Raw genomic sequence first — 72,089 nt, forward strand, 5'->3', positions numbered from 1 at the left:
GAGCAGGGGTAAGACTCTTTTTTAAAATTCAATTTTTAATGCTGTGTATTGTTGGTATTTCCTTAATAAAAATACAATATAAATGTATACCACCCTTCATGCCACAAACATCATTAACACAACTATGGGGGTGGGGGGAGAATTGTAAAGGTTTTAGCAGTTAAATGTGAAATACCCAGTAATGCTAAACTGTAGGATGGTCTGAACTGATACCAGGACTAAGGAGTACAGCCTGGAGGTAATGAAATAAGCAAAAGCTAAAAAAAACCCTAGAACTCCATATCCTTTGGAGAATTCAGGTGATAATAGGAGATGGCACCTCAGCAATGACATGTTCCCATCAGATCAGAAACTGTCTATCCAACTGGTCAGTGGTTCTCAATCTTTTCCACACCATGTCCCCATGTTACAACAGAAAAAAGTTTCAGGCCCCCATCCCATAAATTTCAGGACTCACCTCTCATCTAATCTAAAGACACAGAGCATGGGCTGCAACTCCCTGAAATCTGTTCACAACCCCCAGGTTGAGAACCCACAAGCTGGACTATTCTGTTCAGAATCTTATACTGTGCCCATCACATCTGATGGGCATATGAGCCCCTTCCACTAAAGCAATAAGTGACGTGACTTATTACAGATGTGGTTCTTTCCTCCTGACTTTCCCTGGAGTGGGGATTGCATGATGATTTGTTGTGAATGCATGACGTGCTCTGAGTGCATGTTAGTAAAGGCGAAGTGGAAGGAATGTGTCTTGCACTTGGAACAGAAACCACTTTTGGAGACTTTGGGTGAAATTGTGTTTAAGGAGCTCAACATGCAAAAATGTTTGTCCTGCTTAGACCAATTTCTAATTGAAGGGGAAGGTCAAAGATGTGTGAGTTCAAGCATAGCATGGCACAGTGATCTGGAAACCCCATTAAAATCAAACTCACTGGAACAAAGCTGTGAGTTTAGCTCATAAAATCTCAATATGTAATAAACACATGCAACTCCAGTTGAGCAGGGGGTTGGACTAGATGACCTCCTGAGGTCTCTTCCAACCCTAAACTTCTATGATTCTATGATCTGGCACTGGCCACTGTCAGAAGACAGGGTCCTGGGTTAGATGGACCATTGGGCTGACCCAGTGTGGCCGTTCTTATGTGCCTGCTCTCTGGAGTGAAAAACGCCCAGAGCACCAGTCATGCACTATCACCTACTGACCAGTTAACAAAGCAGGGATGCAAGGAATCAGCTTTGGAGAAGGTCTCTGTCCTGCCCTTTGAGTTAAATACTGCATACAGCCCTACTCGGCACAGAGGGTGCAAACACAAGAAATATCATCATTAAAATCCATGAGATCCCAAAATGTGACAGTGTGCTGTATGCAGCGACAGCCTAGATAATGTCAAGGCGGTGTAATAAATTCATGCTTACAATATGAATCAGGGGGTATTTTTGGAAGCATGTTAAAATTGTGTCTGTAGGAATTTTATCATCCCCTGATGATTTGCATGCACAGTTTGTAGCTGGATGCATAATCCTGTTAATATGGTTTCTGTGCATTTTTAGACCGTGTTGTAGCTACAAGAACCAGGAGACTAAATCTGTGCAAGATTTTTTTTTATTTTTAAACTCAGCTGATACCCACAAGCCTTCTGAAAACTGAGCCCTGGAATAAATAAGAACAAAACTAAAACAGGCATGTTCCGCTTGCACGTGCAGTAGCTTTGGCTTTTGAATCACACTGATCCGCAAAAGATATTCCAGGCTTCCCTCTGAGCTCTGTTACTTCAAGGGAATTAGATCCGAATTGGCCTCTTTATCTTCTTGAGGCACAAGAGGCCAAATTCTGTTCAGAGCAAATCAGGAATCACTATGTTAATGTCAGTGGAGCGATTCCTGATTTATGTGGGTGCTTGCCTGTCAAATTCAGACCATGGAGTCCAATTTTCCAACATAAACTACGTGAGGACACCCAGTTTAGCACTTGCATTACTTAAAATGAGTATCTGGGTACCTAAAAGCTGATTTACAAGAGAAAAACTGGTCATGTATTAAAGGCACTGAGTTGCTTGTGCGGCCCAGTCCAGTCAGAGGAGGTTGTAAGGGTGGCGCGCACGTCTAAGCTTTAGCTCAGTGGTTAGAGCACTCAGCTGGACTGTGAGAAACGCAGATTCAAGTACCCCTTCTGTGCCAGAGCGGGAGGAAGGATTTGAGCGAGGGTCTCCTACCTCGCTGAGTTGTAGGTGGTAGGAGGGTTCCTGCAATCTCTCTTGTTGAAGCTGTACCACTGTGGATAACTAATGAAAGAGTGATTGGAGCAGGAGACCGGAGGCACCTCCCAGACAAGTGCCCTAACCACTAGTCATTCGCTGTTTCTCATTTTCTGACCCAGTGACTGTTCCACTGTGGATAAATATTTAAACAGTCCTTGGGTCAGAGAGAGAGAGAGAATGAGAATAGATTTTGAATGAGTTGTAAGCATGCATACCGGCTCAGGCCCACATATGACGGATGAGCACCTGCCTTCCCCTGGTTCGTGAATCACACTGGGGCTTAGGGGTGAGATAGACATCTGGATGCCTAGAGGGAGCAGCAGCAGTGTGCATGCCCACAGGCAGGCATGGAGGGATCTTTTACCCTGAAAACTTAGACACTGAATGGGTTTAGGAGCCTACTGGGCTCAGCAGGGGTTTCATGGCTCACAGTGGAGCTTAAAACTGGGACTTAGCCACCAAACCCAAGACTTAGGTTCCTAAATCTAGACTTTAGGCTCCTAAGTACCTTTGTGGCTCCGACCCTTAATACCCTTCTGTTCCTGGATTCTCCCTCTGTACAATGCGGATCATTATATTTTCCTTCTTCAGCAGAATGTGTCGGGACGATACATTGATTTGCATTTGTGAGGCACTCTTACTGATGGGAGCTGTAGTAAGTCGGTTTGAAGGCATATCTGAACAACCTGACTTAAGCCCAAGATTTTGAATATTAGGGCCAATTCGTTACCAAAGAAGGGGTTAAGACAGGGGTGGGCAAACTACGGCCTGCGGGCCAGATCCGGCCCGCGAACCACACCAGGCAATGCAGCCCCACTCCGGCCGGGGTGCTGGGTCGGGGGCCACACCAGGCAGCTCCCAAAAGCTGCAGCATGGCCCCGCTCTGGCTCCTACATGCTCCATTGGGAGCTGCAGGAGTGGTGCCTGCAGATGGGGCAGTGTGCAGAGTCCCCTGGCCATGCCTCCGCATAGGAGCCAGAGAAGGGACAGGCCACTACTTGCAGGAGTGGCTTGAGGTAAGCGCCGCTCGGAGCCTGCACCCCCCTGAGCATCTCCCCATGCCCAAACTCCCTGCCCCAGCCCTGATCCCCCTCCCGCTCTCCAAACGCCTCAGTCCCAGCCCAGAGCACCCTCCTACACCCCAAACTCCTCAGCCCCAGCCCCACCCCAGAGTCCGCACACCCCTCTCTCACCCGAACCCCAATTTTGTGAGCATTCATGGCCCACCATACAATTTCTATTCCCCGATGTGGCCCTCAGGCCAAAAAGTTTGCCCACCCCTGGCTTAAGAGAAGCTTTCTCTCACCCATTTGGGTTTTCATTCTAAAGAGCTAACAAAATGGTGACAAATACTTCTTGCACAAAATGCTAAGATTTAGTGCACTGAATGAATTCTTAAATTAAAATGAGGGCTTAGCAAATGATTTCTGAGAGAAATGATCTTCTGGGTAAAATTACTACAGGAGAGACTTTGAAACGTCCGAGATAGCATTTTTCTGACAACGTTATGCGTACATTGCCAAAAGAAAGTGAACACAGGACCCTTTTTCATTTTTCCTTTCCCATGCAAAACAACCTTTCTCCCCGAAGGAAGGAAACATATTTGCAAAAGCACAGTCTTGCTTTAAGTCACAAAGAATAGAGCAAATTCAGGATGCCGCGGCACTGTGTGAAAACTGCTGCATGTTCCGGTAATGGGCATTTGGGAAATAAAACTTTACATTGCAACAGTATATTTTCATGAGTGAACACTGGGCTTTAGTATGACTTGCCTTGGAGCTGTTCATCAGGAGAGGTGCTTAATGTGGTGGTGCAGCTGTCCAGGTGTTTATTGTTCTTAGGTTAAAGAGGAAACTCACTGGCAGATGTGACCTGGAAAAATTCAGAAAAACACATGGCCAGTACTCTATGCATCTATCTTCCATCCACTTAGGGAGACAGTACAAGATTTAGCCAAGTACCCATTCTCCCTCCAGCCTTAACTTTTTTTTCTAAGCAAAATAATTAAACTAGAGTGCAAAGTAAACCCAAGAAGAGACCTGCTCAAGTTATTTTGTCAAATAACAAATTGCACAAATGGGAAACCTATAAATATTAATTTCGCTTAAGCGTATCTTGTTTTGTAAAGTAAATGTTCAAATACTTTAGTGGGAAAAGGTAAACTGGTGCAAGGCAGCCTGCGTTTCTCTCATAAAAGAAACATCAATGTTTAATTTAAAAGGGCATGACTGTAAGGCAAATACCTCTTTACTTTCATGGTAGCGGCTGGCTATTAATTTACATCGCAAGCACTACGCAGGGGACAAGGAAAGTACATGGTTATTTCTGTCTGCTGAACCAGAGTGCAAGTCTCATGGTAATTACTTTGGATCCAAGTGTAATTACCAACTCATCTGCAGGAACATACGCAGTGGTGACATGCATTCATGGCAGCATTAGTTCCCAATAATAACACACCATCATTAACACATTTTAGCACTTTCATACATTTGCCACAGGCCATTGTGTTCTTTAGGAAACAGCTCACAGTTATGTGATCTAATGGGGCGATTTCATCAAATGTCACCTGAAATCCTGCTTCAGACTCTGTGGGTAGGTGGATGGGTATGTTATAATAGCCATAAATATGATAGCCCTATCATGTAAGATAAAGCTGTACCAAGACTTTTCATCGATACATATTTCTTCCCTGTGATATTTCTGGGTTCTGCTTTTACACTTTCCTTTTCAAAGCATTGCAACCCCTCAGCATGTGGGTTTTCAAGAATAACTGCACCTTTGTGCACAGCTGATACTCCTGGAATACTTATTTATTTGTTTATCTTTGCAACCTCACTGCTTCACTGAAACGGCATCAAGCTAAAAATTGGGATATTTTCTCTTGAGCTCACACCTCATCTGTTCCTCTTTGGGAGCTGGTGGTGATTGTGTTTTTCTTTTTTCTTCTTCTTCTCCTCCTTCTTCTTCTTTATTCTTTTTTTACCTCTCTCCCAAGGCTGCAAACATCACAGTAAACAATCAATTTATACTGATGGTTTTTAAAGCTTTTTTTTTTTTTAATGCCTCCAAGAAGGTCAAAGAAAAGCTTTGGAAAGGAAAAAGCAAAAGCTTTTTATGCTTCTGAAAATCCTCTGAAGAACTTATTACTGTTGCTTCTGAGCACTGCAGTATTCCAAAGACAACACAATTAGTAGAGAGAGACACTCTACTTTTAAAATGATGATGTGATTTAAAGACAAACAAGTCAAAAGAAATTCTAAGCTTTTCAAATACCTTTAACTGTGTCAATTCCAAATCACAGCTGCTAGGGTTTGGAAAGGAATGGTAAAATGACAAAGCACTTTGCAACTTGATTTTTTTAATCATATTTGAGACATTATGCAAATAAGGCATGAAAATAGCTCCCACTTCCTCATAGAAAACAATCTATTTGTGTACACTGTACAAGTGCAGTGCTATTAAAGCGAGACTGGCCGAGCAGTTATTCCCTGAAGGAGTTTTTCCAGTTTGGTTGGTGTGCGGTCCCTCTAATAACAAGGCTTGCATGTTCTGCATGAGCTAAATTGCCTGGAGAACACAGGGTCTGAGAAATAATGGGCCTGATTCTGCTCTCACTTGTGCTGTATAAATTGAGAGTAACTCCACTGAACTCAATGAGCCAAATTCTGTTTTCAGTGACTCTATTGCAAATCAGGAGTGAGCTGCTGAAGGCAAAAGAGGTACTCCCGATTTACAGTGATGTCACTGAAATTAGAATAGGAGTACTTGTGGCACCTTAGAGACTAACCAATTTATTTGAGCATGAGATGCATACCGTGGAAATTTCCACGGTATGCATCCGATGAAGTGAGCTGTAGCTCACGAAAGCTCATGCTCAAATAAATTGGTTAGTCTCTAAGGTGCCACAAGTACTCCTTTTCTTTTTGCGAATACAGACTAACACGGCTGTTACTCTGAAACCTGAAATTAGAATGTGGTGCAGTGGTTTACACTGCTGTACAGCCAGTGAAGAAGGACTCAGAAAGAGGCCAGGTATCTCCCTGTCATATGTTAGAAGGTAGGTTTATTTTTGCAAAGAAGGCAGCACTCACCTTAGCAATGAAAAAGAAAACCAGATCCGTAACAGCTCAAATTTCATCTATGCAATTTATCCAATGAGACTTCCAATCCCTTTGCAGGGATACCCTGCTGCTAACTTAGCAGTCAAGATCAGAGCACTTAATCATCCACTGAGGACAAATATGCGTAATCTACATTAGCACAAACCAGGGCATATTTTACATGACAGCTGAACAGATTTGTAAGAAAAAGCACTGGCAAGAAAATTGCATGAAAACAAAATTCCTTCATGTTTATGCTTAAAGTGGTGATTGCCTAAAAGCTTTTGTAGGTCTACATAGCCCTGAACATAATGGGTCAAATTCTGTGCTTATTAACTGCACTGGAGTTAGTCCAGATTTACATCAGTGAAATGGAATAGAATTTAGCTCACTGCATATGAAGCAGGAAGAATTCTTCCTCCTGCTGAATTAATAGGAGGGATAAAATGCTTCAATATGAAGGGGCATGATGTAGACTTCATGTTCAAAAGGCTCTATATTTCATCACAGTTAGTAACACTTAAGATCAGTGTTGAATCAGCTCTTTGTGAATCAAAAATTGGCCAGCTATATGCGTCATAAGGTAGCCTACACATCTGCAGGTAGCAAAAGGAAGTAGCACTTTGAAGAACCAAAACATCTATCCAAGGGAATGAATCATAGGTCTTTATAATATTGAAATGCACCCTGGTCTTTTAAAATCAAATTAGTTACATGGTGCAAGTCCCCTATTAAATCCATTTAAGAATATTTGTGTGAATTAAACTAAATTGATTTTAAAAAGACATCTTTAGCTGAACTGGTGCAACTTTTAACAAAGAGAAGGCCTAGGATGGCTTAGTGCAATCAAGTCTTAAGATCTAGAGGATGATGTTTGCTCCTAAGAATGTCAAGGAAGTTCTCTTCACTACCTGCAGGTATGTAGATTACCATATGGTACGTGCAATGGGTCTGGTTTTGGTTCATCAAGAGCTGACTCAACACTATTGTTGTGGGTGCAATATTGACAAACAAATAGAGAGTCTGAACGTAGGTACAAATGTGCAAACTTTTGGTGTTTGTATGAGGCAGCCAGACTGAGCCACTAATTTCTATTAGGTCAATGATGCATGAAGTGAGGATTCATACAAAAATACCAAAAGTACCATCAGAGTCCATTCAAAAATCTTTCTTCTCATTCTCCCACAGCCTAGATTATAAATAGCATAGGTTATATAACAATCAACCCACTGCAGCGAATCCAAAAGTAGCAGGAACTCCCAGGAAAATATTTGTACTGTTCACACATCACATAAACCTCCTATTGGGAGACAATTGCAGTCTCCCACAAGTTTTTAAACGATGGGCCAATGTTGCTCTTGTGAAATATATGCATTTGCCTGTATCAGCTGTGCCTGCAGAAGCATAGAATCATAGAAGAATAGGGTTGGTAGAGACCTCAGGAGGTCATCTAGTCTAACCCCCTACTCAAAGCAGGACCAACGCCAACTAAATCATCCCAGCCAGGGCTTTGTCAAGCTGGGCCTTAAAAACCTCTAAGGATGAGATTCCACCACCTCCATAGGTAACCCACTCCAATGCTTCACCACCCTCCTAGTGAAATAGTTTTTCCTAATAACCAACCTAGACCACCCCCACTGCAACTTGAGACCATTGCTTCTTGTTCTGTCATCTGCCACCACTGAGAACAGCCGAGCTCCATCCTCTTTGGAACCCCCCTTCAGGTAGTTGAAGGCTGCTATCAAATCCCCCCCTCCCCCACTCTTCTCTTCTGCAGACTAAATAAGGCCAGTTCCCTCAGCCTTTCCTCGTAAATCATGTGCCCCAGCCCCCTGATCATTTTCGGTGCCCTACGCTGGACTATCTCTAATTTGTCTACATCCTTTCTGTAGTGTGGGGCCCAAAAATGGACACAGTACTCCAGATGAGGCCTCACCAATGTCGAATAGAGGGGAATAATCACTTCCCTCGATCTGCTGGCAATGCTCCTAGTAATGCAGTCCAATATGCCATTAGCCTTCTTGGCAAGAAGGGCACACTGTTGATTCATGTCCAGCTTCTCATCCACTGTAAACCTCAGGTCCTTTTCTGCAGAACTCCCACTTAGCCAGTCAGTCCCCAGCCTGTAGCAGTGCATGGGATTCTTCCACCCTAAGTGCAGGACTCTGCACTTGTCCTTGTTGAACCTCATCAGATTTCTTTTGGCCCAATCCTCCAATTTGTCTAGGTCACTCTAGACCCTATCCATACCTTCCAGTGTATCTACCTCTCCCCAGAGCTTAGTGTCATCTGCAAACTTGCTGAGGGTGCAATCCATCCCATCATCCAGATCATTAATGAAGATGTTGAACAAAACCGGCCCCAGGTCTGACCCGGGGCACTCCGCTTGATACCGGCTGCCAACTAGACATCGAGCCGTTGATCACTGCCCATAGATCCTGACGATCTAGCCAGCTTTCTATCCACCTTATAGTCCATTCATCCAATCCATACTTTGTAACTTGCTGACAGGTGTACTGTGGGAGGCCGTATCAAAAGCTTTGCTAAAGTCAATTCATTATAAAGTCAATTTGCTAAAGAATTCAGATGTGCTCAGAACAAAACAGATAACTGCATGCAAACGGAAACTGACCCATACCTGTATCTAGGCAAATGTAGATTTTGTGTGTTGTCTTTCCCGTGTGCAAGCAGACTTTGCAAAATGATGTTTCAAAATGGAGTCCTTAATTTTATCTGAGTACAAGTGAGCATGAGAATACAGTAAACAGTGCCCAACCTTCGGACATGGACACTTCAACGAGACTTCCAAATCCCACATTTGGATGTTCAGCTTAGTAATCAGGAAGGGATTTTCAAAGCATTGCCCTAACACTGCTCCTATTAAAGTCAAAGGTAAAATCCCATTGACTTCAATGGAGCAGAGTTACGCCAATACTGAGTGCTTTTGAAAAGCTCTCCCTAGGTGTATAAATCTGGGATTTATGTGCTTAAGTGTTTATTTGAACATCCAAAAGCCAAATACAGATGTTCTGTCAAGGCACCAATAATATACACTAGAACTGGGTCTAAATCCCAAACTGCAGATCTGGATTTGAGGTTTCGCAAGGTTTAGAGGGCGGGGGGAGTTGAAGGCACAATTTTGGTTTCAGTTCATTTCAGTATTGAGAGAAATAGAAACTTGCTTCTCTGAACCCCTGTGGAGTTAGTGTGAGTGGTGCAGACTTGTTCCCGTAGTCTGTTTAGGCATGCTTTGTAAAATGTGCAAATCCTTCTGTGTTTGTCTGTTTATTTTAAACTTCTGTTCCTTGCCTTCCAAAATTGATTTTTTTTAATTGCCAAATTTCTCTGTTTGGGTCAGTTTCACTGCATCAGGTTTGGGCAGCCCCACTCCTTGCTCAGTTTTATTTCCCCGCCTCACCAACAGTATGTATTGGTTGCATGGATCATTTGTGCAGATTGTAGCCAAATAGCCAAGAGAAGGGAGGACAGGAGGCCTTGCAGTGAAGGCCTAAAGCTGGTAACCGAAAAATACACTCTCTCTCCTCAGCTCTGCCTCAAACCTCCTGCGTGACTTGGGGAAACCACCTTGAACAAAACATTTAAACCTGGATGCCTGCAGTCAACCATCTAAATCCCTATAAGAACATCTAAATAAGTGGGCTGGTTCTTTTAATTGTATTGTTTAGCTTAGCAACATTTAAAATCAAACTACTTATTTAGGTACCTAACTTTAGGCACCCAAATTTGAACACTTTAGCCGTAAGTGCCAATGGGAGTAATAGCTCTATGCCAATGGGAATAATAATTCTTATCTACCTCCCAGGGGTGTTGCCAGGCATGATTCATGAAGCTTTATCAAGTGCTTGTATCTCCTCCAATGGTAGGCTCTATTTCGGCACCAAGTATTATTTTGCAGGCAGGTGCTACAGTGGGGGGGCGATAGAAGGAATACTAATAAATAAATAGAAGAAAATAGACTGACCCTTTTCTCCATCCAACCCTTCCCCCCTCCCCCACTGTTCTCCATCACCACAGAAGTCAAACAGTTAATTTACAAGTCCAGCACTTTACAAAGTGCCCCAGCAGCCAATTGTTTCTCTCCAACCTGTTGCCTGCATCTTTGAGAAAATGCCAGCTGAGACTCCGGGAAAACCTTGTTCCTGCCCTTCTCTAGACACCTACAATCCATTTCCAAAGCACCCTTGTGTTTATTTGTTTTCAAACTAGCTGGATCTGATGTCAGCCAGTGCCAGCCTCGTGCTCAAAGCAGCCACGGAGGTGCAGACTGCAGAAATAATGCTGAAATAATCACGCTGGCATGGGCTGCTCTCCCAGCTGACATTGCACGGCAGCACAAGCCCCATGGCTGGACGGTGCATCCTGGTTCATATTGCAAACGTAGCTCAGATATTTTACCCCATCCATAAAGCTTACACATTATCAAGAGCCATTTCCTCCGGGCAGGAATCCAATTGAACAATAACAGAGAGAAAGGGGAGTGCTCTGAGATGGAAAGGATAAATAAGGACAGCGGTAGGGAAAGGAACGAGAAGCGATAGGCTTACAAAAGTGAAGTGAGCCTGGTTGTATTTTTCATGTCTTTTTCTCCCTCCTGTCTCTTGCACAGGCATTGTCGGCCATACTGTTCCAGTTCAGGGACTCTCGCAACAGAAAAGATCAGCTGTTGGAGAACCCATGGAAGGCCCTTGGGGAAGCGCCATGGCCGCAAGGTAATCAGCAGGCAAAGTTATTATCATTATGCTGCTAATTAATTCCCAGCTCATTACGTTTCCTGTGGCTAATTTGTACTCGCCACTGATTTGATTAAACTCATCTCTATGCTAATAAATGTGTTTTCCATTTGTTTTAGTGACTGAAGGAAGAGAGCCCGGTATTTACATATTTTGACGTTTATCAGATAAAACGCAGTGCCTGAATTAATTCTGCCCTGATTTATAAGACTGTTGGAAGGGGCGGGGGAATGGGAAGTAAAGGGCCATGCCTAATATTTAATATATGTGTGTGTGTACATACACCCACCCACACACACACACATACACACACAGCCCCTATCCTGCAACTGATGCAGGCAGAACCTTGCTCCTGTACTAAGCCCCACTGTCTTCAACATATCCGTGCATTGACACAGAGATCCACCAGCATACAGCTCATTTCAGGAGACTGGCCCTGTACTCAAGGGGACAATAGAGGGCTCCCCTTGCCTAAGTTTCACTGCCATCTACTCTACCCCAATCTACAGTAATGTTTGTTGTCTCTTTAATGGTTATTTCATACTGACCTCTCACAGAACCTTGGTGACTTGCTACAAAACAGTCATCTTTGCTGATCAGTCACAGGTAAATAGGCAATCCCCACAGGGGGAAAAAGCCTTCCATGTGATCCAGTATTGAAAGATCACCCTACCCTGCATTTAGAATATCTGCTAGAAACCCTACAGGACTATTTCCCTGTGTATGACCCTGGCACTGTATATTTAATCCTCTTATTTTTGCTAACATTTGGGGACCAGGGCTTCTCCCCTTTTAATTGCATACACACAGTACACGTTGTGAATTTTTCTTTCTTTCAAAAGAATTACACTGCAGCAGCTAATTATAAGAAATAGGTTTTGTTTCTGTGTTTACTTTGGCAAGACTTGCTACCATAATACTTGATTCGAGTCAGTTTGGGTTTTTTAATTATACAGAAAGAGACATATATGTTACGATTCATATACAGACATATACACCCTTGTTCCCTCTGGTTTTATCCACCTCCAGGTGATCACTATGTCAGGATATTATATCTAGCCCAGAGGAGAGAACTTCCACCTGAAGACTAAACCTTTAGGCCAGATCCTCAGGTGTGAACCAGCATAGCCTACACTCAAGTCAACAATATATTAACTGCTTCAGTATAATTCTCTTCTTCACTTGGGGCAAATTCTAAAACAAACTTTTTCTGAGTAGGGTTTGCAAAAATGCCTCCGTGAAAGTCAGTGGAGTTTGAACTCCTAAGTCACTTAAGTGCTTTTGAAAATCCTGTCAGCTGTCTTTTACTTTTCAAGGTTTATTCAGCAAAACTGGAGATTTTCTCCAAATATATATAGATCCGCATGAACTAGGTGTAAAACCTTGTGAAATGTAACCTACCAGCAAAACAGCTGTTTGGGAAAATAAAATTTCCTTTACTGGCTGTAGAAGCCAAGCTGGTTGGATAGAGAACTATGGACTCCTGTGGTAGACCTGACCATCCACAACACTGCACACTGGTATGATCCAGGAGTTTGGTACAGCCAGGAGTGGATTTTATTTTGTTTTCTTTTGTATATTTTATTTTGGATGGTTTCTCTGGCCCCCAGACAAACTGCCTCTCCCAAGTTCACCCATTGTAAGAGTAGCTGCTGAGCATGGCAATCCGACATGCTGAGTTGAATACTGGACGTCAGCCTCAGTGCTCTATTGTGGCCCACAGTTTTCATTTTCACTCACAGCAAAAGTTCACCAGAAAAGAAGGGTCCTTGACTATGTTACTTATCACTCTAGCAGTAAGACCCCCTCCTTTTGCCACTTCCTCACCCCAGGCAAACTGGAACCAGCTTGATTGCTCAAGTAACAATTGACACACTTGTCCTTTGGGGGTATTTTTGATGTGCCACACTTGTCTCTTACACAGTGAAGTGCTTTCTCTCCATAATATATTAACCATGGTAGCAGGAACCTATGTGCTTTTCCCTTTCCTGGACTGATAACGTTGCTGGGTTAACACTGTGCACTGTTCACCTAATGTTACCTTAACATTAGCTTGGCTGGGGGAAAAAACAAAACAAGCTAGGGTGAAAATCTCTCCAGCCACCCTCATAAAGCATGAGTGGTCAGTGGGGCCATCATCATCCCAGGGCCTAGGAGCTGGGCCATCATGCAGCCTCTGATTCACCCACCCCCACATTCTCTTCAGGGACTGGTATAGCAGCTGTACCCCATGTGTGCTAATTGAATGCGAAACCAGCTGTCACCGAATCCACACACGTGCAGGTCCACATCCTCTCCCCGTGCCTGGCCTCAAACCACCCTGAAGCGCAGGCATCCCTGTGTGGCCACACAGGCAGCCAACCCGCAGGCATTCCCTGTGCAGGGTTTCCGCAGTATGAAGGCCTTTGTGCCCCTCCTCCACCATGCTGGGGTAAATTTCACCCCAGCTGAGTTCAGCTGCTGTAGGTAGAGCTGAGATGAGGCCTACTCTTTCTTCCTATAATCTGTAGGCCCCAATACGCCCCTCCGCATGCCCAGTGTTGAATTAGGCCATCCAGTTTGCAGCTGTAACTACAGGCCACTCACTTCCCTTCACTCCCACGTAGGATTTGTGGTCTGTGGATCTGCAGAATTCAGGATGGGTATTCTACTGCCACTCTCACCATGTTCATCTTCACCCCTTCACGGGGACCTTATATTGTTGTTTGCAAGGATATCACTATACAAACTCTCCACAGCCTGTCCCCTCAATACACCCCCCTCTGTGCAATGGGTCTGAGTTTTGGGGCCTTCTGTGGTCCATCCATAGCTAAGAGGATCTTACAGAGCCCTAGAGCTGTCCAGAGTATTTTTGCAGTAGCCATTAGGATGGCCAGCTGGCCCTCTCGAGTAGGGTGAGTCCTCTGTCTGGCCTGCTGAACTTTTCTCTTTCTATAAAAAGACTAAAGACTCTTGCACACACACACACACACACACACACACACAAAATACTGAAAAAGTTATTTGTCAATGTGTAAGAGTCTGTGTTTCCTAGGTGAAGGTGGGACAATGGGCACACGCTATGTGGTATCACAAAGGGAAGACCAAGAAGCTTCAGCTCCGGATAAATAAAAGTAACATGGATCCTTTTATTCATTTATTTCTTCCAGCTGGTATCAATGCATTAAACAGCTGAAAAACTGAAATTGATTTAAGGCCTTCAGTGCTCCCTGCCAAAAAAGCCTCCCGCAAGTATCTATTCTATATTGAATTACAGTCGGGAAAAGTTCAATAGGTTATTGCACAAACAGACAGCAAAAGCCGTCACCAATAGAATGAAAGAAGATTGTGCAGCCTCCCAGTGAGTTTGCTGCCTGAAAACAAACCCCCAGACTCTGACATTCAATCAGGTTAATTAAAATGTCCATTCTTGTAAGTGTCCGTGCAGAAAGACATAGTTCAAAATATTCACACTTGCCTCCCTTAATTTTGGCCACCTTAATCCATAATTAGGTTCCTAAACAACAGTAGATTTTCATAGGTACTGACCACTTACAACTGTAAATATATATCTAAAAGGTCAATTACAAACTCAGCATTAGCAAACATTCGGTTCTGACGTGTGCACAGTTTAAGTGTGTGGTGCGTTATGCATTGCAGGGAGAGGCAGTATGCCTAGAGGCTAGTACACTGGCCAGGGACTCAGAAAACCTAGGTTCTTGTTCCATCTCCACTAGTGGTTGGCTGGGTCACCTTGAGCAAGTCACTTCGTCCCTCCTTGCCTCAGTTAGTGATACTGACCTCTTTTTAAAGCTCTCAGAGATCTACTGATGAAAAGTGCTAAATAAGAGCTGAGCCTAATTATTGTAATTAAGGTTTTGCACTATAGTGTGAGGGAGATGCACATGTTGTGTGTAGTATGTTTTCTTCATCAGCTGGAGGCAGAAAGCAGTTCATTGTGATGGTATGGGCATCAGGAAATGCGCCATGTGGGCATTAGTGTATAGCTAAAATCATGCCTCACCAATCTACTAGAATTCTTTGAGGGGATCAACAAGCACGTGGATAAGAGGGATCCAGTGGATATAGTGTACTAGATTTTCAGAACGCCTTTGGCAAGGTCCCTCACCAAAGGCTCTTAAGCAAAGTAAGCAACCATGGGATAAGAGGGAAGGTCCTCTCATGGATCAGTATCTTGTTAAAAGATAGGAAACAAAGGGTAGGAATAAATGGTCAGTTTTCAGAATGGAGAGAGGTAAATAGTGGTGTCCCCAGGGGTCTGTATTGGGCCCAGTCCTATTCAACATATTCATAAATGATCTGGAAAAGGGGGTAAACAGTGAGGTGGCAAAATTTGCAGCTGATACAAAACTACTCAAGATAGTTAAATTCCAGGCAGACTGCGAAGAGCTACAAAGGGATCTCACAAAACTGGGTGACTGGGCAACAAAATGGCACATGAAATTCAATGTTGAAAGTTCCTACCCAGCTTTGAACAGAGTCTATTATACACTGTATATCATCCAAACCTAGCCCATTCTTAGGGTATGGATTTATTGGTAACCTAAATAATAACAAACCATAATTCTTAGCATAAGCTTTCTCCCCACAACTGGCTGTTTGTAAGGTTTCCGTGTGGGACCTCCTCTTCCCAGACCCTACTTCCTTCTGCTCAAGGGAGACCATCCATTGGCTTTTATTTCCTGGTTAGAACTAACAGGGTTTCCCTGCCAGCATGCAGTATATGATTTGCATCTTTATTCGGGGTTCCAGCACCTGAGCGTGGGAAGACTCAAAGCCCATTTTCTCATTCCTGCACAGAGTTCTGCACCCCATGACTCTGTCATGGACTAAAAAGGGGCTTCATCTCAGTGCATCAGGCTGGTGCAGGAAGGTGCAATCTGGATCTCTCTGCATTGGCTGGGGTGAAGATGAGGGGTGACGTATGAAACACAGGTCTAGCCTATTCCATATCACATGCACACCATTCAGTAAATAGAATAATTATTTTTAAATTACATCTACACTGCCAGCATACAAATAGATGTAGAATTTTAGATGATAATCAATTAGCACACAGTGAGTGAAGGCTACACTGAAATTTCAAGCACTCTGCCCCAGAACAGGCAAATATTCTATGGTGTTACCGGAAGTTGCAAATTCCTCTTAAAGAGCTGCCAAATGCAGGAAGGGGGTACAAGCTGTTTAAGAAGCTGGTGAAAGGATTTCTGAAACCGACCAGTGAGGAAACCTACGTAAATCAGCTGCAGAAGATAATCAGCACAACTCCACTCGGCGAAGGTTCAGACAGGTGAACCAACATGTGGAATACCAGAAGGGCAAGTCAGGCTTGGCACAAAGTGCTATTGGACCACATCAGGGGGCCGGCTGGTGAACAGGCCCAAATAGAGAAAGAAACAAAGAGCAGGAGTGAGCTGTGGAAGAGAGCGATGTTAGCCCGGGAACAGAAAGTACAACGGCACATTGCACCAAAACACTGGAATTAACATCAAAGCAATAGAGGAGCAAATGAGCATACGGCATGCATGTTAATGAAGCTGCTACACTCATCGGGAAGGATGCCTCACTAGGGGCGCAGCGTTGCCAGCGCTCATGATTTTATCATGAGTCTCACAATATTGGAGGCTTTCTAAAAGCTCCAGCTCCTGGAATTCTGGGGTGTCATGAGAATTGCAGCTTTTATTTAGTTCATTTTTAAGTGTGTTTCTCGCCCCCATGTGTGTGCAGAAAACTTGGAATTGTGACCTGCATGCACCCTAAAGGCTCAATAACTAAAAGGCAGATAAAGAGAACCCATACTGTATTATTTTTAAAAAAAACCTCTCCATTTTTAAGCCAACCATGTTGCGGGGGTGGGGTAATGGGGGAGCTGATTCATGCTATTTTGTAGACTTGGGGGTTGACAATACTGGGTCTGTGTGAAATATCTGTAACAAAATGCAAGCTTACTGAAAATTCAAGGGCCTGATTCACGCTTGCACCAGTTTTGCACCAGTTTTACACCAGTATAATGGCATTGATTTCAGTGGTGCTATCCATTGTCATAGGGCGTAGTGCCCCTTTAAAGGCATATCCTGTTCCAAGGTTTGACTCCTTTAAAGCCAAGAATTCTGGGAGTTGTAGTCCTTGGAAGGAGCACATGACTAAAAGGAAGCACTTGACTGCATGGGGTCATGTGGCTGCAGACTGAAAGCAAGGCCTGCTATAAAAGAAGCGGCTTCCATTTAGTAGGGTGCAGAGCAGGGTTGAGGGGAAAGTCTAGAGGGTGGGTTGCAGGGCTCCTCACACAGGTTTGAGGAGAAGCTGCAGTTTGGTAGAGGACTGCAGGAAAAAAAGGGCTGACCTCTGTGGTTATTGCAACAGGCAGCCCTGAAAAAACAAGGTAGTTTTGAGATGAGAGAATGCAGCGGCTCTGTGAGCTCGGGTCCCCAGGCTAGTACCTGGAGAAGGGAGGGCATGAGCCACTCCCTTTGCCCTGATACTACCACAGAGCTGGGGAACTCCTATAGACAAGAGGAAGGACTTAGTTTGGGTAGCATTACTGATTGTTGTCAGTCTTGTTCTGGGACTCTCATGCCACAGCAGCTGGGAAGCTTTGAGCTAAGCTGGAGCAAAACTAACTGCCTGGAAAGAGGGGTGGAAACTGAAGCAGGGATGAAGGCATTCAACTTTCAGTTATGCAGGTGCACATCCCACCTGGCTTTGCATCTGAATTATTGAGATTTACTGAATTACTTAGAATTATTGGGAACCAGTGCCAATAATTTTTTTTTTTAGCATCTTGTTGCACACTGTCAATGTTTAGTGAAATTTTCCATGAAAATGGGTCTGAAGTCAGCACACTTTTCAAAAAAGATCAGGAGATTTTCCAGCTGATTTTTCAAATATTCTGATTGAAAAAGAGCTAAAGTGGGCCTATTCAAGCAAAGGTGGCATTCATTTCCATTAGAAACAGATTTCTTTTTTATGCTAAAATACCCATTTCACCAAAATTGTGAATAAAACTAACTTTTGGATTTGTGAATTTTCATACAACAAAATGCTACTGTGTGTGAAATTCTGTAAAGCAAAAGATATGTATTTCTGAGAGGAGGAAGGTTGTTTTGTGAATAAAGCACTAGAATGGGAGCCAGGAGATCTGGATTCAACTTGTAGCTCATGCACAGACTTCCTGGAAGTGTGACTTTGAGCAAATGACTTCTCTCTCCCTGCCTCAGCTGGAGATAGTGATACTCACCTACTGCACAGAGATCTTGGGTTCATTTAACAAGATGCCCAGTAATGGGCTGTATAGGTAGAGCTCTATGCCATCCTGCTACTCGTATTACGTGAATAAGGAAGAGCAGATACAGCAGGCTGGGGAAAGAATAGCCAGACAAGACCCTTGAAGTGGTGCAGATGTTCTGGTGCTCCTCCCAATTTACAGTGGTTGAGAGGAGGGATAGAACCTTTCATCCCAGGATACCCACCAACTAACTGCATCTCACAGCATCCATGCAAGGGAAGTATTATTATCCCCACTAATAGGTTAGAACAAATTCAGCCCTGGTGTGACCTTCTGTGGCAGTGAACTTGGCCCAAACAGTTTAAGTGACTGCCTCTAGAATACAAACTAAGGAAATCAGACCCTGATTTACACCTCATGCTTAGAATGTAAATTGTCTGGGACAGGACTATGTCATCATATGTTTCTATAAGGCACCTAACACAGCAGACCTCCACCTGATTTGAGGCTTCTAGGCTCTAGAGAGGTTCTAAGAACTAACACACAACCCCATTGCCTGTGTAAATCAGGGCAAGGCAGCCAGATTCCCTTGCCACTAGACAGCCCATGGGCTTGGAAGATCTAGTCTTGTAATTCCTGGTTTGTTACAGGATCCGCTGAGCTCATGCCATGGACAAGATGCTCTGTGTGTTCTTTGGCAGTGCTGGCACTGGTGTTTAAAAACACTGTAGCACTTAACTGACAACCGTGTTGCTCTACCATAGGTTTTCCCAGTGATCCTGGCCATAAAAGCAGCAGATAGAGTTGCATGGCCCATGAAATCAAGCTTGACTGATAAGCCATAGACTCGGTAGGAGCAGGACCTAGAATGCGGCTGTTGCTATTAACTTTCATTCCTGTGATTTTTACTTAGGTCATTACATGTGAGATTAAAACTCCTTTATCCCAGATGAGTAGCCTATGGCAACAGGCTGGGAAGATGAAATTTCCCCCACGGTACATAAAACATGAATTAAAAGAGCAAAAGTGTTAAAAATTGAAAAGGTGAGGGGGTAGAGGCACTATCTGAGCAAAGATCAGCATGGCCTTTTCTCATTGCATGATGAAGCAGGTCTTCGGGAGGCAGAGAAATAAAATCCGTAGTTAAAATGTTTGTAGCACAACCAAGTTGATTCTTCTTCGTAAGCTCCTACGGAGACTCTCACTAAAAATGATCCTTCCACTGAGGCCCTCCTACACTGCAGAAACTTTTTTTCAAAAACAAAAATACGCCCTCCATCGTCCCTTCCTGTTCTGGAGGTATGCAGTACTGCAGTGCAGCTGGTGACCTGGCAGCGAACTGAAATGTGCCTAGACAGCGTTGTCAGAAGCTTTTACTTGTGTTCTGCTAAACGTAGCTCCATTATTAAAGCCTCTTGTGAAATGGTAGTGCAGTGAAAATGAAATCCCTCTGGCCTTGCCCTATAACTTTTGGAACAAGATATTTTTCCAGGCTTCTTTACTTTGTGTTACAGTTTAATGTATTCAATCAGTTGCAACTGACGTATGAAGTGAAGTAGCCCAGCCCGCTGCCCACAGAAAATACACTGAGCTTTGCCATGCAATGTTGTTTGCTTTGTGCGGTATGCAGAGCAACATAAATTAATTCAAAAGCATCCAGCAAAGTGCCCTAAAACCTGAAATCTAAAGGTAAAAAGAGTCAGAAAGCTAAAGACTTAATGAGGAGCCAACTTTTCTCATCACAACCCACATTTTTTTTAAAAAAGTCTCCTATGGGAGTGGTAATGGAATATGGAGCCCTGCCATGCTAAATCACCAATTGGAATCCCACCCAGGAGTGTAGATGAGCAAATGTGGTCAGCCTCTTGAGAGTCTTTGGCCACCTATCTGAAGTTATTTGTGGTCCTGGTACAGTTTCTAGTGGATGGGTGTCTATGTCACAAAACCCGCCACCATCTTTGGCACCCTTGCTGATATTCACATTAAAGAGGTATTGGATGTTGTTATGGCTTTGTTTGATAGATTAAAGAGCCCCGTGCTATCAGATATTGCTTACACAGGGAGATGCTATCTGATCTAAGAGGGCTCTTTCATCTGGGTATATCAAGATCCAAAGGGCTAGAAATTGAAGCGAGACAAATTCAAGGCCCACATTTTTAGTAGAAAGGATAATTAACTCTTGGAACACCTTTCCTAAGGATGTGGTGCATTTTCCCTCACTTGAAGTCTTAAAATCAAGACTGGATATCTTTCTAAAAATGATGCTGTCCTTCAACCACAAGGTATTGGGTTTGATGGAGGAATTACCTGGTAGAATTCTGTGATCTGTGCTAGTCAGGAGGTCCCGCCAAATGCCAGTATGCCCTGCTGGCCTTAAAAATCTGTGGGTGAAATCCTGGCCTCATTGAGTCTGTGGCTAGAGACTAACCTACCTCTCTTCCACTTCTACAGAGAATCCCAGAAATGGCTGGATGGTAGAACAAAGCAGAGCGCTGACCCTGTGCTTGACTTGTTCTGTAGATCAAAAGAAGTTTTCAGTTGTTTCGGTTGTTTCAGTTGTTTCACATCAATTACCCACCTTTCATCGGTAGTAAATTCACCTGAACAAAATGGAAGATATTCTGTAATTCCATTTGTTAGAAAATCCAAGCACAGTTTTAAAGCTTCCTCACTGGCCTGGGGATGTATTCCACAACGCCCCGTCTCACACTGTGAAATGGCCCTGTGGTCTTGGTTGACCCTGGTACATTTGCCTGCATTTTTACAGAACTTCCCACTGGCAAATTTATTCTAATACAGGATGCCATATAAATACCAGGTTAACTGACATTTTGTTACATAAAACCTTTGCTTTGATCAGCCCCCTTCCCTGCATTAAATGTTTTTTTTTTTCCTACAGCTAAACCAGTTCTCTGTGTGAGTCAAGCCAAGTGCTTCTATGCTTCTTCCCTTCCTCTATCCTCCACATACCATGCTTCTGATCAGATGCGAAAAGATTGCCCTTGGGGGCTCACGACCTCAAAAGCAGCTCAATCTGATGTCCTCCATATCCATGTGGATTAGATTTGGTTCACTCCCTTAAAAAGGTTCCTGACCCCCCTGTTTTAGTAAAATAGCTAGCCTATCTTAGACCAGCTAGATCAGGGGTCGCCACCATTTTCTGAACCATAGTACATCTCTAGTTCAAACGCAGAGTGAAGGGATGCTGGAAAGTCACTGACCTTTAGGTTTTATAAAGCTCTCTGAACAGACATTATTTTAGACAAAATATTTCATCTCTGAGCTTCACTTCGCCCATAGCCCAAGCAGTAAAAGCCGCAAGGCAAGAGCACTGAGCTCTAAACAACTGAAGAATCAGTGTGAAAATACAGCATTCATCTGGGGGGAAGATTATTTGATTTTAAAAAGGTTTCTTAATTTATAAAGAATGTTAGACTTACACATCTCACAATAGTTTTTATCATGCCATCGGCGCTGAGCGTCTCTAGTCCACGATCTAAGGTCTGACACTGGACAAAGCCATCAGATGCCTCGGAAAACATGCACCCGTTTGTCATGACAATTTAAGACTCTATGGAATGCTGTATTACAATTTACCATTGATTTTAAGACGTAAATTTGCTGCATGAAAGCAGACGTGTCCAAAAAAGTATTGCTCAGCTCAAACCTAAAAGGACAGAGATGCAAGATTACAGCACTGAGATGCAGATCCTGGCTCCAAGCCCTTTCTTAGGAACCAGCTTTCACTATGCCTTGGGCTTTTGGTCTATCAGTATCTAATGAAAGATGACAGTGCAGGCTGCCTTGGGGGCTAACGTGGGCAATTTCAGTTCTGGCATTTTAGTTTATCTTTAACCAGCAGTTTTCAAAAGGGTAGAGCTAAAAAAGAACTTGGCTTGGTCTCACACACACACACACACATAAAGGGAAAGTTGTGACATAAAATGCATGAGGAGGTTTTTTTTCATTTTAACTCCCTGAGATCCTGTTTCACAGGCAGAACAGCAAAGCAATGTCTGCATTGTTTTACAAAGAATTAACCCTATAAACCTGGAGCCTGGTTTTTAGCTAGATGAAGTGGTTTCCTCCATGTTTTATGAATGTTAGTTTTAGTGCTGACAACATCTACTATATTCCGGACAGTAAAGGGCTCGACTTCTACAGTTTATTAATCCCCAAAGTTACATTCAAATGCTGTAATGTTAAAGGGTTGGCTTAGGATCGCCAAAGGCAGTAAATCCAGAACTAAAGGTGGCTAGTTCATCTTTTACTCATCATACTTTGCCCAGAAGTATTGCGGAGGGCAATGCGTCCCTTCATTATGCAGATGTGAGTCCCATTCATACTGTGCACATGTGTAACCGCCGTTAATGGGAGCTGTGCTTCTGCACTGTTGGGAGAATAGATTCATCATGTCAAAACCTCCGTAGCTCAATGTTTGTTACTTAAACACAACGGAGAGAGCGAAGCAAATTGTGTGTGTGTGTGTGTGTGTGTGAAATAGGAGATTATGATGCAACCATCAGAGCTGACGCATACATAGTCCATAGCGGGTACTGCTGAAAACAACTATGATCATTTCTTGCCTGTGACTCATAACTAGATTCTGACACTGAATTTAACTTCTTTGTTGGCATTTTTGATTTGCACGCAGTTTACTTGCTCTAACATTCTGGATAACATCAACACACCAACTTGCTTCAATGCTTTTTTTTCAGTGACAGTCCAATCTGTCAGAAGGCCTGCAGGCAAAGTGGACTTGTATTGCAAAAACTTTTTTCCAGGTTTGAATGGGTTAAAGATTTTGTTGTTATTAATATCATTATTTCCATGGAAGAATTTCACTTTGCCTTTTTCCCCCTGCTGCCTCAAGAGGACTCGGCGATTCTAGGCACAACTACAGCAGATGGTTTTGGTGATGTGAAGCACAAGGGTATCGCTCCCAGGAGCTGGTGAGGCAGTTAAGTTAAAAATGAACTGATGCATGCAGCATGCCATGTCCCCTTTTTTGGCCTACTTCAGACTGTTTCCTTTCGTACGCTCACCAGCGAAAGCACTGTTGTATAAGCAGAAAGCTTGAGGTACAGGCTAGTATTGCTCTACATTTTCTTCCGTGATTTACAGGGTATTTATTGCTTATTACAGGCCTGATCCAAAGCCTATTGAAATCAATGGGAGACTTCAAAATGACTTGAATGGACTTTGTATCAGGCCCCTTATATACGTAACAACTCATTGTTAGAGGGGAAAAGACCAAACATTTCCTTAAAGCAAGTTAAACACAAATCAGAAATAATAGTTACTGATTATTTCAACGAAACCTTCATGTGGTCTACAAAGGAATATTTAGATGCCATTAAATATAAGCTTTGACCTGCTAGAGAATAAAAAAATCCACTTGTTTATATAGTGTATTGTAAAACCTTAACCTTTTGTCCAAGGCAAATATTGCTGAAGTTGTTTGAGATCTGGAAAAGCAAATCAGTATTTTGTCAATATTAGTTTGATAAACAGAATTTGAGGAGAAAATATATTGCACATAGCGAATCAAAGCTGATTTCTCATAATTTCCTCAACATTATTTTCCTTGTTTGTTTTAGTGATCTGAAATCTAATATTATAGACAGCTTTAGATCAAATATAGGGTGATATTGTTTAGCAATTTCCACATATCTCATTCCTGGGGGCCTAAATAATAGATCTGACAATATTTTCTTTTCCAAGTTGCTGTGCAGAGTGGATCAGTTTTGTATTCTCTGATGATCTCACAGAAACAGTTCCACTAAAGAAACAGAAAATTATCCATACATTAGGTCTGTCTTGTGTTCAAAATCACAAGTTATGACCTGTTGACCTCCCATTCTAAAGGGAACTTGGGCATTTCTTTAACAAACTACCATGGAGGGGGGAGGTTTAATTTATGGTAAAATGGCACAGCAGAGCACTGATGCAATTAATAAGATGCTGCATGAGGGCAACGAAAATAAATAAAAAGCATGTTAAGTAAAATAAAGACACGTATGTTGAGTCTCTTATTTACATTTGTGAATGGCTCCATTTCTGAAATTGGGCACCCAGCAAATATTGTTTAAATATAAATAAAATGATATTTTTTCATTGTCTATTTTAAAATCAGTCCATTGTCGGCATCATTTTCTTCAAGCCAGTTATCTTAGTATTAACAATAATAAGTGATCTACTCATTTATATCTGCTCATTTATATCTATATCTGCTCATTTAAAACAAGCCAATGACACTTGCTGCTTAGACCCCCATGTCATTAAAAAAAAGCACTAAAAATCCATGTGACAACTGTTTTGTGAGTTAAGGTTTTACTGACAAACATCATAAATAGATAAAGCCCTGGTCAATTCCTTTTTCTTTCTAATAGTTAAGCCTCTTTTACATATACACAGATAATAACTAATTTAATTGACGCTGACATTTTAATGTCTAAGTATTAAACAAAAATAGGACAAGGGATATAATAAACATTAGCAGCCCTAATGGACCCGACGTATAACAATGGCCACTGAACTAAACATCTTGGACCAAATGTATCCCTGATGTAATTCAACTGGAGGCAGCAATGTTACACTGAGAATGGATTGGGCCCTTCTGGTTTTAATCAAGGTTTAGCCAGTGGCTGTTTGTGTTCTCCCAGGCAAATCACTGGATCTCTTGATCTTGTAGGCCACTGTGAATAAGGGTTTCTTACTACAACTGTAAACTCTCTCTCTCTCTCTCTCTCTCTCTCTCTCTTCCCTCACCCCTTGCCGCTTTTCTATGTGAATATTCTGCTGTGGTGCCGAGAAACTTGCCTCTTGGCTTAGACAACTAAATACAAATTTGCAGTTAACCTCAGTATTTGTGGCATTAAAGGTATTGGCTGTACAACTAAAAGGCAATGCTGCAGAAAGAGCTTAATCCAAGACCCAAAGAAGTCAGCACTGTATGCTACTGTGTATCCCTATACAGAGTGCAAATATATATATCTATATATACACACATAGTTCAAAGCTATTCAAAAATAAGCCAGAACTTTTTTTTAACATCAGGAAAGCTGCCTATTTTTCAGTAATCTTGTTTTGAGAAATGACTGCGCCAGTTTTGCTCAAACTTCAGGCTAACATTTGTCAAAGTTATAAGCAATGGAAAACAAAGGGTTTATACTGGAAAATGTTAGGCAACCCGAACAATAGACACTGCTACTGCACCACCATTTCTCCTCTCTTTTATGCCAAATTTGGTGCAACTTCACTGACTTCTGATTTACACAAGCATATGGAAAATAAAAATCCAACCCATAATGGACCGCTATATGCACAGAAGAGCTGAACCAAATTTTTCAAATTTTGAAATTTCAATAAAAAATTGAACATTCAAAATTAAAAACAGAAAAAGATGTGCTCATGTCTCCACCCCATAGTTAAACTACAATAAAATTTAGCAAAACCCTTTCTGAGAGAGAAACATGCCTCTATAACTTTCTCACCAGTCACAGGTCTTGCTTGCAACTAGTTTAGCAGTGGATCCAAACCCACAGTTTTCCTTTCACCATTGTTCCTTTTGCCATGTTTTTTGGTTCTTGTTATGTTGTCCCTCCTCACAAGCAACCGAGGAACTTGGATTAAACAGAAAATGAAAAATTCTAACCATGTCTGCAAAGCAGAGTGCAAGTTAAGAACTGGGTGATAACAAAATAAAAGGGAGAGCTTTGTAGCCGTTAAAGCTGGTCAAATCCACCAAATGCTCGAGAAACTGGAAACTGAATTATTGCCTCCATCTTAAATGCATGATGAGTTAAAAATATAGTCTTATTGTTTACTGCAGGAATCTCGCAAGCAGGGAAGAGTCACTGCAGAGTCATATGGCTGACTGCAAGATAAAAGATTAACAGTTAGATCCTCATCAGAAATGGCAATGAGAGTCTTGTTTAAAATGCCTACATAAAAGAAATCTCTTCTGACTGATTGCTGCATGTGTATTTAAAAGAAAGCCAACTACTGACAGGAACAAGCTAGCAGTAATTGAGTGTGCTTTAAATAACTATATTACTTTCTGCAACCAGGGATAACAAGTAAAAATCGTGGGGGGGGGGTGTGTGTGTGTACATGGCATATTTCAGCTTCAGGAAAAAGGCTATTAGGGAAAACTAGTAGACTGATAGATCAAGTTGCATCTTAGAATTTCTTCTGTTTGATTTCAGTGCCGCTACACAATGCAAATGAAATATCATGTGTATTGTAAACTACTTCCTTGTACAGTAACACATTTGCTACCACTATGGCTCTTATTTAAGCATTTGACTGCAGTAATTGTTTTATACATTAACTGTACTCCCTGATGGTTGGTCTATTGTCTTTTTCCAAAATGGTGCTTGCAGAGATTAGCAGCTTGATTATTTGTTTTATTAACAATTTCAACACTGTGTCAGCATTGATTTGGAGAGCAGTGTGGTATTGCTAGGATTCAGTGGCATAGTTTGTTTAAAAAAAAAAAAAGCTTCACTACTTAGCTCACTGATTAGTGCTAACAATCTTCACTCAGGCAAAACTGCTCTTGAAGTCAATGGGACTCTTGATCTTGATTTTAGCTGCATGTTGAAAATACATCTGATCAAGACAGTTCACTGAGGATAAGCAACTGGAGACCAGAGCCAGAGCAAGGCAAAAGTCATTTGAGGAAAGCAAGAGTGAACTGCTGGGTTAGAAAGATGGACAGGGAAACACAGAAAGTCAGATGTCCAGGGATACACACACTGTGTATGTGAGTGAGTGTGTATATATACACACTCACACACACACACTGTGTATGTGAGTGAGTGTGTATATATACACACTCACACACACACACTGTGTATGTGAGTGAGTGTGTATATATACACACTCACACACACACACGCGCGCTCAAAAAAGACAGCCCAGTTTTCTCTAACTGTGAACTGATGCATTTGATAGGAAAGCAATTAATAATGCAAATAGAAAGCAGAGGAGAATGCAGGCAAGTAGATGCTAAGCAAGCAAACTGTTATAACTTTTGGGTCAGGGTCCTCAGCTCCTACACCACTGCAAATATAAAACTACATTACAAATGATCCAAAGCCCATTGAAGTCAATAGGAACCTTTCCATTGACTTCAATGGACTTGGATCAGCTGCTAAAATGATACGTTAGATTCCTGTGTTCTAACAACATAACACATTTGTTCATGTGTCATTTCTGCCAGTAAAAGTAAAATCAGAGTTTGGTGCCAGCTATTTACTATCTTCTATACATCTGTGAGGGCTTTCTTTCCAATTGAATTTCCTTTCTGTTGATGCTTGATGTTAATTACTGCATGGAAAGGAAGTGTTCTTTAAAAAAGACTGACTGACTCTTTAAATTCTTATAAATTATATGCACCTTCCCCTTTCTGACTGATAGATATATTGTTCAGCCACACCACCATCATGGCAATAAGTATATGTACTGTTATGGGTCATGAGTTTAAAAATTAAATCAAATGCAGAAATTGAGTCTTGACAGAATCTGAAGAGATAATGTCTTAGCTTCCCCAATTATGCAGTTCAACATTTGGATAAATCATATGAAAGTAAGTATTTAGCCCCATTTTTCATAATCGCTATTAATGAGAACAAAATGGGAGCTGAGGGCAGAGGGAGAGAGTTTTGACAAGATAAATAGAATATGAGGTGGTGTTGTCAGCCACAGAAAATCAATGCTGCTTAACCCCCTAAACAGCAGGGGGGAAATGCAGAGAAAAAAGAGGAACTGATCATGTGTCATTATTATTAACAATCTGTATGCCATGAAGTTTTCGAGTTGGGTGTAGAAAAATGGCTCAGAAGACAGCAATGTCAAGCGAATCCCTCCTGAGGAGTGGAGCTGACCACAAGGAGCTCATATATTTTGAACATTGCTGATTTTCTCTGTGCTTGGTGGCAAGTGGTGTTTTCAAACATGCTAAACAATCCGTTTTAAAACACCACTCATTTTCCTACTCTGGACAAGTGCCTATGGTTTTAGGACAGACTGCTCTAAATATCTTCCAGATCCTGCAGTGAGGAACGTAGTATAAAAACCTACATAGAATGGAACACAATAGACCTTCAGCACGAGGCTGTCTATTTACTTAAAGACAGTAACAACACAGAAGAAACTTACCTGCCAACCCTGTCTTTTTTATTTAGCATCCACACCAGGACACATCCTAAATATGCAGTGCTTGAATGAAGGATGGGGAGGTATAGGCTCTGCAGTCATTTTCTATCATTCTTTCCCATCTTTTCCCCCTTTTAATGCTGAACCACTTGAAACATCTTTGGGGAAATTATTCATGCAGAATCACTTAAGAAATGACACGTTTCTGAACTGAATTCATTTTTTGTCCATTTTGTCAGGTATCTAGCACTCACTGAGCCAAATCAGTTAGCTCTAATTGGCTTCAAGATCTGGACCCTGATACAGGCCTCTCTTTATATGAAAGATCAGCGCTCCACACCTGTACTAAGTTTGGTCTGCACCAGCACTTGTGTACTCTGTATCTGTACTTGTCTCGGGGAATATACAGTATATTTGCAAGGCAATTGCCTTGCTCAGATATAACAACTGGTTTCTAAAGTAACAGTACTCCAGTAACAACTCGGTTTTCAGTTAGAGCTTGTTTAGGATTCCTTTTGCCTAATGCCAAAGCTCAGAGGCTTAAGTATAAATAGCATCTGAGCCTCTGAGCTTTGCTATACAACAATAGGGATCCTAAACAAGATCTAACTAGAAACCAAGTTGTGTGTGTTGCTTCCTATCAGGAGACATATTCCTAGTACACAAACTACATTGTCACATTGCTGCATTGAATTACAATCACAACATCCCCATTAAAGTCGATGAGAATTTTGTCATTTTACACACACACCCTGTGCAACTCTGAAAATTGAGTTTATATTGTAAACCTCTGTTTTAAGCTATAAATACCCTGGCAACCCATGGGAGAAGGGACCATTTTGATATCTCATGCAACATTAGCAGCTAACAGATTAAGCACATGGGGCCTGAGAGATTATCTCCTTGACTCAGTATAAGCCAGGGATTCAAACAAACAGCTGGCTGTGTCCCCAAAAATAAAAACATTTGATTGTGGCAAGCTTCAAAGTGACTGGTTGACTCAGGGTGGGTTGGGTCTTTTTCTCCTTCTGGGTTAGAGATGCAGAGGGCAAAATGAACAGGGAAACAAAACCAAAAGATACCACCCTCTTCCAAAAGTCAGGAAAGCAAGTAAAACAGCCCCAGAACATATGGAGGAATCAAGTGTGGGGTCCCCTGTAGGTTTCAGTTGTGCAAGTAATATTAATCCGAGGGGAGAGAGGGTTTTGGGGGCTGAGATCAAAAGAGCCATTCCCATTTCTGTAGGGAAAAGGAGAGCTTTGATGTCACAGAATCTTCCCTGCACCGCTTAATGAACTGAAATTGTGACACACTGACATCCTGGAAGATTTGAATGCACTTAGCACAATGACACATCTTTGGGTTAGCTTTCTTTTTAAAAAAAAAAAAAAAAGAAGAGCCTTCTTTATGACCCAGCCTGCAAAAAGGAATGGGGGCAGGAATTGACTATTACGTTTAAATATGGATAAGGGAGCCAGAGAGGGCTTTAGGCAGTGACAGGCGAGCGTTTTAGTCTGGATCACATAAAGGATGTCACACTCCCATGCAAGTTAAAGAATACCAGCGCCACTGAAGATCTGACTCAGGCAGATCAGATAAAGCTGTAAACAAGAAGGGAAGTGGCATAAACTTTCTCACCAGCCCTGTAACATAAAGAGGGGGAGACAAACATGTATTGGACTGGATAGCAGGCCAGATCCTGCAATCCTTGCTAAGGTCAAAAGAGTTATCCAAGATCAGAGTGAACTGTGCACTAGACTTCACATTCCATATTTTCCAGCATCCAGCTCATGTCAATGGAGCCTTTATTATTATTATTATGATACACATACACACCCACACAAAGGGCTTGATGCTGTGCCCACTGAAGTCAATGATAAAGCTCCCACTGATCTCAATGGAACAGGATTAGGCACAAAAGGGATTTCTGCTTAGGTGGTTAACTAGAAGCCCAATGAGCCCAGAGCATATTGGCCTCTTTGCATTGAGAGTGCAGTGATGGTGTCTTGTATATTTCCACTCTGTTCTCACTGCAGAGAACATGCCCACACCGAGTGATATTTTTCCATGTATCAGTCAGATTCCAAGCGTTTACTGATTGCCTGTGACAATCTCTCTGGCTCTAGGCTGGCAAATACCAAGTCTCAGTTTGGGCCTGTGGCAGCAAAGCCCCCCGTAGAGAAGGGCAGGGGGAAATATTAAACAATGAGAAGTCAGCCAGGAAATGTTCAGCAGGTGGGGAAATGTTTCCAATAGAACTTTTCCTTACATGGATTTTTCATCCTGGCCAATGCAGCAAGGAAAGAGTCTGAATGGTTTAAAAAATCCCTCTCAACAAAACCCTATCAAAACAAAACACTCCATACACAATTTTCTCACAATGAGAGAAAGAACAAACCTCACATGACAGATGTAAGCTATATTACTTAATGGACAACTGGAAAGCGCTCAGATACTATGGTCATAAGAATAGTAGAAGAACCAACAGAATAGAATTGAATAGATTAGAATAGAACCTTGATGAATTTCACAATGAGAACCCAGAAGCAGCCAGGGAGTCAGAAAAGGAGGAGTGGATTTGATTTTAAGGACAACTTTTCTGGTTTAATTGCAATAGCATTACAATTCCGTATTTACAGGAGGTAAATACCAGGCTATATAATATTATAGTCTGTGGGAATCTTTTTCCTTACATCCATTAGGTAAGGTTTTAATTCATATGGGGAGAGACAGAGTTGCCACTGAAAAAGAGGAAATAGAATGTGAGCCATGGATTTTTTTTCCTGTTTTCAAGTCTGCAGCTGTAAAATCCGTAGGGATTTCATCAAAATCAGTGAATTCCCTTTGGATTTTCATTGGTGTAGCGATTATCTTAACCAGTATTGCTTGCCAGGAGTGAGGAAGGTTCATTTTGCTATTTTGGGTGTCTTTCTACTCCTAATGTGTAGCTTCCTCACAAGGAGCCCGTGATAGCTGATACGGTACTATGAGATACCATAGTAGTTCTATAGACTGTCAGTTACACCAGGATTAATCTAGAGTAAATCCAATGGATTTAGCCAGATTAACCCTGGTGGGACTGAGAACTGCCTTTGACCTTGTGTAAAAGAAGAGGGTTTTCAATGTCAGAGGACAAACTGATAGCATTAGCCACACTCGGAGATCCTTTTATCTTTCTAAGCAATTCACAGAGGCCAAAAATCAGAAAAAGATAAGCACCAAGATAGCTATTTTAAAGCAGGCTGGGAAAATAAATGCTAATCAGTCATCTGTTTTAATTACATTATAGCTAATTTGTTTAGTCTATTCCTTGGACTTGTTTGTATTGTGAAAGCGCTGTGTTGTCTTGACGCAAAGATGCTATAGAACAAATAAGGATGACCTACATTAAAATGCGCCTTTTATGAAAGGAATTGGCCATTGAAATCAACTCTTCGTTTAAAAGAAACAAAACATAGACAAACCAAAAGAGCCTTTCTTCACTGAGCATGTGGTTTGAGCCTTCTCTTTGCCTGGGTTGGACAACATGCCCATTTTTAACAAGACACCGTGGCCTTGCCATGCTGGGAAAATACCTCTCTATATATATCTATCTATATATGTTTCTGTGTACAGGGCAGGCTGGCAAGCCTCTCAGATCCACAAGGTGTCAGGATAACGTTGGGGGGGGAGGCTGATTCCCTAAAGAAAGGCGCATGGAAATGTGCCTTTTTTATTTAATCTGCGGCAATGTACATGTTGATTTTCAGTGTGGGCCATGTTGCTTTGGTGGGTTTCAGCTAAAGGTGCTGCTTGTGAACGCAGCTTCCCTAAAGTCTTCCCGGTCATGTGAATAAAAGGTGTAAATAGAAGATGGTTTCTATAGCTTATACGACCCAAGCAATGAAAGTCAATTTCTTGAGTAAGGAAAATAATAAGAATCATATGGCAGGGGATGTCAAAATAGACATATGGGCATGCAACAGCCGGACTAATTCAAAATGGAATTAGTTCAGCTGATTATGTGATATGATGTGTGCCCACATGTGTGTGTATACACGGCTCACATGCATAGTTACTGATGTGCAAGCGCTAAAGTAGAATTTATTTTAGCTTCTAAATTCTTTGATCAGGAACTGTCATTGACTAGACGTTTGTACATGTTTGCCTAGCACAGTGGACTGTGACCTGGCTCAGGCTTCTAGATGCTACTGCAATGATAATGTTTAATAATTCAATGGGAAAAGTCTCATCTTTAGCTACTCATTCGGGGAAAATGATGCAACTTTGATAGGAAAGGGTTTGCTGTGGCTGTGGTTTGCTGAGGCTTCAGATTCGGGGGTTCAATGCAAAGTCACACACTAAGCATCACCCTTAGCTGTGCATACGTGTCAGAAACAATATGCAGCCCTGCTGGCGGGACCACGGATCTGTCACTGTCACCCACTTAAAGACGGGGAGCGAAGGCTGAGGTGAAATTAGCAAACACTGAGCATGGAAGAGAGAAATAATGTATAGGTATTCTACATCTCAATGAAGTATGAGTCCTTTGTGAATTACAGTATCGTGCTTGCTGCCGGGGAGCATCATGTTATGCCATGTCAGCACTTCCCAGAATGTTTAAACAGCTAGAAAATGCAAGGGACAAAAAAGCCTAATGTGGGAGATTTCAATAAGGATCAAATCCTGCTCCTGTTGAAGGGAGTTTTGCTTTTGGCATACAGTGGGTACAGAGTCTGGCCCTTATAGGGTGACCAGATGTCCCGATTTTATAGGGACAGTCCTGATTTTGGGGGCTTTCTTATATAGGCACCTATTACCCCCACCCCACCCCCCACCTCTGTCCTGATTTTTCACATTTGCTGTCTGGTCACTCTAGGTCCTCACTTCTAGAGAAGCAAGTAAACAAATAGATGATTTCAATGGTTAGGATTTCAGTGTCTCTAGCAGGGTTAACATCCGTTCTGGGGTATAGATAGGGCTTTCTGACTCTGCCTCCCCAGGAGAAATCTCAGAGGGGATGAAGGCCCAGGATCTGGGTATGTGGTGCACAGCCCTGGATAGACTCTCTGTGAATGTGGGATTTGTTCCCACTGCAGTTAGTGATTTGAATTCTCCAGGACTTTGTCACGAAGGGGTAGCTCCATCCTACAGAAAGCAAGGCAGAGGGAGGAGGAGCCTCTCCCATGTCATACCACAGTGCTGCCTCTCAAAGCTGTTACACAACAACCCTTGACACTATGTAGGGCAGATTTCCCTTCAGAGGTGCCATTCACCAAATCCCACCCCACTGAGATTTCACAGAAGCTTGATGACTTTTTAAAATGCAGAGTCCACCCTCCTGCCTAGTTAACCCATGCAGCGCCAGCCTGCTAATGCTCTAGAAACATTTAGAACTGTCACAATATTAAAACTTTGCAACAAAACACAGAACCTCAGTGAGACTATTTCACAGTGTGCTTATAAACTATGATCTGTGTGGAATTAGAGGAGACATTTTGGTGCCTTATGGCAGTCGTTTTCTCCATCTTTCTTCTGTCGTGAAGCCCTTAATAGTCTGGTCAAAGAAGCATTATTTTGTTTAGCGTTAAGGGTGTCATTAAAATTCAATAAGCAGAAAGTAGTTGGACTTGGGGGTGGGAGAGGTTGTTTGTTTGTTTCCCTAGAAAAAGTTCATATTTAACAAATAAAATCCAATGTGGGCCCAACATCCCGCACATCCATGATCCTCACCAAAAGAAAATCATACTGATCTGATACCGGATTTGACTATTTCCTTTAGCACAAGGGGGATGGTTTAAAAGAATTTTTTTCAAGCATACCCCAACAAAAACCACAACATATTCCCCACTCCTGTTATTGAATTCAAAATTGTAATCTGGATTTGATTTGTAATAGAGAAGTTTAAGAAATGCTCTGTGTCAGGCTGCAGCATCTGGTCCCCCTGAATCAATCAATACATGTTCCAGGAATGCACTGTAAATTGTGAAGAAGTACCTCAGACTTTCTACTGCAGATACTGGAAGCCCTGGCCTCATACACCAATCAGGCACTGCTTCTCACTATCAGAACCCTTTCCTGATTGTTAAATGCATAATACAGTGGACTGCAGCAAGGCTATTGTAAATTAGCCCCAGCTCACAGGGCTTTAACTGTAATTGTCTGTTGTTGCGATTGTCTTTTCAACAATAATGGGAGCAGACCCCGGCTGGTGAGAAATGGACTTGTCCTTTCCTGCACTGTGTGGTCAGGAGGTGAAATACCAAGGCATCCCTGGTTTTGTTAAGTGGGCTATGGAGGAAAGAATCCAAAATAAAAATTACAACCACAACAAACAGTGCCAGGAGGCCCAGATCTTGCTTTCCACAGAGAGAGAATTGCTCCTGCCCCTTCTACGGCTTCCCTGCATACAGGCTACGCCTAAATCCATGTTAGTCCATTAATAGATCAGACCTTACATTTCAAGGTAAAGGTTTCTAATTTGGGTGATGCGCCTTCCTGCCTCCCCCTCAGCAGCCCTAAGATGGTGCTGCCCTCTGCTGGCCCCTTTCGGCCACTGCAGGCATGACAAAGGTGGGGGGATGGCGAGGGGGAAGGTTGCATTGGGACAGTGTCAGCTCCACTCAGCATCACAGTTCCAGTTGCCATGGAAACAGAAAAGGGGGCTGCTGCAAAGGCTTTTGGGAAGGATGTGACTGCAGAGATGCAGCTGAATGTCTCATTGCCTTGCAGGAGAATGGGGTGGGGAGGATGCAAGGAAGAGAGGGGGAATGGCAGCTGGGGGGTTGGGAATGCAAATTCCCAAACACCCCCCCACTTCCCCAATCATCACCATCAAACAAACCCTAGCAAAGGCTCCTAAGTAATTCAGAGACTCATAGAAGTTAGCGATGGGAAAGACCTATTAGATCCCACTCCCCAGCTACCTGGACCGCTTGGTTCACAACAGTAGCTTTGCGAGTGCTTTTGTCCAGTCTGATTTTAAATGCTGTCAAGCTTGGGATGAAGTGAACACACAGGGTACCCAGGGAGCAGGGATGCACTAGTTGGTCTCCAGCCAACCCCCCTCCTCCACCCAAGCGATGACAGCTTCTGAGAGCAGGGCTGTCACGTGGCCAGAGTGACAGTGCGGACATTAATAACACTATTTATATTACTACAGCCAAGACTTACCAGGGACATAATTAGCAACCCCATTAATTCCACCTAGGCTTAGGCTTCCTAATTAGCTTGCTTCAGCCTTCTTCCAGAGCAATATTTCTACTATTAAGCATCTGTAGCAGCGTAAACCCATGTGCTCTACTATCAGGACTCACTTCAAAAATAATTAAGTGCCTTTTGGAGATGACTCGTACAGTACAACAAAGCGAAAAAGGGGAAACAATCCTGCATCAGTGGGACAGATAATTTAAGCCAATAGCTAGTGTAAAAAGACAAGTAGCTGCAAAAGCAGATGCGGGCGTTTGGATTTTTTTTTCTTTAAGCATTGTTTCTTTGGACAGAAATTTGGCTTTTGAGCAGATTTTCATTCCCATATTAGGCACCTCCAAAACAATGTCTTGTTGCAGGGAAACTGCCTGCCACCACCAAAATATCATTTGATTCAAGGTGATTTATTTGTATTTTTCCGTTATTCAGCTTTGCTGAATGTTGGATGGCTGAGCTCAGGTTTTACCCACGCAAAATCCTTGATGCACTGGTCTGACTAACACAGTTCGAAACCGTGACAAGAAAACCTGCTTGCCTGCTTTAAAAGTCTTTCCCCTGACTCCCTAGCCCGGAGTTGGGATTACTAGAAATAAGAAAAAAATCATCTTGCTGCCTGATTAGTATGCACTTCGCATCCAGATGGAGGAGGGACACATATCCCAGCATGCACCTGGGCCAAAATTGCAGACCATTGCTAGTACTGCAGTGGCCATCTGGTTAGGAAACAACAGGCCAAACAGTTTAAGCATAACGTCATATAATCCACCATTGGGGGGCGGGGAGGGGAGAATGCAGAAATGCCAGCAAGAAAGAAGGGAGGAAAAATGGTTTGTGTTATAGGACATGCTCTGTAGTAGAGATCTAAAAGGTACAGTACCTTCCTACTGCGGTGCTTCTGTGCAGAGAGGACGGTTATGCATTACAAGCCTCAATCTATTATCCCTGGCAAGGTAGATGTGACCCATCCAACAGTAAGCGTGACAATTTTGTCTCATCCCAGCAATGAGATTTTTATTATGGGAAACGCTAACTGCTGTCATCACTCATTGATTGCACAGAAAAACATTAAGGTTTGCAAGGATTTCCCCCTCATAAATTAGTATCTTCCAGCTGTTTCATTCTACATAAAATCTCTTCGATTTCTTTGCGTATTGCTTTATGTAACCACACATGAGAGTGACTCATGCTAAATAAAGTTATTTGTCTATGTAAATTAATATAGCATATTCTCTCTTGAAATATAGAGTTATTTGTCTCTGGAGAAATCATGTTAAAGACTGACATAGTGTAACCCTATGTATTTGCATATGCAGATATGTCTAATTATTCAACTTCCAATTAAAGGCTTGTGTGTCAGCAAATGAGACTAATTAGATACATTTATCTATGATAATCAGCTTTATTACAAACAAAATAGATTCCCCTTCACTTCACAAGGAAGTGATATGTGTTGGCTGGAGGTAGCTGGTCAGAGGGACCTGTGGACTGGAAATTGCTGATGGAAGCTTCCTGCCTGAGTCATGCGGGCACAAGGTAACAGGGACGTACAGTCACTTCATTATGCCAGAAGGAAAGCAGAGGGGGGGCAGTTGTAATCGTTTCATCTATTTATTTTCTTTGCTTTTGGAAATGCATTTAAAGAGCTATTGCAATGGTTTATTCTTTACTCTAAAGCAGGTCACAGATCCAATACAGCTATCGAAAGCCCAGAAATGGGGTAGCATTTTCAAAGGCACCTGAGTTCAAAAAAAAGCTTACCTCTGATCGGCATGGGCTGGGATAACAATAGAATAGGATAGTCACCTACTTTTGCATAGGATGGCATTGCATGATCCATTAGACAATTTGACTGCATATTTGTTGGCTTTTGCAATCTGCTGGCCTGGGGATCACTTATTAGAAATAACAGTCATTTGCTTGCAACCAGTAAAACAAATGAAAAACTAGTTGGGGTTATGAGGAAATTTTCCCAGGGAGCAGTTTATCTCAGAACTGCCTAGGGCAGGGTTTCTTGATCTGGATCAGGTGGTACTGGCCACTGTTGGCGATCGGATATTAGACGAAATGGACCAGGGTTCTGAGCCAGTCTGGCAATTCCTACGATCATATTTCTCTATTTGCTGATGCACGTTTGCATCTTGTAGAAGAAAATGCCAGACAACAACTTTCAAATATCTCCCCTAACTAAGAAGCACGACTAAAAAATGACTAAATTTGGCTCAACCCAAAACTACTGATCTGCATCCTCCTAACTCCAGGGCAGTTGGAAAGGCAGATCTGGGGTCTGCAGCATGGGACAATCTTGACTAACACTGCAACTGGAGGAGAAAAAAGGTTCTTCGCCATGGACTCCCTGTGTGACCTTGGGCAACTCACTTAGACTCTCAGTGCCTCACTATCCCACCTGTAAAATAGGAGTAATGGCCAGGGGTGAAAGTAAGTTAAAGGACTTTCTGGTACACTGGAGTCCTGAGGAGGGGGCGTGGCCTCAACCGGAAGAGGCGTGGCCTGAACCAGAAGAGGCATGGCCTTAAATCCCCAGGCCCTTTAAATCTTGATTTAAAGGGCCTGGGGCTCCAGCTTCTGTAGTGGTGACTGGGAGCCCAGAGCCCTTTAAACCATCCCCGAGCTACCAGCTGCAGAGGCGGCTGGGAGCCCTGGGGCTCGGGGGCGATTTAAAGGGCCCAGGGCTCCAGCTACTGCTACTGCAGTGGAGCCCCAGGCCCTTTAAATCACTGAGGAGCCCTGGGGGCTCCCAGCTGCCACCACTACCCCGGGGCTCTGGGCTCTGGCAGAGCTTTAAAGGGCCTGGGGCTCCACTGTGGTAGCAGCTGCCAGAGTCCCGAGCCCTTTAAATCCCCTAGGGCTCGGGCAGCAGGGCTCCGGCAGGGATTTAAAGGGCTCGGGGCTCCGGCAGCCACTACTGCCCCGGCCCTTTAAATCTCCGCCGGAGCCCCACCACCGCTACCCCAGGGCTTTAAATTGTCGTCTGAGAAAGCCGGTCCTGGTATGGCGCACCGGCTCTTGCCAGTACGTCGTACCGGGGCGTACCGGCTTACTTTCACCTCTGGTAATGGCCCTGCCCAACCTCACAGGGGTGTTGGGAGGTTAAATACGTCAGCCTGTGAAACCATAAGAGGGGCCAGTGAAGTACCTCAGATAGATAAGCATGTCCTGGTTCGCTTCTGAAAGAACAGGGGGACACCTCCATATGCACACACTTCCCCCCACCCCGGGGTAATTGCACAAGCACCCAAACATAAACTCCACTGAAATGCAGCCATCTCTGGGGTGAGGGCAACAGAAAGAACACTATAACAGTGGGGGGGAAAGGGATAAGTTGGTTAAGACATTGGGACAAACCCTTAACTGAAAACTACCTTGAGGTTTAAGCTCTGCACGTGATATATTCAGCAAGACTCAAATGTCAGCTACATGGAATTTGATTTCGTTTTCTTGGATGGATGGGGGGCTGGTCTGACACTGCCAGGGTTTGGACCTCTGGTTTCAAAGAATTTGGGTCTTTCTGTCATGGCACCTTTTCTATCCAGGCAATACTAGAAATACTCCTTATCAGTCACAGCATGGCCATATGCTTAGTACTAATGCAGCACTTAATTGTAAATCTAGTCTGGATCTATTGTAAAGGGTTGGCTACTTACCCCAGTTCCATTACTCTGATGCTAAAAGGATCACATGTTTTGTCTCTTTAAAACTAAAGGAATTAAATTTTGCAGGGACAGGGTTGGGGTCTCACAGCATTCAGCTGGCAAGGAATAAAAGATTAGGTAACGAGGAGCAATTAGAGGAGCAAACCACCCCCTTTCATGGAACAAGAGGGAAAATTCATAGGGAAAATGCTGTGTAGTTCACCACAGAAAGCTTTCGATGCAGCTGTTTGCAGCTGTACAGAGGGGACAGGCAATAAGAGAGAGACAGAGACTTAGGCTGCAGTTTCCCTGAATTCTTGGGGGGAATCTGTGGATCCAGGGCATCTGCTAACAACAAAGTAGGCTCGGCAGAGACACTAAAGACTGAACTGTCCTCTCTCACACATACAGAGGTGATTCCCTCCAGGCCAAGCTTGAGATATGTGCGGAAGGTGGTATATGGCTATTTTAACTGCCACTGCCTGTAGAGGGGGACAATATCCTTAAAGGCTGTCCGTGAAATATCTTTTTGTGAGCACTGAATTCACATACAAAATATAAAAAGTGTCTGAAAAGCCAGTTCAAATATCTGACCTCTTCACTGAAAACACTTGCTGTAACTGATCTCCGTAGCTCATCAGCACCCTCAGTCTATCATATATTCTTATTGTGACATAGCAGCCCATCACCACTTCATAGCCATCTTCGAGATCGACTTAGGCGTTTATACAGCCCTCCTCATGCTAATATCCATGCACCTATCTCCTTTAACCTTTTCAGATTATTCCTATATTGCAATATTGTACCCTCAAAATACTATGAAATGACTCCCCTACCATGGACAAAAGCAACTTCTGCAATCGCACCCGTGATTTTGCGCTTGCGCAGATTTTATTTCACACATCGCGTTTGCATGCAGACTAAAGCTCTGATTTGGATGCACAAACTGCATTTGCACACACAAACTGGGCAGTTCATTGGCCAGTATGATTTGCACGCAGCATCCTAAGGGTTTTTTTTATATGCACCAAAATTTTACAGGTGAAGAAATGCAGGTGCAAAAAGGTGGGGGCAATTTTAAAAAGTGATGTTAAGGAAATTTGGCTCCCAGCGTCAGATTTTTAAGAGTTCAGCTCCCAGTTTGGAACCTCAATAAGGGCCCGATTTTCAAAAAAAGCTCAGAACCCCCAGCTCCCTTTTTTGAAAGTCAAGGCTAGATTGTCAAACGCTCTCGCTCCCCAATGCACGGAACATTTTTGAAAATCTGATCACTTTGGCGCAGGGACCGTCTTTTTGTTCTGTGTTTGTACAGCACCTAGCACAATGGGGCCCGGTCCACGGCTGGGGCTCCTCAGTGCTAGCCCTGTTCAAATAATAATACTAGTAATTAGCAGCTGTCCCTCTTTAACATATGGACTGTGTCAAAACACTCACGGGCTAAATCTGGCGATCCTTATTGAGGCAAGACTCCCATTGCCCTTTCTGGCAGCATCCGATTAAGCTACGATGTTGTAAAATCACTATCAGCATCTTGGGAGGTGGAGGCTTATCAGTGGTAAATAAGCATTGTATAACCTTCCATAAACACATAAAAAATAACAACAGGGAAATGAAGTTAAATGAAACTGTTTCAATAATGTTAGAGGTCTGATTTCAATCAACGAAAACTAGGAAATTCACAGCCTTTAGAGGCTGTCCCTTCATTTTAACTCATTCTGCGGCTCTACTCCTTTTCACAAAGCAATAAGTTAAAGGCATAGTGGCAGATTCGTAATAGGTCTGAAATGTACTTTTTGTGTTTAATATTCACTGAAATGGTCGACACTGTTGGGTCCAGTTATTGAGAGGAATAATCGTTTTCAGTTTCATTGAAGCAAAAGATGTAATATAATTCCATTCTTTTTCTGAAAAAATAATCTGAAAGAAGCAGTACAGCAAAATGGGGGTGGGGCGGGAAAAGTGTTAATTATGTATCCATCATATAAAATAGCAATAATATTATCATAATTTTTCATTAAATAAGGCAAGTGAATTTTTGCAGTCTCCTGGTTCCAAGAAAGAAATGGCTTTAAAAATTCCACTCACTCTATTTCATTGATGCTAACTAATTTTAGGGCAATTAACACTAAACTGTGGTGTCTGCTAACCAGGGACCTGGCAATTCCCTAATTCAGAATCGATTTGTGCAAGGCTCCACACCAATTCTGAACCTTGTCATTGATCACACACACACACAAATATACAAATATCAGCTAAGAAATTAACAAGATATAACTTTAAATTATATAACAATATACAATTACAATCATAGACAACCTCATCAAATCAAGTAAATCACCTGTGTATATAATTGATCTTAGACAATGATATCACCAGCTATCTGAATCCATACCTGTCATCTGATTGAAAAAAGGCAAATTCCCCCAAAAAGTGTATTCCCTTAACTGTTTGGCAAGCAATTAAACTTACTCTCAGCAAGTGAGTAGACTTGTTCTGCATTATATTATCTTTGGACCAAATCTTCAAATTGCCTTCAAAATTGCACCTGCTAAATTTGCAAGTGCACTTATTTGCATGAAGCCTTTGTGCATGCAGATTAAGTAATAGCATGCATGTCTGTGTGCACAGCTGTTAGGACAATTTGTGGGGTTTTTGTTTTGTTTTTTTCACAAATTTAGGGTCCTATCATGAACATCTTATTCACACCGATAGGCTAAGGCCCCTCGTAGGTGCATTTCTGGTGAACTTTGTGTGGCTCTCTACGTATTAGAGATGCGCTAGAACTGAACTTTGATTCTAAGGGACTTGCCTCCGCTCCTAGGATCTAGGCCGAGCTCTATGGTTTTAGTTCCAGGTGGGATCCCAAACTAAAAAGGCATCTGTTTTCCAGCTCCAGTTTGGATGCAGTAAAAAAAATCTCACCAGAACAGTGGCCTCATGAGATTTCAGACCCAGATAGACGAAATCTCACAAGGGTTGCCATTCTGCTCCCACTGTCATCAGCGGGAGTGTAGCCGTCAACGTGGATGCCTGCAGGATTAGGTCAGAAGCTAACTGACATCAGGAGATTTCCACTACGTGGGCAAATATGTCCTGAGAATAGCTCACGAGATTCCATTGCTACGGCAGCTGAATGCCTGCTCCACTTGCCATGATTTCACCTCAAACCCAAATCCTGGCCTAAACCTCCAATGCCCAGACTTTACATCCTAAGGCCCTTGCCTAGCAAGTTTATGATAGCAGCATGAGTACGCAGATAGACAGCCAGACGGTCACTGTTTCCTTGGCCCATCCTCAACTGCAACATGAACTATCAATATTAAACCTAAACCACCGTGCAGGGGCCATTATGAGACCCCTACACTGCATTGCTACACTCTTGCTGCCCCCTGCATTTTCTTCGTTGAGTGTCTGCCAAGCAATAACAGGTCTACCCCTTATGGGAAAAACCCATCTTAAAGACAGAAGACGTCGACAGTTTTGAGATAAGCCTGTGCTGTGAAACCCAGGACAGGACAGTTTAGGCCTGTAAAGGTACAGCATTAAAACAAAATGGTTATATGTTGAAACAAACATGGGTAATTTGATAAAAGACACAAGGGGAAGGAAAAGAGCTGCGACTGCTTTAAATTAAAATACTGCATCAGCCAGTCCCTTAGGAGTTGATAGAAATCTAATTAGTCAGACAATCTGGCACCAAATGTCCTAATTTCCCCAATCCATGTGGGAGCTAAGTATTCTCTTCTTCGCTGCAGTTCTAAATTTCAACCAGAGCCTTTGTAACCTCTCTGGTTTCTGCACAGACATGGGACTGGAGGGAAGGTGATCCCTATCAAAACCTAATGGCTTTTCATAACCCTTTAATTAATTAGACTCAGGCTCATGAAAGGCACTTAAAATATTGACAAGCTGTTTAGAATCGCCGCAGCTTCATATTCATACAGAAACCAAAACCCAAATGTAATTAATGTGAATGGGCACTTCCTCAGCACAGCCTGCGGGAATAAGACCCATCCCTAAAAGCCTGACTGGACTGCACCAAAGCACTCAGAAGGCAGAGTTAGAACTTCAACTCGCGTTGTTTCCCTTTGACATTGCAGTGGACTGAGCTCCCATCAGAATGCTGCACGCAGTACGTGTTTGGGGACCTGCTGCAGGTGCAGCTAAGGACGGGGGAGATACTTTCGTTGCATTTCTCCTTGCTTTTCAGGACCTCATTCAGGCTTATTCAATAACTGTGATCTAATATGTACATTGGCTTTGTTGGAACATTTTTAATGATGGTTTTAAAAAAGGCTTAATAAAGACAGAAAATCCCATCGGAAGTTTGCTATATAGGACACACACCTATAATCAGCAGATTGTTGATGCAACTGGGTCCAGTCCTAGGAGACACTCAGCACCTCCAGCGAGATGCTCAGATGCCCCTGAATTCCCACTGACGTCAACAGGAGCTGAGGATGCTTGTTTTACACAGGATTAGGCCCATAGAGAGTAACAGATTTTTTTTTCAGAGCTGCTAGGATCTGTCATGTCAATGCCTTCTATTAAAGTCTCTAATCCCCAGATTATCGACACAATAGTTCCAGAGGCCCATTTCGGACAGGAGCTGGCCTATTGTGTCAATGCACATTGCAGAAGTTTTAATCTGCAAATGACTGGCATGCAAGCCCCTGATGGGTTCATTCAGTTGTTTTGCATATTGCATCAGTGGGAATTGAGTATTTATAAGGATAACTCCAAATGGGCCATGTACCGTATTCCACCCACATGTGTGTAACCCCTATGCGATTAAGGCTGCATCAGTATAAAACAAACACGGCAGCCAGAATACCTACACATAGGCCTGCTCACCAGAAGCCCCCAACAGTACTGCTTAACTCCTAGTGGCGAAAATGAACATTAGGAGGATGCTACACATGCCACATTTCAGCCCCAGACTTCCTGTGTGACCTTGCTGGTTTTGTGTTTCTTTCTTAGATGGCCAAATTCTAAACGCCTGAAAAACAAGGCTGATGGCAAAATTGCCAAATGACCTTTGAATAATTAGTGGAGCGCTGGGTTGGGGGAGAATTAGCAGGTGTGAGGTAAGAATCTGTCTCAAAGAGCATGCCATGTGGAATGCAGATAATTCTTAACCCGGAAGGTAGCTGCTCATTAATTTTATATTCAGCAATGGAAAGACTCCGGCATCTGTTTCTCTTAAGCCTTTTGATAAACATTGCCCTGTTTAAACAGCATGGCAGATTTCAGAGGATGTCAGATCTCAAGTGCGGTGGAGCTCATAGGAAGTGCTGCTGTAAACTAAGAGAAGGCGTACTGCTTCCCCCAGAGCAGAGCTCTCTCTCTTATGCATCTTACTGCCAGCACTGCCCATTGTTTAACCCACTGAGGCCCATACACCAAGGCTGCCCTTGCGGCCGGCTCTCCTCCAGCTGTGTTCACACAAACACTCACACTTTCTCTGTCTCTGCTCACTTCTCAGGCCCCAAGTTCAGGTGGCAGCCAAACCAAAATTAGCAAGAAAGTGTTATTTAAACAAGCGTTAACACAGAGAAACGTGGGGCTGGTTTGGTAGTGGATGGAGCTGATCCCGCATTACCAAACAGAATCTTTTTAATTACAGGGGACAGCTGGAATCTGAGCTGGGTTATAGATTCCAACCTGCTTTCGCTCACCCCTTTTAGTCCCTTTGCTTATGTGTTCGGGTGAATTATTCCTATTCATTGTTTTGAAAACTGTTTTGCCATTTTTGCACCAGAGTCTGCACTGGTGCAAACTGGCCAAGTTCCACTGAAGACAATAGAGCTAGTAACGCCAGCTCAGAATCTGGCCCAATGCATGAGCTAGAATGTACCAGGTATCTTCCAGCTCAGGCATCTCATCCCCCTGAAAACTACAAACCTAAAGACTGATCCTGCAAGCTGCTGAGGTTCTTCTATGCCTCTTGGACCAACTTCTGCTGCCCTTACTCATATTGGGTGATTCCTATGAAATCCATGGGATTCCTTGAAAGGAATGGGAGTCAAGGTGGCAGATTCTGTACCACTTGAAGTAAAAGGTCCTCTGCACCTTGCAGTATCTGAACTCTAGTCAGTGGCTTGCTCCTGCAGTGTGCAGCGGAGTGTGAAGAGCAGGTGTGCACCTACTGACTACATATGCTTGCTCACCAGGTGTGGAGACAGCAGCCACTTAGGGTATGTCTACACTGCAATGTAAGCCCCAGGTTAGCAGAACTCGAGCGAGCTGACCGTGGGTTTGTTAATCCAGGGCTTGAGCATCTACGCTCATTTGTAACCCCAGGTTAGGAATTGTTGAACCCTGGCTTCCAGCCTGGGGCTCCAGCATCTGCAGGCCCAAGTCCAACCACCCATATCCCAGACTTCCTAGTGACCTCCCAAAATGTGGCCCCTCCAATTTCAGGATCATGCACTCGTTGTAGATGATTTCTGCTCTTAGGCTCGAGTCTGCACCACTGAAGTTAAAAGGAAGGATGGCCCACTGGTTGAGGCACTGGCTTAGGACTTGGGAGACCTGGATTCAAATCCATGCTCTGCCCCAGGGGTACTGGAACAATTTGTAGAGTGGGAGAATTGAGAGCCATTGAACCAAACTGTAAACCCTGGATATGATGGGAACCACTTCAAACGTGGGGGGGGAGTGCTGCCGCACGCCTAGTTCTAGCACCTATGGCTCTGCCACAGACTTCCTTTGTGACCTTGGGCAAGGCACTTAGTCTCTCTGGCCCAGATCCTCAAAGGTATTTAAGCACCTAATTCCCATTGATTTCAATGGGCGTTAGGCACCTAAATGCTGTTGAGGAAGTGGGCCTTTGTTCCCTACCTGTAAAAGGGGGATGACAGCGCTACCCTGCCTCACGGGGTGTTGTGAGGATAAATACATTAATGACTGTGAGGCTGTATGGTATAGTATGGTAATGAGGGCCATCTCAGTGCCTAAGACAGAGAGGCAGAAATGTTGCATTGACTTCAATGGGAGCAGGAGTGGGCCCTTAACTAGGAAAATATCCAAATAAAAACTTCAAGAAAAACAGAGATGTTAACTCTAAGGCATTCCCTGGGATGTAAAGAGCTTTCAGGTGCATCCAGCCCCTCACATGCAAATCAGCCAGAGCTCAGGCCCTCTTATGAATCTTTTTTTTCCCCCTGAATTCCGTCAATCTGTCCCAAGAAATTCCCCTTGATAGGCCTTTGTCTCAGGGAAACATTCCTACACGCTTAATATTACCTGGTCCGTCTTCCTACATTAATCGTAAAGCACAGGTGCTGAAACTACTGTAGGGGAGGAGAATGGAGCAATTGGGTAATTTATCGATACACGGCCACAGTTCAAGAGGTTGTAGCGTTCTGAAAATTACCTTTTGCTTTCTGGTTCCCAAAGTTGTTGGCAGGTTAAATCGCAAGGGGATTCTGTTCCATCTGTCAGCAGCAGAGCTTTTGGCTGTGACCTCCTAATGATTCGTGCTTTCAAAAAATTATAAATAAAGAAAAATGACTAATTAAGTTTAGCACAATAATTAAAAACAGCTCCTGTAAAAGCTAAACATGTTCCTACAGCATTTAGCATCCTAAATAAAAGGGGCTAGAATGCCTCTGGGATTTTCCAACATTTGTTAATTGGGCTGTAGCAAAGTGTTAATACAAGGGACAGTATTATGCAGACATGTCCACCCAGCCATATGCAATGGCATGCGTTCTCAAAGAAGGCTGCAAAGTCTGCACAAAGTGCAGGCCTCCATTGTGTCTGGAGCTGAAATTTGTGTGTGCAAATGGGCCTTTGCAGTTACAAAATGGGTAATTGTGTGCATAATTTACCAGCGCTATTGTACTGGTTTGCATCTGCTAATGCGAGTTATAGTGGGTGCAATGGGTATGCAGAGCTGGATCAGTGTGGATTTGAGGCCAAACCAGGTTTAGGTTAGAGTTTGATTCAGGTTCAGATTTGATAGCACCAAAAATTACAAGCTCTTCCACAAGATGTAGTTCAAGAAATTTTGGAGCGTTTCTGCCATCTTCATCACCAGGGGATTTTAGCCACATCCAAAAGAGGCTCCTTCCAGTGCTGAATCCGAACCCAAAACCAAAACCACAGGAGAGGGTTCTGAGCCAGGAAATTGAAGGGGGTGGAGTTAGAGGGAAGGGATGCAGCCATGTGACTAGCGCTGAGGAGTCAGGGGAAACGGGTGTTAAGACCTGCATTCGTGTCTTTGTGCACATAGTCCAGGTGGACTGCAGTGGTTCAGAGGACTCTGAACTGAAGACGCAGTTGGGGCTAGCATTTTGCTCATAACTAGGATCTGAACCCCTGTCTTTAGAAAAAGAAGGACAGTGCGGTGAGCCCACTGCGTTACCACCAAAAGCCCCTATCAGTTATATTGCACGACACTCAGGGATGCAGAGAGAACAAAGAATTCACAGAATAAAAGTTAACTCTGCTGTCACATTAAGCCATGTTTCAATGCCCATGTCCTCTTCAGAGCCCAATCCTGAAATCACTGGCTACACAAAACACCCAGGGACTTCATTAGGATCTTCATATGGACTGCAGGATTCATGGGTAACACAGCCAGCTTTCCTTAACATTCAGGCATGCTGAATAAAACACTAGCCAGCCATGGTTCTGCTACTCTGGCTAATAAGACACTCAGGTTAAGACACCAAAATCAATGTGTCCCGCATGCCAAATGAAACCATTTGTATCCACTTGTTCCCCCTTAGGTTTAATTAATAAAAGCAGCTGAAGGAATACAGAGCACATTTCCTTTCAGAAATCTCCCAAAACTTAGTGACATTTGAAATCGCGGAAGACAGCTGCACTGGGAGATAAGTTAGATGATGTATTCAGAAAAGGCTTGGTTCAGAAGGTTGCATCTTTCATCAGGGGCAGGTGCCGAAATCTGTGTCATGCTCTCCAAATGTGAAATAACTCTTCCTCCTGGTTTACATATATTGATGGATATGTTTGAAAGGTGGCCAGATTTCTATATAGTGTGATGCTTTGTTTTCCTGACACATGGATCTGCGCTGCCAATCGTCACCAACCTGATTACGACTCTCATCTTTCCATTCACCTGCTACTAAGTACATGGCATCTTTCCACAAGCCTATAAAACACTACTATATACAGACACATACCATATTATGATTGCACATATTGGAGCTGATTTCCCTATCCGTGGTGGGGGATTTATGCACAAAACTCCAGTTGATATGCAATGAAGCTACACACATAAAGAGCCCAGAAAGTGAGGGGACAATAGATCCCATTGGTTTAAGGCAGCGCTGACAGTAAAATGTCCTAAAATGGCCTGACTGGGGACCAGATTCTGATCTCAGTTACATTGATATGAGTCCGCCTGAGTAACTCAATTGATGCCAATAATACCTGTATCCCACACTGCAAGAACCAGCCCCAACAAATGGTTAGGGAATAGCACAATGGCTTCAGAACATTGTTAATCCAAGTAATTCACTGACTCCAGACGCATTATTAGGACTGACACTAGTGTAGCTGTGAAATGAGAATCAGTCCAGCCATAATCAAGTATTTGTATTTTTTTTAAACGGTGGTTTCGGTAAAAGTCTGTGCTGAACAATATGTATCTTTTAAAAATATTTTTGTCCTTTTATTTTGCAGGACTGCCCCCACATCTCTCCTCTCTTGGACTAATCCAATCCAAGAGGCGAGGATGGGTGTCTTTATGGACCTGCCCAAGGGAATCTAGCAGAAGTTTGTATTCTTAGGGGCATCTCAGTGACCCAGGATGGAAGATGTATACATATAATGCACACTGCTTGTAATGTAAAATACATATAATGTGATTTGTCTAATAATACGAGGGACAATGTGTTTTGCAGCTTCACATTCCAACATTGGGGTGCATACAGAGAGTAGACTATTTAAAGGGGGGCATGTACAGGTGTTTGTGTAACCCACACATCTCCTGGGTGTGGTGTTCTGTTTCCCCCAATGGCACCAAAACCACTTCGAGATTAATAAATCTGCTACAGCCTTAGCTAATGGTCACGTGGCTTTTAGCTCATGCATTTAGCTCCAGAGATCCCAGGTTCAATCCCGCCCACCAATGACCAGGGTCTGTCAGTTTTACATGTGCACCTACAAAATGTAGGCACAGGGATGAGCACATGCAAATTGGAGGCTGCCTTTTAAAACTTAAATCATAATCTCCCCTGGCCAAACTAAGCCCTGCTGGAACTCCATTGAAGTCAGCGATGTTACTGGACAGCAGGGATTAACTTGATGCAGTTTGCTTCCGTTTCCCCATCTTTGAAATAGGGATAATAATGTTTTACTTCCCTGGCTGGCCTAAGGATTAGTAGTTAGCTTGTGATCAGCTATCTTAATGTAATGTATTGTAAATTTGGATCCACTGAGTGTTTATTGGGACTACGCGTACGGTGCTTGCCTGGAGAGGCGGCTCGTCCACCAGAAATTGCAGTGATGTAAAAATGAAGCAAAAAAAAAAAAAGTCAGACCCCTACCGATGCATGTCAAGTCACCTGAATCTCTCCAGAGGGGTTTATGCTTTTGTGTGATTAGAGTCATATTTATAGGAAAATCATTACACCTCTCCTCACCTTCCCCGGGGTCTGTCAAACACATCACGGCTGTTCTCAATATCTCAAAAATTGGCTGGAAACAAAGAACATGGTGTCTTCTGGGGGGGATTTCATTCTGAATTTCCAGATTGTGATGCATTCCAGGGGTCTTATCCTTCCACAGAATGCAAGTAGCCTCTACTGATTCCCAATGGGAGCTACTTATATTGGGAAAAATCCACCCCTGTGTAGAGAGCTCACACCAGACATATGCACCAGTTAATTCCCTATTTTGGTGGGTTACATGAGACTGTAAGAGCTGTGAATTTCACCCACGAGATAGCAGGAGAATGGGGCCTCATGTGATTCTACTCAGTAGAGCTCATTAACAGCGTGGCTAGGACAGTAAGGAACCCGATGTAATAACAGGGCAGTGAGTTTGCTGAAAGGCCTTGCTGGCTGCTAAGACTCTGAGAACTGCACGGCTCAGGATCATTAGCTATGTCCGCCTGCAAGGAGGATTGTAAACTGGTACGTGTTCCATGCACAGAAGGCTTTGCTAAGTAAAGGGGACAGCACAGAATAAAGCAGAGTTGGACTGAGTCCCTGAGGCATTGTCCAGTTATCAAAGGAGTGGTGCGGTCCAGTGGTGTGAGTAACAGGACTGGTAGCCCATAGCCGCTGTGTTCTCATCTTGGCTCTAGCAATGATTCCCAATGCCAAATTCTGGTCTCAGCATTTGTGAAGGCAGCCGAAATGACACTGCCATCAGTGGGATTGCTCCACCACTTAGAAAACTGAGATTTTTCTCCTTTACTCACCTAACTAATTTATTCCTCAATAATGCACAGCATCAGCCTTTTGTATCGGCATGAAACCTGGAAACGGAGAAGAAAACAGCTGGGGGTTAAAAAAAAAAATTGATTCTTGACCATTGCAATCCCCAATATGGTTACTGTTTCCGCATGAATCTGAAAATCTAAATGTGCCACCAAAACAGCTGTAAGATCTAGAGGGCAACCACTGCTAAAATCAAAGATTTCCTAAGCAAATCATGTATCTATTGGGGGCTTGAGGGGCAGGATGAGGAGACAGAGCGAGATAGCGCAGGCTTTCTGCTTGTAAACTTGCCTGTGCATCTAAACCAATAGTTCACTTCTGAGCATTCCAAGACACAACAGTGACAAACCTATTTCTCATGCAATGCTGTCCAGTTTCCTAGATTTCGGGTTGTTGCTGTTGGATTTTTAAACATCGCCAAACCCATTGTTTCCCGCCAGGAGCTCCTCAGGCAGAAATGGGGTTGTTTGTTTGTTTGTTTTTTAGTTGTCATGAGGATATGCTATGCAGTTGTTTGTTTATTTGTTTTAAAGGCATGCAGGAAACCAAAGCCCCAAATCAAAGATAAAAGCCTAAACAAGAACATTGGGGTGTTAGGTTAAGGCGGGAGTGGGGAGAGAGAAAGCCATTAGCGACTATAATCCTTTGGAAAAGAGGAGAAATCATTCCTAAGGAAGAAGGGGAGATTAAAGATAAAGAAACGGGAGTACTGAGAGGTACTGTTGGAATGCAGGAAATAAAATGCAAACAATCACAATGGGTCAAGCTTGATTCCTGGTGGCATCTCTACCTCTGGAATAAGATTATATTGTTGATTACACATTACTGGCTGCCGAGTAAAAACAGAACCAACCATGTCATGGCTAAATAATAAAACACAGCAATCGTTTTGTTAGCGTGTCGCATATTACGGCTAATTATTTAATTACCATAATTTAAAGTTTTACTAGATTTGGCATCAAAACATAAAAATCTAGTGATTGCGGTGTTGGAAAGGAATAATATAATTAACGTATTTAGTAGTAACATATTAAACTGTGTTGATTGCACTACGTTAATCTGCAGAGATCACACATAGGAAGATATACAAAATAAATACTGTACCTATATGGGCCTGCTTCTCCATGCACCTTGTGTTGTCTCTTACACCCAGGCAGAGTGGGTGAAGAGTAGGTGTAAAATGGTACTAAATCACTTGCAGAAGTGTTGAGGATCACAGTACGTCAAAGTGGAGAATCAGGCGCATACATGTTTTAGCAGGAGTGTAGTCATATACGTGTGTGCGCACATCATAATGGGTAGAGGTCTGGCAGAAAATGGACCCCAAAGTTACTTGGCTAAAGCTAAGCATCAAGAAAGTTGATAAGGTAGAATTAGAAATCTGGAAAGCCCAGACTGGCGTGCTCAAATAACTAGACAACTTTGCCAGACACATTCTAGCCTCATTACAGTCATGTGACCTATCCCCAATTTAGTACTGCATCTCCTAATTCTCAGGGTTAGCTAATGGCTCTCTGCTGCTGTTTTTTTCTTCCCCACTGCAGAGTCAGGCAGCCAACAGAGGGAGCACAAACCAACTAGCAAAGCCAGATCCCCAGGCCGGTGATATCAGATAGCTAGTGCTACTGACAGATAAAGAAGGAAGTAGCAAAAGACCCAGTCCTGCGCAATGCAGTGGGCACTCATCTCCCATTCTCTTCTCTGACACTTGGAGGTGCTCAGCTGCTCAGGGAGCCCACCTCCGAATAAAAATAATGATTTTAAAATATATGCATTTTAATCTCCTATCCATTAAACACACAGGGAGGAAAATGCCAGTTTGCCAAAGAGGGAACAATAAAACTGTGAGCGAGAATAATTTTGCAAGCTTAAGTAGACACCACACACTCTCCTCCAGTATGCTTCCTTGGGAACAAAGAGGAGCGAGAGCAAGAGAGAGAGAGATTAAATTAGATTAAATATCCACCCAGCGCACACACATACACACAAAACCAATATACACACGCACAATAAATGAAAATCATACTGCTGTCTTTTTTTCCAGCTGTATGTCTGAAAGTAGGACTGATTGGATTCCTCTTTTTATCCCCTACCAGGTACAGTGGCCCATCTCACATTTCTAATGACACTCAATCTTGTTCCTGAGAAAAACACATACTATGGAAGTGGTTACTCCATTCTCTGTGCCAGTCCAGTTGTTAGGCCCAGATTATCAAAATGCAGCGTCCCATTTGGTAGACATCACTTGGACAACTAAGACCCTGCTTTGTACAGAAGCTCAATATTCCAGCTGAAAATGCCATTGAACTATTGCTCTTATATTTCGTAGAATATTTATTCAGATATTTCCAGGGTGAATTTTAGAGATGTGTCTCTCTTCAAAGGTAATCTAATCGCTATGCTGCCTTGTGCAGGACTAAACAACCTTTGTGTAGTATCACAACAACAAAAAAGTAAGCTATGCATTTAGACAGTAAAAAGGGACAAGATCTGTCAATAGCTGGTTGTAGTTGCAGAACGAGAAATTGTTCTGCTTGTCTATTACTTCTGATGCCAGGCATAAATTAGGCATCATTGCAACACTGGAATGGCCTACATTCTTCAAATTAAAAGAAAGTGTTTACTTTATTTTTTTTCACTGAGTAGCCAAATTCAAATATACTGTTTTTTAAAAAATGTATTTTTCACTTTCCACCCCAGTGCATTCAGTGATTGTGGTGTGATTATTAAGCACTTCATAAATAATAATGTGACATTTTCAGATTGTGCATCTGATTAAGCAGCCATTCTTCTCTCCCGGCCTGAGACTACAGACAGATGAGATTGCTGAAGACGGGGCATTTCCCTGTGGCCTCATCCCTTGGGATCAGGGATCAGAAGTCTCCCCTGTAACCCAATTAAATCCAAGAGGATATGAGCTGAACACCTGGGGCCTGATCCAAAATTCACTGGAGTCAATGAAAATCTGTCCACAGAGTTCAATGAGCTGAGCATCAAGCCAATGAACACTGTTTGATTCATTTTCTAGGGAGGTCAGTTGACATTGTCAGATACTTTCTCTGGAGTGGGTCATGGTTTTATTCAATTAAGATTAGCACTACTGAGTGTACTTTGAGAACAGTTAAACAAATACAGAAGGAGATGGAACATGGGTTAGTAAAAATCATGGGGCCAATTTGAGAACAAGTGTAAATGGCATTGTCTTTGGAGGAGGCAGGTTACCTTTGAAAACAAGCAAGTGAAACTGACACACACACATGCCTTTGGTCAAGAATCAGAGCCCGGTTGTAAACAGGCACTGCACATAACCTCATATCATCAAACGACAGTCCTGTCCCAAAGCGCTCACTGTGCCTCTGTAGCATAAGGAGCACATCAGAAAACTGTTCAGCACAAGTTGTTTATTAAATAAAGCCAAAATCCAGTGGTTTTAATCTGATAATGATTTCGGGGCCTGAGATGTGGCTATGCTGGTTACCTGAGTGCCCCCGCCTTCTCTGAGCTGTAATGCAGGATCGTGTGGATGCATGTGAGAGGGGCAATATTCTAACCCAAATTCCGTCCCTCCTTCCTGCAGCATTAAGATGAAATCCCAGTCAGAAAACCAAAAGACCGGTATTTTTCTGAGCACAACCACCATTCCAGAAAATGACCAAGGAAAGCAGCCCCTCATCACCAACCCACCTCCAGCCATCTGGCTGGCTACCACTGACCTTTAATGTTACGCAGTGGAGCGTGGGTGAGGGGGAAATGTCATTGCTGTAACAATGGCTTATTGCATTCGGATAATCTCACTTCTTGTACCAGCGCTCACACGGTAATCTTTCTCCACCTACTGTATGTCAGTAATGCAATAATCTCTCCTTCCCCCTCCCCCCCACCCCCCGCATCAATAACACAACAGCCGCCTTCCACTTTCATCAGCGCTGATGAATTCTAGAATTGCAACAGCTCAGATGGTCCACATTGGCTTGGCGCTACCTCCCACCCCCATTACATTTTAATTTAAGTTTAAAGGCCCTTGCTATCACTATTGCTTTTGCTACAGCTTCTGCAAAATAAGAGAGATATGAGGCTGTATTTGAATATTGGAGGTTCCAATATGCTTCTGAACAGTGTTGTTGTTCTCTCTCTGCTTTGTGTGTGTGTGTGTGTGTCTTTCTCTGCAGATCCTCGGCTGAATAGTTAAGGCTAGGTTTTCAAAAGACATCAGTGTCCAGCAGCCCCCATTATTCTCCGTAGGAGCTGCTAGGAGCTGAAAATCTGGCCCTTATGTTTCAAGCAAACCGATCCGGCATCAAATCCTTCAACATCAATGGAGCAATGCTGATTTACACCCACTGCTTGTAATTACGCCAGCCCAATATGATTATTAAATTACTAATTAGTATTGTTGTAAAGAACGCACATACACAAATGCTTAGCACACGTGATTTAAAATACATTATGGTAAAAAAATATATAAAAACACACATAAGTCAAATGATGCAACATAGCTAAAAAACGGTGGAGAGAGAGGGGAGCTCTAAAAGCATAATCAATAAGCATAATATCAGAGAGCATATGGTAAAAATATCTTGTAATAGAATCCTTCATACTACATTGGGCCTCACATACTGATTAATATCACATCCTCTGTATAGTCTAGCCTGGATAGATTCAGGAAGAAGCTTACAATTTTCAGAAATGCTCCTCCTCATAATGACAGAAGATGAGGTTTTATGAGTTATGTTGAGAGTTATTGGCAAGGGTTAGGTGATTTCCCACTGGAGCTAGAGGGAAAACATTGCTTGCAAATTACCAGCATTTGTCAGTACTAATGCCATATCCCGCAGTCATCGACATTGTCAACATTAATAGGCAACTTTACAGCAAAAGGAGGTGAAAATAGTCAGACTTGATCAGATCTTGAAATAAGAAGAGTAGTGTGATATGGAGAATGAAGCAACGGACTATAGTTGTGGTATCCTCTGTCTCAGCTCCTAATACCTGTATCGGTGGCCCTGCCTACCAGGCTCTGCCAATTATCCTGCTCACTTTCTGCCTCTCTCTCATGTGGCCCAACCTTCCTGGCTATTCTTCAGCTACTTTTTCCTCTTCCCAGCACTCACAACTTCCTCTTCCTCTTCATTTTGGCAACGGTTGTTGCCACACACAACACGAGTATTAAGTTTACACTGAAACACACTTTCTTCCACACCAAGAAGTATGTGTGTGACGCAAGCCAGGCAGCATTCTCTGATGGTTAGAGCAGGGAGCTGGGCACCACAGTAGCCTGGGTTCTGACCCCACCACACTGACCCATTGTGTAACCAGGGCAATTCCTGCGGGGCCAGATTGCGAACTCCCGATTCAGACTGGCAAACAGTGACCCAGGCAAGTAGACCAGCTGAACCCAGTTGGATGGCTCACGGGAGTCACTACTCACCAATGAGTAGCTAATAGCTAATGAACGAGCTGACCCTTACCTGTCCTGTGGTCCATTTCCCCCTTCCCCATCTGGAAATGATGATGATAATCTTGGCTCAAAGTGTTTTGAGATCCTCCCAGGGAAAAGTTAGAGGATCAGTTCAGTTGTAAGCTCTCTGAGTCAACGAGTTGTTGTTCTGTGCTGGTACAACAGCGAGCCCAGTGGGGTCTTAGCCCAGGACTAGGGCTCCTACGCACTGTCGCAATACAAATAAATAATATGAGTGCATTGAGACTTGCAGTATTATAGAGGATGACAGTATTGGTCTTGTAGTCATGACAATTAATGATCAGAAATTAATAATTAATATCTCTTCTGCTGGGCAATCCCTGACTCAGCAGTTGCTTAAATATTTGCCCATCAATGCACCCACTGTAAAAATATGCTCAAAGAATCCTGGAGGCTAACAGCGCAGCATAGGACAGAATAACACATGGGTGTCTGATCTGGGACGAAGAACTCGCAGGATAAGAACATCAGAACTGACCACACTGGGTCAGACCAAAGGTCCATCTTGCACAGTATCCTGTCTTCTGACAGTGGCCAATGCCAGGTGCCCCAGAGGGAATGAACAGAACAGGTAATTATCAGTCTGCTCATCTCATGAGCTATCTCTGGGGAAGCTATCTTCCCCTTCCCTTCTTTCCCCTCTTCTGCCCTATGAAGATTTCATCCGCGAGTGGGGCCATTGTGGCTTCACAGTGGAGAAGTGGGGCTTGGTACACAGTGGGTGCTAAGACGGACACACAAACAACAGTCCAGTAGACAGCACATTGGACTGCGGCTCAGGAGATGTAGGTTCTGTTCCTGCCTTGCTGTGTGACCTTGCTCAAGTCACTAGGTCAGTGACAAATGGACAGAAAGATCATTTCCATTCTGCTCCTCCCTCTGTCAAACTGAAGAAAATGTAGTTTGCTTATTCACCTTGTCTGGCCCCTGAACGATTAACACTTGCAGATGCAATCAGCCTATGGCCACGTAGCCCCAACTGTATTCATGCAAGATCAATGGGGAGAGCCTTGTCCACTATCGGGGAGAAAGAAAGCCCCACCTTTCAGTGTGTTCATTCTTCATAGGGCTGCTTAGTGATAAAAGAAGCCATCAAAACAGATGGACAAGCTGGCCTAGGCAGAGATATGAGATTTCTGCTGATTTCTTAAGGGAAAAAAAATCCACACTGTGTACATTCTGAGCAAATACTACTTAAGGAACAATCCAAGCTTTGACTGGACCCCAGGGAGCAGTAAGCTCAGCTACACGAACTTCATTATCATGTGCATTAGTGCAATCCCATTTGCTGTCATTCCCTCCCCGACCCAGCACAGCTGCCCCCAGTGCAAGACCGACTGAGTTTTCCGATCAGATCACAGAGTGAACCTGCAGCAGCTCCCACTGGGGAATAACGGACTGGGAAAGAGACATGGAACAACATCCCCACTGGTATGTAGTGCCCTGAAACGCAATGAGGTTTTTGCACTCTGACAGCACTTGTGTGCAGGGGATTTTTTTTGGCAGCTCCAACTGAGGCTGGAGGCAGGTTTATTAGGGGACTTCAAACTGGTATTTGTAATGGTTTATCCTACTATTGCAGATGGTTAATATACCATGAAATGTTGAATTAAAGACCCAGAATGACTTTCCCTACCGCTCTCTAGCAGTTAATGGCAAGCTGACCATGAGCTTTCTTTAAAACATATCTTTAAGCAACTTCATTCCATACAATATATGCTATCAACACAACATGCACCCAGGAGGACAAACCCTCAGCTTGTGTAAATAGGAGCTACACTGATTTACACCTCCTGTCTGCTTGGCTCATGGTCTTCAAATGCCCTGATGATGCTGTTATAATTAATATCTCATCCAAGTATTAATCTAATTTAGAGTATTATTTAACAGCACTCTCCAGGTTCTAATAGATAATACATCCAATTATCCCTTTTGGAGTGCACAATAAAATGCAAAGGAAAAATGTTCGGAAAAAATTACTCCAGCCCAGGAAAGTGTAAACTTCACCCTATTACCTCCTCAAGTCCATTCAAATTTACAAAGTGAGCAAATATAATGATTCCATATAATGAAGCAGCAGTATTTACTCAAATGCTGCAAATGCACCGTCATTCATGGCTCCTGATGACCCAAAACACAGAAGGTTACCTTTAACTATAGCAACGGGCTCAGATGTGACAGATCTCAATTGCGCAGAGCACAGAGGCAGTAGAAGACGCAGGTAGATAGAATGGAAGATGAGTGAATAATGGTAATATGGTCCTGGATCCCAGGAGAAATAACAACCCATAACAATTGAGATGAATTGGAAGAAAAAGAACAAAAGATCAGAAGTTTTGGATGTCCGCGTGTACAGGCATCAGCACGTACCATTTCTAATGGTACTGCATCTACAGTAGTATTTCTGCTGTGCATCCTCGTTGCATTCAGAATGCTCGTCTTCTCACTGATGCACACATTGCTGGAAATAGAGGACCAGATTCTCAACTAGCATAGATCAGTGTTCCTCCAACCCAGTCAACAGAGCTGTGCTCGTTTACACCAGCTGAGAATCTAGCTCATAAAGTTACACACAAGCAAAAAAGCTCAGAAACAAACTAAAATGAGCAGGGATCTTATCTTATCATGGGAAGAGTTGGACAACTTTCATGACAGGCAGTGCTACCAGCCCTGCCCTATATCATCACAGACTTTGGGGAAGTACCCTCCTCACAGAAATAAGGCTCAAATATTCTAGGAAGCATCCATTTTTATGCATCCAAATCACCTAGCTAGCATTCAAATCAGTGGAGTCAGATCAGGCCCAAATTTGAATGTTCGGTTCTCCATATATGATCCTTTGTGCATTCCAAAACACTGCTTGCAGAATTGTGCCTGCAAAATCAGAGGCCACATTTTGAAGCATTTGCCCTAAAAGTTACTGCTGTGATCCACATTGAGTTAATAAATGTTGTTGTTTGTTTCTTTTTAAGTGCCATTGCATTCATTATTCTCCTAGAGTAGCATAAAATGCACTAAAACAATAGTTTTGCAAATGAGCTCCCAAGCCCCTTCTGATCAAGAATAACATGGGCTTTATGCCTTCTTGGAACAAATGAGATTTCTTTGGCATCTTAGTTTTACATAAATATATTTGAATGGGGAACTATCACCTTGCCTCAAGCTAATTTTCTTCCTTTGCTCTTCCAAGGGGGTTTGTAGTCATTTCCTAACAATGTACAGAACATTAAAGTTCAGCAGGATGTTTGAACACCACAGACCCTTTCCCCAGGAATGTTGTTTATTTGCCTCAGACTCTAGTGGCAGGGGGAACACAACACACTTTCAAAGGCCTGATGTAAATCATGGAAAAGAAGACCATCCTCTGCAGCCCTCCATTGTCCTGATGTGGCCTTTTATGTCTTCCTGTGTAGCTGGATTGTACAAAGCACTTTCCATTAGGTCATACCTAGGGGTGGATTTAGTTAATATGAATAAGGATGAATTCTGGTATGCTTACAAGGGGGGTGTGGTAAACCCCAAATATACTATGACCTCCTCTGTATACCTTTCAATAGAATCATAGGAGCACAGCATCCAGATATGGAGAAGAGGAGCTGTCCACCTGACAGAGCGTGTATCATCCCACATTCGACTCACTCCACTTGACCTTAGCCAAAAGCCAGAGAGGAAGCCAGCCAGGAACAAATGGGTATAAGTGGATGATCTGAAATTAGCATAGACTCATATAACCTAGAAATCAGAAACATCTGTAAAGTCATCTAGGCCCTTTCCTTGCCAACACAGAACACATATTTTTAAAGTGCCTCCTTAAAAGCACCTGTAAAATTTTCCAGGGCACCAGTTTGTGAGTGTCACCACGCATTTGTTAAACAGGTAATTCCAAGTAAATGCCCATCTGCACTGTCACAGGATGGCTGGCCTGGTCCAGCTCCTCTGTGCCAGAACAGGTGCTCCCAGGTGAGCCAATTAAGGGGGTGGGGCTACAACTGATCAGAGGGAATTTCAGGGGAGGCAGAGCTAGAAGGGGAACCGAAGAATGAAGCTGCAGGGAAAGAGGGTCTCCTGCGGAGGTCCCCAAGGAAGGGAGTTGGGGCTGGGTAAAAGAGCCACCTGAACGTTTGGTTTTTCCTTTGGGAGAAGACAAGGAAAGCAGTCTGGGCCTTGCATCTTCTCCAACTGCTCAGAGATCAGGAATGGACAGTACCTGTGGGAGGAGGGCTCTGCCCAGTTTAAGGCTGGGTGGAAGATGCCTTTTTTGTGTGGTGGGGGGAAGGGGTTTGGGGGAGGTTTTTTTAACTTTGTATTAAAAAAAAAATGCAGTCCCCCAAAAAAGGGCTGTGATTGGAGGAGAGAGACTGTATGGAGTTTGTTTAAGGAGCCCTGAAGAAGGGGAAAATAGAAGCACCCCTGACCATGAGGGGGCACTCAGGACTCAGCCAACCCTGTTATAAGCACACAGCCATCACAGGATTTTGCACCACCAACACGTGTTCCCAAATGTCAGGGGCTCATGCATGCACAAATATTGCTTTACAGATTTGGGTTGGAATTTATTTTTTTTAATTATTATTATTTTTGGTTCTGTCACGACAGTAATTTACACAATACTTGAATGCTGGGTATGTTTTAGTTATGCTTCTGGTGGTATTGATTGCCAACAGATCACTGCAGAATTTTTTTTCCTGTCTATCTTGCTGAAGGGTTTGACTGGAATGTCGCCATGCAGCTGAGCAAGGCTGTTTATATGTCTTTTTCCCTGCTGGTTTTAATAACAAAAAAGCAATAACAACAAAAAGATGGTCTAGCAGTTAGCGTGCTAAGTTGAGATCTGAGCTCAGTTCCCAGCTCGGTGATAGCCATCCTGAGTGACCTAGGACAAGTCTCTTTTTGTGCCTCATTTCTCCATCTGTAAAATGGAAAAAATAGCACTCCACTACCTCGCAGAGGGGGATTGTGAGGCTACATACGTTAAAGACTGAGGTATTTAGTCACTATGCTCGAGGGCACCCCTATAACTAGATCAGGTCTGGAATTGTTTTGACAAAACATTTTTTTTCATTGAAAAATGCTTATTCATTGGAACTGTTCATGAAACAGGGTCAGTTTCAATGCATCTCCCAACTCCAAAAAAACGGTAGGCGGGGGAGGACTTTTGGAATTGTCATAAGGTTTCATTTTGACCTTTTTTAAACAAAAAATTCTCGTTTGCTGGTTCAAAATGACTTTTCGTTTTAAAATTTAAGATAATTAGCTTGTGAAAAGGGTCAACAGGGGAAAAAAGGCTGAAACCTGAGAACTGTCCTAATGAAACCTTTCAATTGACCCAGAATGCAAACTTTGAATTTCTTTCTTTCATGAAAGTTTTCAAGATTTTGACTTTTTGGCCTGAGTCAGGACAGACCAAATTTTCAAACTCTTGAAACTATTCATGAACTGGGAAAAACCATTTCCTATCCTGACCAGCTTTACATATAAGTACCAGAGATAGATTGTCACTAAAGCTGAACATGCCAGGCATGGTTGTCTCTATCTGAACAGGGCCTAAATTAAACTATGCCAATCACAAGCATGCAACTCCTAGGCTGATCTGAAATGCTGTGTTATTCCAGCGAGCCCAGGAATGCTATTCAGCTGGCCTTCTGCAAACACTTTTCTTTGTTGTTAATTTACTGTAATTAAACCACATGTAAGGTTCTTTCACACAGGTAGAAGCAAAGCCCTTCTGCTGCCCATATGCCTAAAAGACAAATGAAGGACAAAGCTCCTGTGAAGAAGGCAAACCCTGGACTTCTTGATTAATAAACTACGCATGCAAAAGGCCATCTGTAAATGCAGTTGTAGGAGCCCAGTGGTGCCCAAACCTACATAAGGGAGTGCACAAGGAAGATCCAGAAGAAAGCTCTGGTAGCAGACCAGTAACCAGATTGCAGCCTCAGAGTCCCTTACAATCAAGTTTCCAATTTTCCCCTTGCTCCAGGGTGGGAAATAATCAGCATCAGGCAGGCCCTATCCCTGATGTAGATTCCTTCCCCTCCACAGTGACTCAGTTTTGCTGGCCCATTCTTATGGGCGTGGAGCCAGAGCTCTGACAACTCCCCAGCCTTGCCCATCCACTCACACACATGCACGGGAGGGAACTAGTGCCCTGTGGAAACTGGTCTCCTCAAGCCACATTGCTACCTTTAATGAAGGCCAACTATGCAAGGGTGTAAAGGGGTAAGTTATGCCCCCTTACTCCACTTTGCAGCTGCGTAAGCCAGCTCACAGTTGAGCCCTTATTTAATAACTGTTCCTCTGCTAATGTATACTGCTAGGAAGAGCTGCTGCATTTCCCCTTTAATGCTGACAGACGCACCCACTCTCACAATTTGAGCAGGAATCTCCTGATACCTGGTGTTCTTCTTAAAGCCTCAGCTCCTGGAGTCATGAGGGGATGTGAGAATCACAGCTTTCATTTAGAATAAAAAGTAAGTTTCTAGCCATAACATTCGTGAAGAAAAGCTTGAGGACTTGACTGGAGTGCACCATGGAGGCTCAAAACCTAGAAGGCAAAAACAAATGTATTATTATTTTTTTTAATGTTGTGTTTTTAAGCCAATCTTGTAATTTGGGATGGGGAGGAGCAGGAAGGGAGCTGATTCCTGATTTTTGAAAACATGGGATTGGTAATAGTGAAACTGCTGCAATTTCTTTAAAAAATGACAAAAAGGCAGATTTCCAGCTGTTTGGCTATTTATTTTCTTAAACTCACCAGGCATACGGTATTAATTTTTGTTGCTGGTCCCAACGCACTTTGACAGGGAAACAAATACCCCAAGTCCCCCATGAAACCTCTGAGTAAATTGCTAGTCAATACATTTAAAAATAAAAAAATATACAAATAAAGGCGAGAAGCTGGGGTTTCATGTAACAGAACAGAAAGCTGATTCAGGAGAACAAACCGTAGTCATAAAAGATTTATTACGCTTTATCAGCAATATCCACAATCTTTCTGTGATTAGAGTTACATTGGGTGTAATTATCTTATAGAAATTCTGCTCTTTGATGTGCTTTATCCACCATGCTGAAATACAGTTCAATTCTAGTGGGTTTTCATGGTTGACTGGAATTTACATTAAATCCTTTGGGCCCGCAGGGCCAGCATGGTCTGTCACTAGCTAACTCTTCATAAATATTCAGCTATAAATATATATTTACATTTTTCGGTAAAGTCCCAAAGATTCCAGACCAGCACAAACAGGAGGAAACAAAGAGCCTGAATTCCCTGTAATGATCTTTGATTAGTATCCCAAAACTCCAGGCTTCCGTCCTTTTTACCACAAATTAGGGAGTGATTGAAATATTTACAGTAATCTGCAAACAAGATGTTACATTCTGCTCTTTAATTTAAAACGTCCTTGTAAAATTGAGGCAATTGATTTCATGCCATTTCATTGAGTTTGATTTTTCTCAGTTAGAAAAATGCCTTTTTTTTTAATCTATTTTTACAACAGGGGAGGAGACGTTTAAAACTGATCAGCATCCTTAATTCAGCAAAAGTTGCAAGTTTTGTACAACCCATTTCTAGAGGGATTTAAAATGCTATCTGCATAAGGTGCTGAACGCCTTCAACCCCCATTGACAATGGGGCTGATTATGCCCTTTGATTTCAATGGGAGTTTTGAAATTGATTTCAATAGGAGCAGAACTTAGTCTTCGAACAGTTGCTCTGGCCTTTGCAGAGATACTCAGTGCCACAGCCGGGTTAGGCCCAATCCTGTAATTGAATCCATGCAGGTGGACCCCCTGCTCCTGTGTGGGGCCATGCTGCAGCCAGCGAACTTCCCCCTCTGCCACCCCACGAAAGATACCACACTGTATTCCAAGGGCAAATGGGTGTAGTCAGTGGGGCTGACAAACATGCAGGGGTCTGATTGCAAAACTTGGGCCTCAGGCTGGAGAAGCACTTCCCTGCACCCCTTGTTCTGTTCACTCCTAGCATGATATGCTTGCGCTGAGTGCAAAAGGGAAGGATGTTTTTACAAGGCTTGAGCAAAATCCATTCAGCCATTTTTGAGTTAAGTACGTAACTGTGGGAGAGAGGAGTGCAGGAACTGGGATTTTGTTGTTGTTGTTCATGGTAGAAAAAGAAAGAAAAAAAGAAAGAAAGAAAGAAAACTGTTTGTTTATTTGTTGCTGCGTTAATTTTCCTTTTTAACCAGAGCTTTTTTTGTTCCTATGATTTGACATCTAAACGGCGGTTGCTGAGATTAAGAATGTAAAAAAGCTACAGTGCAGTGGCATTTGAAAAGGCAGATGAAATTAAAATGGAAGCTGAAAGACATATTTTTGTCTGTGTAGCTTGAACCCTTCACGTGCTATCCCACTGCACCGATCAAGAGCTCTTGATTCACACATACATACAGGACGTAGCCTGGTGGTTTCCGGTTGCTTGTGCTTTTACTACTAATGAACAGAAATGATCCAGAACTGAAACAATTCTCATAATTTGTGGGTAATAAAAACATACACTTAGCGAGCTGGATCTGTCAGTGCAGGTTTATAGGGCCAAATCCCGAGAAGGGCTGTGCACCTGCAACACCCAGAGAAGCCAATGGGAGTCTCAAATGCTCAGAACCATTCAGGATGTGGCCCACAGAAAACAGACATGAGCAAAACCATCAAGGGCCCAATCCTGCTCCTATAGGGAGATTTGCTCATTGACTTCACTGGGAGCAGGGATGGACCCACAGTGCATCCCCTTTCCATGTCTCCTTCCAATAAATTTCTTCTTGCTTGGTCCAGGGTAGTTCTCAATGCTTCAAGTTTTGTGGTTTGGGAAGCTATTCCACAGTCTGCTCTCACCATTGGGAACATTTTCCCTATATTTTCCTTTTAACTGCAGGGAGCTCTGTTCTCCTCCCATTGATTCCAAGGTGTATGCTGAATTAGATTATATTCCATTTCAGTTTAATGAGGACAGCAGCCACATTATCATCTTGACCTCATCCTCACCTCCTCCCGACTACTTCTGGGATTGCTGCTGCTGTTCACAATACAGATCTCAATAAAATAACCCAAATCCATGTATCAAAACCCAGGGATATTTATTATTCTTGTTCAGAAATCTTGGGTTGTTTGGGGAGGGCAGGGGTGCTTAAGCCAATTTCCTGACCACAGACATGGGCTGTTGTGCAAGAGGGGAATTAAAAAACAAAAAAGAAAACGCCTGTCCAAAATCATACTTCTAGGGAGGATGGTGATCATTTATCAGAATACAATTGGACTTAATAAATCCAAATGTAAGCAGGGCAGGTGAGTGGGACTGACGTAATGTGCATGCTGATTTGGGGAGGACAGACGCAAGTGAATATCCTTGTGAGAAGAGCGGGAGAGAGGAAATCAATACATTTGCGTAAGAATTGAAACAAGTTAAGAGCTCTATGCTTATTAGCTCCTCACAGCAAACTAATCTGCCGCTGAAAGCAGACAGGGAGGAATATCAGGATGATTGTAATGGAACATAGATCAGTTTAATAGTATCAGAAACTCTTTTGAAGGCAGATGTGTAGCTCTGAGCAGGTGGGGGCAGCTCGACGGGTTGACTATCTCTAGGTAGAGACTTTGTTAAAGGAGAAGAAGGGGGAAAAATTGAAATTCTGTTGTCAAGTAACATCATGCTTTAATTTCATGCCACATTATGACAATCTGGTCTGTAAAGCACTCCCAGTGTGTGACTGCAGAGCCGCTGTATTACTGGCAAAGCTGATAGGCCCAGGAGACCTGCAGCCCTCAGCTAATTGTAAACCCGATTAAATAGCAGTGTGAAGAAGTTTGATTAATTCAATCTATCTTCATGCATCAAGACCAGAACCAGACGTGGCAAGAGCCCCAAATCTTCCGAGTATCAACTTCTTTGTTCTTCACATTTTAATTTTTTTTTTAAATTGAAGCACTAGGGAAATTATGAAACATAAGCAACAATTCCACTTTCCTGCCTTTAAAAAAAAAACCACTTTGTCTTTAAAAAAGCATAAAAATGATTATTTCAATTAGCTTCTTTATGCACTTACCCAGATAAATTATCATATTAATAAACTTCTGATAGACTTCCAGAGGCTGCTTAACTGAGGGTTTCTGATCCAGCTAAATTCATGGTCTCTTGGACAGCAGGGATTTGGACTTGATTAATTTCAGTTGTTTCAGTGAAATTGTCCATTGCCCAATGTCTACTGAGTGTATGTGAGAGAGAAACAGAGAATGGCGCGAGAAAACCTATTTCTGTTAAGGACACTTACCCCACTGATATGACTGACTGGTTTGAAGCTACTGCATTCAACACATGGCAACAGACACCAAAGGCTTGTGCCATTCCCTACCAATAAATTATATTCAAAGATTTTTGTATGATTGATAAATGTTTAAGCTAGTGCTGTCCTCTGTCTGAAATATTATCATGTTAATAAAATGTTTAACCAACATATGAAAACATTTGAATAGCAATTTTGCAAAGAAATAGTGTAAATGTTGCACCTAATTGAATTTTCACCTTGAATATATATCCTACCAGCACATACCTGTAGTATATACTGGCTCTCATTTTCCAGTAAGAACTCCATGTGAGACTGTTTTGCCTATAATGTACAGATAACAGAATTGCTTACAACTTTAGGCATCGATCCTGGAGTCACGCACAGACTACTGATCCCATACACAGCTCCATTGACTTTCACAGGCACAAGGGTTTGTACCAGAAGGTCCCATTTCAGGATTGGGGCCTTATTTTATATAATGCTTTACATGCAAACTGTATCCAAAAAATGATTTACAGAGTTAAATAATATCACAGGAAGAGATACAGAGAAGGGAGTAAAGACATGTTTTCAGCTGAGATTTGAAATCAGACAGAGGGTCAATGAAGCAGAAGGGTAAAGGAAGGCGGTTCCAGATGTCAAATGCTCTGGGGAAAAGAGGTTCTAAAGAAGGTCAGCCCTAGGCAAGCAAAAAGAGCTGGGTGGGGAGTCCATGTTGGAGTCCAGTGAGCCAAGGCTTGGGGAAGGCACGGTAAAGGGTGTTGCAGGTTGTCAAGCCAAGGAGAGACGATGGCACAAGTGACACAGCAAGCGCCTGTGGCTGACAAATAAATGATCCGATGACATAATGCGGTCAACGACGGTTGCTCACTGGCGTTGTAGTTAAAATGGTCCCTCATCGTGGTGCCTTGAATTTGTGACTCTCCTATATATCATTACTGTGGGAAATGTCACTCTTACTAATCTATGAGATCCACTCTCTCTCCTCTTGTTCTATGAATAGGACTCACACTGACATTTGTGGAGATTCCATGAGCAGGTCACAGAGACAGTGGGTGACCTCCTGGCGCCAGTGAAGCCAATGGGAGTTTTGCCATTGACTTCACAATGGTCAGCATTTCACCCAATAAGTACACCTCTGAATTTTTTGTCCCCAACTTTGAATGTGTGTTTGCACTCACAAATCTGCTCCTGCAAAGGCAGATATGTGGCTGGAAAAACATTTGCATATGCATTTTTGTGGGCAGTAGAGCTGGATGAATACGGAAAAAAAAACTGTCCTTGAATATCTATTTGAATGTTTAAATGAATTTGCTTAGCCTGGGTTCTCCCCCCCACCCCATTTGTGTTTTTCTGCAAATATTTTAGCGAATGAGTTTTACTCGTACAAATACTCCCAAAAAGCACATTTTAAACGCCAACGTTCTTACACTTGCCAAATGCAAATTTATTGATTACCCAACAACTGTGAGAAGTTCAAATTGCTATCAGTGAATTTGACCCTCAAATCTGAATGTGAAATTCACACCGATGTTGGTTAGATATGCAAGTCGTCCAGTCAGGGAACCATATGTCACATAACTCACCAATACACCAGGGATCGAGAATTTCAAATATTTGCAATGAACCGCTAGCAAATGATCTGCAATGAGCCAACTATTTGTGAACAATCTCAGGTAGCAAAGAAATTGGAGAACTTCCTTGCACTCACTTTGCAAAGAGAAAAAGAGCTGAAATTGGTCAAACTATTTATAATTTTTCTTAGAATTTCATACTCTCAACAAAAATTAACAATCCCAGAAATTTAAGGAAGAGTGACATGAAGATGTTGTTACACTTATGCCTATAAGTGATCTGCACACATCTGCATTCAACTATCACATTTTTCTTTGTTGCGGCCAACTACATTTGAAGCAGTGTAGTTCCTAGTGTGTCAGGTATTAATAGCATTACTTGTCATATCACCATTGTACAAAGAATGATCTTAAATTATTGCTATTCCTCATCAGTATCATGGTTTGACAGGATTCGCTTAAATCCAACCAAAGTGGTTTCCTGCAGCTGTTGATGCTACCACCAAATACATATATAATCTTTGCAGCTACCCATGGGTTTCTTTATTTGTACAATTATGAAATACCTGCATGACCCTCCTAAATTGAAGCTGATTTGATGGTAGAAGCTGAGCAACTGTGGGCACTCAGAATCCTTAAATATTTCAGAAACCAAGAGTTGCAATTTCCCTCATTTCCTTCACTCCCCTAGCAGTAAGCATCGCGGAGGACTTCCCAGTTCCCACTGCACTTCTGGAATGTATTTCTCTCAAAAGCCACTGAACCTCACATAAGATTCCATGGTGAGGCAAGCAGAGAACAGTAGGAAATGATGGTTTCCACAAATGGATATGAAAATGCATTTTCTCCTGTACTTAGAGAAATAACAGCTTTCAGGAAAGATCTAAATCCTACCAACAAGCACTTCATAAATGCAAAAAGGTCACCTTTTGGTGATAGGAAGTTTAAAGAAGATTGCTTTTCTCTGCAAACTCATTTAAAGAATAATCCACTTTATCCTGGTGTTAAATTCATAATTTGTATGGTGTTAAAACAAAAGGAAAGTAAAGGTACTATTTATACACACACACACACACACACTATAGAAAGATAAATAGATAGATAGAGTTATATGCACGTTAAGAATTGGAAGGAAATTTTATTGTATCTTACACCATTTTTTATTAATTACCTAGAAAAGAATTAAGGTCCCTTAAAGGCATATTTGAATTAAATACTTTGTTGTTATTATTTAGAGGTGAGATTGGCATTGTACAAAAACATGGGGTGAAATCCTGGTTCCATTGAAGTCAATGACAAAACTCCTTTTGATCTGAGCACCATCATTGCCAGGAGGCGTTGGAGATGGATCGGTCATGTGCTTCGGATGGAAACTGATTCCATCATCAGAGTGGCAATAAGATGGACACCCGAAGGCAAGCGAAAACGAGGCCACCTGAAAACAACATGGCGAAGAGCTGTGGAAGCCGAGCTGAAAAACCTGGGGCACAGCTGGGGAACCATTGAGAGACTTGCCAGAAACAGACAGGAGTGGAGGAGCTTCGTCACTGCCCGAAATGCCAGAGGTGTAAAAGAAACATGATGATGATGAAGATGATGAATCCTGAGAGGTTAACGAGAACAATTTTTTTCCCTCCTCCTTGTAACAACCTTTTATGTACTTGAAAACTGTTATCATGTCTCACCTCAGTCTTCTCTTCTCCCAATTTTTTCAATCTTCCTTCTTAGGTAATGTTTTCTAGACCTTTAATCATTTTGGTTGCTCTTCTCTGCTAAAAAGCTTTCCTGAATCAGAGCTTAGCCCAAGATTAAACAGCAGAGCTGGGAAAAGAATGCATGAGTCCTTAGTCCTGGTCCAGGGGCTATGCACTGGATCAAACTGCCTCTCCAAGACAATAGGTATCAGACATTACAAAGACATTTTGAGCAACACAGATTCAACACAGAGATGCAAAATGAATTGTCTAGCTCTGTTCTCTACCAATGAATCCCTCCAGGGGTGAAATCCTAGCCCCACTGAAATAATGTCAAAGCTCATTGACTTCAGTCATGCCAGGATTTCACCCTAAATGTTCAGGGGTCTTTGGGGAAGTGGAAGCAAGGTTATCTTCACAGCCATAAAAAAAGAGGATTGAAATCTAAGGTCAATAAATAGCTAAGACTAAGAAAATAAAAATGGCTCTGGCAATTCTATTTCACTTTGAAAAGATCAACATCATTTTTCACGTAATGTTTATTCAGTAGAACAACAACTGCACTTGTGCTTTTAAGGTGAAATAAAGGGAGGTGGGGGGGAATACGGGGGCCATGCTCCGGAATGTGCTGCCATTCTAGCCTCCTACCATTAAGCCACATCAGACCTTCATAATCATGCTGTTTAATTAAACAACAGAGGCATAGGGCTATGCATTAATAATGAGGCCTAGCACTTTAGCATGTCAGGCTAAATACAGTTTTAAATTAATAATGTAGCACGGCAACATTAGTGAGAAAATGAAATCTTATTAACAACTTAATAAAGTCCCTTATTTGCTAAAGTTCTAGCTCTCAGGGAACGGTGGGCTGGAAAAGCATTCGCCTCCCATACGGGGGCGGATGGGAGGAGGTATGGTTTTCTCACATCTTCTGCACTTCTATTATACATAGCTAGATTATCCTCTAAATACTCCCGGGTGTCTGTAAAAAGACACCATATGTCACTTCTAAACCTAGGTGTGACGTGGGGCATAATCTGCATATGTTCTCTTTATATAGCTAGTAAGGGGGGGTTACTCCCATTTTATCACTGAGCAATTTACTGTGCAATGTGGGAGGCTATTTATGGGGGCCTAGACCTATGTAGGTTCTTATTGTCTTCACCACCGTCATATCTGAGCACCTCACAATCATTAATGTATTTATCCTCCCAGCATCCCTGCACGGGAGGACACTGCTATTATCCCCTTTTTATGGCTGGATAACTGAGGCGCAGAGAGAGAAATTAAAGTTGGGATTCACAATTATATTTAGGTTCCTACCTCCCATTGAAATCCCATTGAAAACAATGGGAGTTAAGTGCCCAAATAGCTTTGTGAAGCCCACCCTGAATGACTCATTCTAGATCACATGGTGACAGAGCAAAAAATGAAGCTTAGGTCTGGTGAGCCCTAGGTCAATGTCTTAACCAGAAAGCCTTCATAAGAACATAAGAACAGCCATACTGGGTCAGACCAAAGGTCCATCTAGCCCAGTATCCTGTCTTCCGACAGTGGCCAATGCCAGGTGCCCCAGAGGGAATGAACAGAATGGGTAATCATCAAGGGATCCATTCCCTGTCACCCATTCCCAGCTTCTGGCAAACAGAGGCTAGGGACACCATCCCTGTCCATTCTGGCTAATAGCCATTGATGGACCTATCCTCCATGAACTTATCTAGGTTTTTTTTTAACCTTGTTATATACTTTGCCTTCACAACATCCTCTGGCAAGGAGTTCCACAAGTTGATCTGCTGCCTATTAATTTCATTTGTGGCCCCTAGTTCTTGTGTTATGAGAAGGAGTAAATAACACTTCCTTATTTATCTTCTCCGCACCAGTCATGATTTTATAGACCTCTATCATATCCCCCCTTACTCATCTGTTTTCCAAGCTGAAAAGTCCCAGTCTTATTAATCTCTCCTCACATGGCAGCTGTTCCATACTCCTAATCATTTTTGTTGCCCTTTTCTGAATCTTTTCCAATTCCAGTATATCTTTTTTGAGATGGGGCAACCATATCTGCACACAGTATTCGAGATGTGGGCATACCATGGATTTATATAGAGGCAATATGATATTTTCTGTCTTATTATCTATCCCTTTCTTAATGATTCCCAACATTCTGTTCACTTTTTTGACTGCCGCTGCACATTGAGTGGGCGTTTTCAGAGAACTATCCACACTGACTCCAAGATCTCTCTCTTGAGGGTTAACAGCTAATTTAGACCTCATCATTTTGTATGTATAGT

At 42.7% G+C, this 72,089-nt stretch overlaps 1 long non-coding RNA gene across 1 annotated transcript; it reads right to left on the minus strand.

Annotated features, from left to right (window-relative positions):
* Positions 1–4,032: 4,032 nt before the first annotated feature.
* Positions 4,033–26,291, minus strand: LOC125622337 (uncharacterized). Its single transcript, XR_007352715.2, has 3 exons — positions 25,831–26,291; positions 20,767–20,934; positions 4,033–4,130 (listed from the first exon to the last, which is right to left on the minus strand). It is a non-coding gene; the product is annotated as an uncharacterized LOC125622337 (long non-coding RNA).
* Between the last annotated feature and the right edge of the window lie 45,798 nt (positions 26,292–72,089).

Source organism: Caretta caretta, chromosome 13 (assembly GCF_965140235.1).
Source record: "Caretta caretta isolate rCarCar2 chromosome 13, rCarCar1.hap1, whole genome shotgun sequence".
Lineage (NCBI taxonomy): Eukaryota > Metazoa > Chordata > Testudines > Cheloniidae > Caretta > Caretta caretta.